Genomic DNA, 72,089 nt, shown 5'->3' with positions numbered 1-72,089 from the left:
AGGGGGAGGAGAGGAACTGAGTAGAAAAAATTAGAGGGAGACAAACCGTGAGAGACTTCCTAACTCTTGGGAAACAAACAAAGGGTTGTGGAAGGGGAGGTGGGTGGGGGGATGGGGTAACTGGGTGACAGGCACTGAGGAGGGCACTTGATGGGATGAGCACTGGGGGTTATACTATATGTTGGCGAGTTGAATTTAAATAAAAAAAATAATTAACTTGAAAATCTCTGTTATAAAAAAAGATGAAAAAAATGATTAAGATGGCAAATTTTATGTTCATGTTAATGTTTCAATCCACAGTCCCCTAAGTGATGAACACTGTACCTTAAGACTTGTGACAAAATATTGCATAGCAGTCAGAATGGCTAAAATAAACAACATAGGAAACAATATTTACCCAAAGAATACAAAGATACTGATTTCTAGGGCCACATGCAACCTGATGTTTATAGCAGCATTTTCAACATTAGTCAAAATATGGACAGAGCCCAAGTGTCCATCGACTAATATATGGATAAAGAAGATGTGCTATATCTATACAATAGAATACTGCCTAGCCAGAAAAAGAAAATGAAATCTTGCCATTTGCAACAACATAGATGGAGCTAGAGGGTATTTTGCTAAGTGAAATAAGTCATCTAGAGAAAGACAAATACCATATGATTTCACTCATGTGTGGAATTTAAGAAACAAAACAGATGAATATAGGGGAGGGGGAAAAAGAGCAATAGAGGGAAACAAACCATATGAGACTCTTAACTACAGAGAACAAACTGGGGGTTGATGGAGGGATGTGGGTGGGGGATTGGCTAGGTGGGTGATGGGTATTAAGGATGGTACTGTTATGATGAGCACCAGTTGTATGTAAGTGATGAACCACTGAATTCTACTCCTGAAACTAATATTGCACTGTATGTTAACTAACTGGAATTTGAATAAAAACTTGGAAAAAATGAAAATGTGACTGTGAAAACCTAAGGTGGGAGTAGCAGTTCTGTTTGAATTAATCAGAGAATTATTGCAGAGAATAGATTAGAATATATTGTATAAAACATCTTGTATATGCTCTGTGTATACACAGTGAAGATCAATGTTCGGGAAACATTTAAAGACTCAGAGATAAACCTTTGGGTGTTTGCATTTTTATAATAACATAGTTATATTTTAAAATATCTTATTTATATTACATATAATATAGCATATTAAGATATATTGAAATATACATCATGTATATAAACATGCACACTGTATTATCACACCCCAAATAGGTATCAGAATTCCTTATAACATTGATTAGATGGCAATATCTTTGTCCATAACTAAGAAAAAAAGACTTTTAAATTTTTTATTTTAAAAAGATTTTATTTATTCATGAAGAGACACAGAGAGAGGGGCAGAGACATAGGCAGAGGGAGAAGCAGGCAGGCAGCAGGCAGAGGGAGAAGCTCCCTCTGGGGAGCCTGACTGGATCCCAGGACCCCGGGATCACCACCTGAGCAAGAGGCAGACGCTCAACCACTGAACCACCCAGGTGCCCCAGAAAAGAAGACTGTTACCTAGTTAGAGAAGGATGGTGTGTCCACAATTACCAAGAATTTGAAACGGATGGATACCTACCCTTTACATCGATATGGGTGAAACTGGAGGGCATTATGCTAAGTGAAATAAGTCAATTGGAGAAAGACAATTATGGTTTAACTCATATGTTGGAATATAAGAAATAGTGCAGAGGACCATAAGGGAAGGAGGGGAATCAGAATGGGAAAAAAATCAGGAAGGAAGACAAAGCATGAGAGACTCTTAACTCTGGAAAAGAAAACAGGGTTGCTGGAGGGGAGGTCTGTGGGGGGATGGGGCAACTGGATGACGGGCATTAAGGAGGGCACAGGATGTGATGAGCACTTGGGCGTTATATGCAACTGATGGATTATTGAAAATTACATCTGAAACTAATGATGTACTATATGTTGGCAAATTGAATTTAAATAAAGAATTTGGAATGAAGATGAGCAGACACAGGTGGAGAAAAGTACCCGATGTACACTCGGTCTCACAGGATCAGGGAATTCCTTCCTTCCAGATTCTTGGTCTTGAAGGATTTGCGTTTGGCTGGGATCTCAGTGACAATGAGAATGTTTGACTAATGAGGAGCTTTGGAAATTGAACCTCTAGGGATACGGAGACTGCAATCTGCCTGTGACCACTTATTTGAGCAATTCTTCCCATGAAAAGTAGAGCATAATTGAGCCTCCTCCCATAGATGATCCTGCTTGCTCAGGAGCCTACATCTCATTCAGTTCCTCTGCCCCTTTCTGAGTACAAATCTCCCAGATGGTGCATTCAGGGGAAATGTCAATCCTCATTCCACTGTGATGCCAGCCAGGTAACCTACATCGATGTTTGGAAACAAGGGCAGGTGTTTTACTCCAGGTTCATCGAGGGGAAGTCAGGAAGAGAGTACACGTACCGATGACTAGAAGGATGTCATCCAGGCTTCTGCCTGTCTGTCATCCCCTTCACATCCTTGTGCTTTGCACCAATCTCAAGTACCTCCATTTACTAGTGTACCCACTCTCTAGGATAGTCAGGACCATTTCTTAATGAATAAAAATCTGCTTTAAAAAAATAGGATGAGGGATCCCTGGGTGGCGCAGCGGTTTGGCGCCTGCCTTTGGCCCAGGGCGCAATCCTGGAGACCCGGGATCGAATCCCACATCAGGCTCCCGGTGCATGGAGCCTGCTTCTCCCTCCGCCTGTGTCTCTGCCTCTCTCTCTCTCTCTGTGACTATCATAAATAAATAAAAAATTAAAAAAAAAATAGGATGGACATTTACTGAATGGGCTCCACAACAGATTGGAAGTGGAAGAAAAGTGAATTAACGAATGAGGAGACAAGGTGGCAAACTTAGGCCTGACCATAGAGCCGATGTCAGCAGATGAACCGTTCCAGGACAAAACACAGATCAGATTAGATAAAAGGGCCAAAGGCATACTATGCGGAGGGCGTGGAGTCTGGGTATAGACAAACAGGCTGAAAGCAAAGGAAGGGAAACGGAGCTTCAGCCTCCCTGTGGTCTGCTCTGGTCCACGCGCTCAGCCCTGGATGACTCCCAGGGCCTCTGACTCCAGCCTGGGAGCTGGAGAAGCCTCCACACCTGCAGGCGTGAGGCAGGCCCTGTTCCCTCCGGCAGGCTTTCCCTTCCTGAGTGGACCGGGGCTTCTTCAGGAGACCCCACTCCAACGTTTAAGAGGTTCAGGCCCAGCTCTGAGCTACCTCGACCCCCGTCCCTGACCTCAGCAGACGTCCAGATGCATGTTTGAGGTACCTCACGTATGTACCCTGTTGCTCCAACCGGGCAACTGCTGGAAGCTTTTCCAACTATTCTTTCTTCCACTGGGGAAGAGGCCTTGTGATCTGTAGCTCGCCTCACAGGGTTCTTTGCTCTCTGGAATTTTGAAGCCTTTAAAAATAGAAGATCTGTAATAAAAAAAAAATAGGATGACTGTTAGACAAGTCTCTGACATTTACTTACAATTTTGTGGAGGTGAGAGGGCAGAAAAAAATTGTCAAAGTTCACTTTATCTTCCCATTCCTGGCTCTTGGCATACTTACGTATTACCTCAGTTGCTTGCCAGCAAACTGAGGTCTCTGGGCATCCAGACAGCATCTTCAGCTGCCTCCCCAATCTGTTTCTTTATAAAATTACCAAATGTTTCAAATAATTAGAACACTATAGATAGTACAATATTAAGAAATGGCCACCTGGCAACCCTTGTGGAAATTAATAAGGGATGACACTCTGCTGTATCAGCTTCAGGTTTTTGGTAATGGAACAGGATAATATGCCTTCAGAAGTCTTTCATTTCTTATCCTTCTCTATTGGTCTCTGTCCCATCCTAAGACAGTGTTTGTCTCTGATGATGCTCCTCCTGCTGGCCTAGAAAACACACATTTGACTGTGTTGTCACTTCACCTTCTCCATCAGATCCATCCACAACATGGGACTCAGAAACAACACAGGGGTTTCAGAATTCCTTCTAATGGAAGTGACAGAGGATCCAGAACTGAAGCCCCTCCTCTTTGTTCTGTTCCTGTCCATATACCTGGTCACCATCCTGGGAAACCTGCTCATCATCCTGGCTGTCATCTGTGACTCCCACCTCCACACCCCCATGTACTTCTTCCTCTCCAACTTGTCCTTTACTGACATCTGCTTAAGCACAACCACCATCCCAAAGATGCTGGTGAACATCCAAGCAGAGGATCAGAGCATCACTTACACAGGCTGCCTCACACAGATCTACTTTATCCTGGTTTTTGCTAGTTTGGAAAGTTTCCTTCTTTCAGTAATGGCCTATGACCGCTATGTGGCCATCTGTCATCCACTGAGGTACACAGTCATCATGAACTCCCACCTCTGTGGCCTCTTGATTCTACTCTCTTTGTGCATTAACATTGTGGATGCCCTGATGCACAGTCTGATGGTGTTGCAACTGTCCTTCTGCACAGACCTTGAAATCCCTCTCTTCTTCTGTGAAGTTGTTCAGGTCATCAAGCTCGCATGTTCTGACACCCTCATCAATAACATCCTGATATATTTTGCAACTAGCATATTTGGTGGTATCCCTGTGTGTGGAATCATTTTCTCCTACACCCAGATAGTGTCTTCTGTTTTGAGAATGCCATCAGCAGGTGGAAAGTATAAAGTTTTTTCCACCTGTGGGTCTCACCTGTCAGTTGTGTCCTTGTTCTATGGGACCGGTTTGGGGGTGTACATTAGTTCTGCTCTTACTAGCTCTTCCAGAAACACTGCAGTGGTTTCAGTGATGTACACTATTGTCCCCCAAATGATGAACCCCTTCATCTACAGCCTGAGGAACAGGGACATGAAAGGAGCCTTGAGGAAGCTCATGAGTAAGATACCATTGTTTTTTCAGGAATGTGTTGTTTAATTTCCACATATTTGCACATTTTCCATTTGTCCTTCAGTTACTGATTTCTATCTTCACACCATGGTGATCAGAAAAGATACTTTGCACGATTTCAATATTTTAAAATTTATTGAAACTTGCTTTGTGGCCTAACACATGATCTATCCAGGGCAATGTCCCAAATGCTCCGGAGAAGAGTGCATTTTTTACCGTTGTTGGATGGAGTGTTCACAGATAACTGTTAGGCTTTGTTTGTTTATTATGTTTTTCAAGTTCACTCTTTCTTTTTTATCTATCCAGGGGCACTAAGCATTGTTGAAAGGGATGTATTGAAGTCTCTTGTAATATTGTGGAAACACGTATTTCTTACGTCACTTCTATCATGTGTGCTTCACTCATTTTGAGGCTCTGTTGTTTGGTGTTTGTATGTTTGTAATTGTCACACTGTCTTGATTATTGACCTTTAAATCTGTATTTCTGTGTACCTATTTACCTATATTCCATCTTGCTTGCTTTGTCTATTTCAACAGTTTTGGTTTATTTTTATTTTTTATTTTTTTAAAGTGGCTTTATTTTTATTTATTTATTTTTATTATTATTTTTTTTATTTATGATAGTCACAGGGAGAGAGAGGCAGAGACATAGGCAGAGGGAGAAGCAGGCTCCATGCACCGGGAGCCCGACGTGGGATTCGATCCGGGTCTCCAGGATCGCGCCCTGGGCCAAAGGCAGGCGCCAAACCGCTGCGCCACCCAGGGATCCCAACAGTTTTGGTTTAAAGTCTACTTTTTCCTCCTGATGTTAGCTCTCTTTTGGTAACTATTTGATTGGACTGTATTTTTAATTTTTTCATTTAAAAAGCTGTTTGTGGATCCATAGTAAGTCTCTCATAAAAACCTATATTCCTGTGGTGTTGCCTTTATCTGTCTTCCAATCTCTACCTTTTGATTGGACAGTTTAATCTATTTACCTTTAAAGTACTTACTGATGAGGAGATTCTTAATTCTTCCATTGAAAATTTTATTTATTTATGTCTTTATTTTTGTTTTTCTTTTTTTAAATAATAAATTTATTTTTTATTGGTGTTCAATTTGCCAACATACAGAATAACACCCAGTGCTCATCCCGTCAAGTGCCCCCCTCAGTGCCTGCCACCCAGTCACCCCCCCCGCGCCCTCCTCCCCTTCCACCACCCCTAGTTCGTTTCCCAGAGTTAGGAGTCTTTATGTTCTGTCTCCCTTTCTGATATTTCCTACCCATTTCTTTTTTTTTTTTTTAAGATTTATTTATTTATTTATCTATTTATTTATTTATTTCTGAGAGAGAGAGAGAGAGAGAGAGAGAGAGGCAGAGACACAGGAGTAGGGAGAAGGAGGCTCCACGCCGGGAGCCCGACGCAGGACTCGATTCCAGGATCTAGGGTCGCACCCTGGGCCAAAGGCAGGTGCAAAACCTGCCCAGCCACCCAGGGATCCCACGGGAGAAATATTTAGTTGAGAATCTTGGCACATTATCTTGGGTGGAAGCTGCCAACTACCTATCATCATTTGCTTTTTCTGAAAGTCTTGGGTCAATGCCCTTTTCCAATGACTGCTTCCAGATGATGTCTGAGGCTCCTGATTGAGTAGCCTTCTTCTTTCGTCCAATACTGAATTTTTTTAAAGTTAGTCAACATTTGAACCTCCTAGAGTTTCATTGCTATTTTTTAAAATTTATTTTCTTTTTTTCTTCCAGTTTATTTATTTATTTATTTATTTATTTATTTATTTATTTATTTATTTATTTTTTATACATTTATTTTTTTTATTGGTGTTCAATTTGCCAACATATAGAATAACACCCAGTGCTCATCCCATCAAGTGCCCCCCTCAGTGCCCGTCACCCAGTCACCCCCCCCCCCCGCCCACCTCCCCTTCCACCACCCCTAGATCTTTTCCCAGAGTTAGGAATCTCTCATGTTCTGTCACTGCCCTCCTTTCTGCCTCGTTGATTTTTTGTAGTGAACATTTTGGATTTTGTTCTTTTTGGAATATATCCAGGTAATTGTCTTTAAGGTTACCACAGGCATTATGTTTAACATGCTAAATTTAAAACAATCTAGTTTGAATTTATACCATTTTTATTTCAATAGCATGCACAACCTCTGCTCTTCTATTGCTCTGTCCTTCTTTATGTTGTTACTGTCACAAATTAAATTTTTATACGTTGTTGCCAATAACACAACTTTAACATTTTTATATTTGTTTTTAAAACCAGTAGGAAATAAAAAGTGAAGTTATAAACCAAAAATACAATGCTGTTTTTTAATTTGCCTATGCATTTATCTTTTTCAGAAATCTTTATTTTTTCCATGAAGAACTGATTACTGTTTTGTTTCTTTTCATTTTAGCTTGAAACAATCTGTTAGATATTTTCATAGAGTAGGCTTAGTAGTAATGAACTCCTTCAGCTTTATTTGTCTGGGAATATTTTGTTTCTCCCTCAGGTTTGGAAGGAAAATTTTATCAAATATAAAATCCTTGTTTGCCAATATTCTTTCAGGACTTTATGTATGTCATCCTACTATCCTCTCACCTTCATGGTTCTGATGAGAAATTGGTTGTTAGTCTTACTGAGGACATCTTGTATGTGTGGAGTTAATTTTCTCTTAAGTTCTTGTATGTGATGAGCTCCTTTCAAGATTCTTTCCCTTTGGCTTCGTCAGTTTGAGGATGATGAGTCTAGTGTTAGTATCTTTGAGTTATTCTCCTTGGAGTTCACAGGGTTTCCCAGATTTGTAGGTTCATGTATAGCATCATGTTTGGGGGAATTTCATTCATTTTATCTTCAAATACTATTTTCTCTTTCTCTTTTTCTGGGACTACCATAATGCATATGTTTTGTTTTGTTTTTTCACTTGATGGTGTCCCATAGGTCCCTTAGGGTCTGCTCACTTTCCTTCATTCTTTTTTTCCTTCTGGTTCTCAGAATCAGTATTGTAATGTAATATCTCTGAGTATCAGAATCTCCCCCACATTTGCTCTTTTACACAGTTTTATTGAGAAGTAATTGAGATATATCACTATATAGGTTTAAGGTAAACAGCATGATGGTCTATTCTACACATATTGTGAGATGATTATCACAATAGGTTTAGTTAACATCCATCATCTCATATAGGCACAATCAAAAGAAAATAAAAAATATTTTCTCCTTGTGATGAGAATTCTAAGGATCTACTCTAATAACTTTCCTATATATCATACAGCAGTGTTAGCTATAGTCATCATGTTGTTATATCCCTAAAACTTACTTAACTTATAACCAGAAATTTATACTTTAGATGTCCTCCCTTTAATTCCCCTCACCCCACCTCTCATCTCTGTTAACCATCAATCTGTTTTCTTTTTCTGTGAGTTTGGTGTTTTGTTTTTTAGATTCTATATATAAGTGAGATCATACAGCATTTGTCTTTCTCTGACTTATTTCACTTAGCACAATGCCTTCAAGGTCCATCCATGTGTGTCCGTGATGGACAAATGGATTAAGAAGTTATGGTGTATGTGTGCATACACCATAAAAAATTAGGAAATTATACCATTTACAATTTTAAAAATTGTTCAAGGTGGTAGTAGTCTGTTTAGTGACTTTCCTAGAATGTATTTGCAAAGACCGTAATTTTTGTGGTATGTGGTCATCGAAATCTTTGTTCTTTATTTTGTTCAGGTAGTACTGTTACAGAATTCCTTAAATTCTAGGAGTGACACAGACAAAGAAATAACACAGCTCTCTCAGTCTTCATAGATTGGATCCGTACTGCAGTATTCTTTCTTTTTAAAAAGATTTTACTTATTTATTTGAGAGAGAGAGTGGGAAGGGGTAGGGAGGAGCAGAGGGAGAGGGACAGGCAGATTCCATGATGAATGTGGAGCCCAACTTGGGTCTCAATCCCATGATGCCCAGATCATGACCTGAGCTGAAGCCAAGAATCAGATGCTTAACCAACTGAGCCACTCAGGCGCCCCTGCTGCAGCACTCTTACAACACTTATCCAGGTTTGCACTGAGCATAGAGATCAATGTGAAAATTTAGGATCTTCTCTGGCCTTTTCTGAGTATATGTCTTATCATGGGCATGCAAGTGGCTTTCTAAATTTTCCCATACACTTGGTTGATTTTAAACATCCTAATTTCCTAAAGAAAACTTCCCCTGCTTTACTCTGGGGTTTAGCTGGTCTAGTTTATGTTTCTTTAAAAAAAAATAAAGATTTTATTTACTTATTTATTTATTGAGAGAGAGAGAGAATATGGGGGGGAGAGAGAGAGGGATAGAATCTCAGGTAAACTCCCCGCTGAATGTGGAGTCCAATGTAGGGCACCATTTCGTGACTCTGAGATCATGACCTAAGCCAAGACCAAGAGTTAGATGCTCAACTGACTGAGCCACCCAGATGCTCTCTATTTTACATTTTGACTTAATCATTTACCATAGGTATATACAAGCTGCTAGTTTGGTTTGCAGTATTTTTGAGCAATGCCTGCTACTTTTCCAGCCTGAGGTCTGAGTTAGGCAAAACAGAAATGAATTGTGTCAATCCTTCAAGCAGCAACCAGCAGGTTACAGCAGACATACAGAATGCTTTGAGTAAAGATCCACTCTGCTTCCTTGGAATACCTGCTGAGAATACAGGCTATGACAGTTTTCATACTAAGACTATTGCCATGCCAGGGAAAGGGAGCAGCAAGGGCAGGTAAAAATGTCACATAATTTTCCTACCATTTTGAAGTTGCTTTTTTCTTGACTTGGCTCTCACTTGGTTGCTATAAATTTTGACTGTTTTCAGGAATTCTGACAAAGTTAGTTCTGACAATTCTGTTGTTTTTTCAGTGTTATTTTGAGAGGACAAGAGCTTTGAGCTGGCTAACCTCCCATTTTACTATTGCACTGAGGCTATTCTTCCATGCACACCTCATTTTAATTATAGGGCAAACATTAGAAACTGTTGAACTGACAGGTCAAGGCTCGCAGGCTGTGCTGTCCCATGGGGGAGCCACTGCACACATGTGACTGTTGAGCACATGGAGAGTGGTGGTCCAAACTAAGACAGGTGCTTAGGTTAAAACCCACTACATTTCAAAGAGGAAAAAAATTGATATAAAATATCAATAATTTTGTATGGTTTACATCTTGAATTAATATGCTAGGTTAAAGAAAATATATTAACATTTATAAAAAAAGAAACAATTGAATATGTAGAAAAAGAATACAAAGAACCATACATAGAATTTGCTTTTTAGGGTATATTTGCTGTAATATTATGTATATTAACACTTGCATTTTATAGATGATGCATTTATCTATCTATCTCCATATAATAAACTACATTTTTGAGCCTACATGTCCTGTCTTCCTTAGATTGTTGCTATAAAAGGTGCCTTTGAATGTATTTTAGGAAACAATATTAGAATCCAATTACAGAAGGGAACTGTATCCATGTATAAAAGGATCTTGAAATGGATGTGTAAAAAAATAGGTGGATGGACAATACTTGTTTACTTTTGGCCTCCAAGGATGCAGGAATTAGCCAATTTTAAGTTACTCCTCTGAGCCTTGTTTCTTAAGGATTTTTACTACCCTGGGATCAGCAGAATAGCAAAAGAATGTGACTAATGAGGAACTTTGGATATTGAACCTTGAAGGGCCACAGAGACTGCAAATTGCCTGTGGCCACTTTGCTCAGGTCACTGAGTCTTTTCTCAGGGACCATCATTTTGTACAATGGCCTAGTCCTTTGCGCTGTGTTTTCATTCCCCCTGAGAAGAGGGCTTCCATTTATTTCCTTTAGTATTAAAGAGAGAAGCTGGATATCATTCCTGAGGGCTGGCACCCGGGTAATCTAAAATTCCCTAGTCTATGGTTTTCATATAGGAAGAGGTGTTTGTCTACTAGTCCATTTGTGTCTGTGAGTGGGAACATGCTGAAGACAACCTGATCTTACTCACCTGAGAAGTGCCTAATTGTTGATCATTTGATATAAACATGTACTTTTGCAACAATACCTAATAAATCTCATTTTCTACTCTGAATCCCAAGTTTTAGAGATCTTTTCTATCCTCAGGAGAAATTTCTCTTGCACAATTTGTGGAAAGTTCTAGAATTCTCTAAAATGTTTCTTAATTTCTGGGTACAGAATTGAGGTAGATAGTTAGCATATATTTATCCTTCCACATCTGTTTTTAATATTCCTTTGTAAGAATGATCGTTGGGGGCAGCCCCGGTGGCTCAGCGGTTTAGCGCCGCCTACAGCTCAGGGCCTGATCCTGGAGACCCAGGATGAGTCCCACATCAGGCTCCCTGCATGGAGCCTGCTTCTCCCTCTGCCTGTGTCTCTGCCTCTCTCTCTCTCCTCTCTGTGTATTCTCATGAATAAATAAATAAAAAATCTTAAAAAAAAAAAAAGAATGATCCTTGGTCTTGACCCTGGTGCTTGAGTTTCAGATAAGTGTATACTCATGAAACCGTCACTACCATCTACCATCAAGACTATAAACATATCCATCATATCCCAAAGTTTCCTCCCATTTTCATTCTTATTATTTTTATTATTTTTTGTGATGGTTATACTTATGTTTTTAATAATAAATTTATTTTTTATTGGTGTTCAATTTGCCAACATGCAGAATAACACCTAGTGTTCACCCTGTCAAGTGCCCCCCTCAGTGCCCGCCACCCAGTCACCCCCACTTGCCATCAGAGAAATACAAATCAAAACCACGGGATACCACCTCACACCGTGAGAATGGGGGAAATTAACAAGGCAGGAAACCACAAATGATGGTTATACTTAATATAAGATCTACCCTCTTACCGAATTTTGAATCTACAATACGATGTTGTTAGCTGTAGGCACTACAGTGCATAGTAGATTTTCAGAACTTCTTTATTTTGCACAACTGAAACTTTTTTTACCCTTTGACCATCACCTCCCTATTTACCTCTCTTCCAAGCTGGTAGCAACTACCATTTGACTCTGCTTCCATGAGTTTGACTACCTTAGATCCCATATATAATGATCCCATACAGTATTTGTCTTTCCCTGTTGTGCTCATTTCACTTAGTATAATGTCCTCTGGGTCCATCTGTGTTGTCACAATGGCAAGATTTTCTTCTTTTTTTTAAGGTTAAATAATATTCTATTGTGAATATATACCTCACTTTCTTTATCCATTCATACATTAATGAACATTAGGATTGGTTTCATATTTTGGCTATTGTGAATAATGATACAACAAACATGGGAGTGCAGGAATCTCTTTGAGATCCTGATTTCATTCACTTGAGTATATCCTAGAAGTGGGGTTGCTGGATCACATGGTAGATATATTTTGAACTATTTGAGGTACCTCCATAGTGTTCCCCATAGGGCTGTACCAACTTACAATTTCCACTAAGTGCATCAGGCTTCATTTTTCTCCACATCCTCTTTTTTTTTAAATAAAGATTTTTATTTATTTATTTGTTTATTTATTTATTTATTTATTTATTTATTTATTTATTTATGTATTTATTTATGAGAGAGAACACATGAGCTGGGGGGAGGGGCAGAGGCAGAGGGAGTAGCAGACTCTCCCCCTGAGCCGGGAGCCTGACATTTGTATGTCTTGTTTGGAGAAATATCTTTTTAGGTCTTTTTATCGCTTTTTAATGGGGTTACTATTTTTTTGCTATTAGTTTGGATATTAACACCACATCAAATGTGTGGTTTTGCAAATATTTCTCCCGTTTTGTAGGTCAGCTTTTCATTTTGTTGAACATTTCTCTATGCTGTGCAAACTTTTTAGTATGATGTGTTCAACTTGTTTATTTTTTCTTCTGTTGCTTGTTTTTTTTAAGTTTTTATTTTTTAATTATTTTTATTTATTTTTTTATAAATTTATTTTTTATGGGTGTTCAATTTGCCAACATATAGAATAATACCCAGTGCTCATCCCATCAAGTTGCTTGTGTTTTTGATGTCATATCCGAAAACACATTGCCAAGACCATGTCAAGGAGCTTTCCCTTGTGTTTTATCCTGGGAGTTTTATGATTTTAGGTCTTCTGTTTGAGTCTTTAATCCATTCAAGTTGATTTTTTTAAATTTTTATTTTTTAAAAGATTTTATTTATTTGTTTGAGAGAGAGATAGAGAGAAAGAGAGAAAGAGACAGATAGCAAGAGCGTGTGAGAGAGAGAGCACAAGTGGGAGAGATGAGCAGCCTCCCTGCTCAGCAGGGAACCCGATGGGGGGCTTGATATCAGGACTCCAGGACCACGACCTGAGCCAAAGGCAGATGCTCAACCAAATGAGCTACTTAGGTGCCCCTCCAATTGATTTTTAAATTATCTATCTTTTTATTTTACTTTTTCTTTTTAATATTTGAATATAGTTGACACACAATGCTGCATTAGTTTCATACATACAACATACTGATAGCACAAGTTTATACATTCTGCTATGTTCACCACAAGTGTAGCTACCACCTATCCTGATCCATCGCTATTACAGTATCATTGACTATATTCCTTATGGTGTGCATTTTATTCCCATGACCTATTCATAACGTAACTAGAAGCCCGTATCTCCCACTTCTCTTCCTCCATCAATAGATGAAAAAGGGTAAGGAAGATGTGGTATACATATGCCATGGGATATTAGGCAGTCATAAAAAGGATGATATTGTGCCATTTGAGACAACATGGCTGGACCTAGGGGGTATTAAGCTAAGTGAAATAAGTCAGACTGAGAAAAACAAATACCATATGACTTCATTCATAATTTTGGTGTAGTGTAAGGTATGCATCCAGTGTCATTCCTATGCATGCAGTTTTCTTAATACCATTTATTGAAGAGACTACCCTTTCCTCATTGAATATTCTTGGAACCCTTGTCAAAGATTAGTTGACTATATAGGTGTTGGTTTTTTTATGGACTCTCTATTCCACTCCATTGGTCTCTGTGTCTGTTTTTATGCCAGTATTATACTGTTTGGATTACTATAACTTTGATATGTTGCTTGATATAAGGAAGTGTAATGCCTCTAGCTTAGTTTTTCTTGCTCAAGATTGCTGTGACTGTTTGGGGTCTTTTGTGGTTCCATATACATTTTAGGATTGTTTTTTCCCCTATTTATTTATGAATATTATACAGTGAATGCTATATACCTAGCCTCATAGTCAGAAAAGCAGTCATCCTGAATTCCTCCCTCTGGAGTCTTGGCCTTGAAAGATTTGCATTGCCAGGGATCACAGTGACAATAAAATTGCTTGGCTAATGAGGAGTTTTGGAAATTGAACCTCTGGGGATACTGAGAAAGCAATCTGCCTGTGACCACTTGCTTCAACAGTTCTTCTCCAGAAAAGAAGTAGCACACCTGAGCTTCATCTCATAGGTGATTCTTCTTGCCCTGGAACCTGAGGGTCACTTAGTCCCTCTGCCCTTCCTGAGTATAGATCTTCCATTTGGTACATTCAGAGCAGATGTCACATCATTTTACTACGATGCCCACCAGGTAACCTAATGTGCCTTACTCAGTGTTTGGAAATGAGGGCAGTTGTTTTGCTACAGTTTCATCCAGAGGAAGCTGTGAAGAGTGCATGTATCAAATGATTAGAACTGTGTCGCCCAGTGTCCTCTTGCCTGTCTGTCATCTTCTTCACATTTCCTTGTACTTTACACCAATTTCAAGTACTGGTGATTTACTAATATCTTACTCAGTCTCTACTATAGCCAGGACCATTTTCCTACTGAGCAGAAATATGCTTTATATAAAACAGGATGGCTGTTATAAAATTATCTGAGATTTACTTGCAATCTGATGGTGGTAGGAGGCAGGAAATTTGGTAAAGTTCATTTTATCTTCCCATTACTGGTTCTTGAAATACTTATGTATTACCTCAGTTGTTTGCCTCCGAGGTCTTTGGGCATCCAGACAGAATCTTCAGCTGCCTCCCCAGTCTGTTTCTCTTTAAAAAAATTACCAAATGTTTCAGATAATCAGAACAGCATAGATAGTGTAATTTTTTAAAAAAATATTATTTACCTATTCATGAGAGACAGAGAGAGGGAGGCAGAGGGAGAGTCAGGCTCTCTGCAGAGTAGAGAACCTAATGCAGGACTCGATCCCAGGGATCTGAGATCATGGAATCATGACCTGAGCAGAAGGCAGATGTTTAACTGGTTGAGCCACCCAGGTGGCTCAGGTAGTGTATTTTATTTTATTTTTTTAAAAAGGCCACCTATCAATCCTTGTGGAAATTAATAAGGGATGACACTCTGCTGTATCAGCTTCAGGTTTTTGGTAATGGAACAGGATAATATGCCTTCAGAAGTCTTTCATTTCTTATCCTTCTCTATTGGTCTCTGTCCCATCCTAAGACAGTGTTTGTCTTTGATGATGCTCCTCCTGCTGGCCTAGAAAACACACATTTGACTGTGTTGTCACTTCACCTTCTCCATCAGATCCATCCACAACATGGGACTCAGAAACAACACAGGGGTTTCAGAATTCCTTCTAATGGAAGTGACAGAGGATCCAGAACTGAAGCCCCTCCTCTTTGTTCTGTTCCTGTCCATATACCTGGTCACCATCCTGGGAAACCTGCTCATCATCCTGGCTGTCATCTGTGACTCCCACCTCCACACCCCCATGTACTTCTTCCTCTCCAACTTGTCCTTTACTGACATCTGCTTAAGCACAACCACCATCCCAAAGATGCTGGTGAACATCCAAGCAGAGGATCAGAGCATCACTTACACAGGCTGCCTCACACAGATCTACTTTATCCTGGTTTTTGCTAGTTTGGAAAGTTTCCTTCTTTCAGTAATGGCCTATGACCGCTATGTGGCCATCTGTCATCCACTGAGGTACACAGTCATCATGAACTCCCACCTCTGTGGCCTCTTGATTCTACTCTCTTTGTGCATTAACATTGTGGATGCCCTGATGCACAGTCTGATGGTGTTGCAACTGTCCTTCTGCACAGACCTTGAAATCCCTCTCTTCTTCTGTGAAGTTGTTCAGGTCATCAAGCTCGCATGTTCTGACACCCTCATCAATAACATCCTGATATATTTTGCAACCAGCATATTTGGTGGTATCCCTGTGTGTGGAATCATTTTCTCCTACACCCAGATAGTGTCTTCTGTTTTGAGAATGCCATCAACAGGTGGAAAGTATAAAGTTTTTTCCACCTGTGGGTCTCACCTGTCAGTTGTGTCCTTGTTCTATGGGACCGGTTTGGGGGTGTACATTAGTTCTGCTCTTACTAGCTCTTCCAGAAACACTGCGGTGGTTTCAGTGATGTACACTATTGTCCCCCAAATGATGAACCCCTTCATCTACAGCCTGAGGAACAGGGACATGAAAGGAGCCTTGAGGAAGCTCATGAGTAAGATACCATTGTTTTTTCAGGAATGTGTTGTTTAATTTCCACATATTTGTATATATTCCATTTGTCCTTCAGTTACTGATTTCTATCTTCACACCATGGTGATCAGAAAAGATACTTTGCATGATTTCAATATTTTAAAATTTATTGAAACTTGCTTTGTGGCCTAACACATGATCTATCCAGGGCAATGTCCCAAATGCTCCGGAGAAGAGTACATTTTCTACCGTTGTTGGATGGAGTGTTCACAGATAGCTGTTAGGTTTTGTTTGTTTATTATGTTTTTCAAGTTCACTCTTTCTTTTTTTATCTATCCAGGGGCACTAAGCATTGTTGAAAGGGATGTATTGAAGTCTCTTGTAATATTGTGGAAACACGTATTTCTTGGAAACACGTATTTCTTACGTCACTTCTATCATGTGTGCTTCACTCATTTTGAGGCTCTGTTGTTTGGTGTTTGTATGTTTGTAATTGTCACACTGTCCTGATTATTGACCTTTAAATCTGTATTTCTGTGTACCTATTTACCTATATTCCATCTTGCTTGCTTTGTCTATTTCAACAGTTTTGGTTTATTTTTATTTTTTTAAAGTGGCTTTATTTTTATTTATTTATTTTTATTATTATTTTTTATTTATGATAGTCACAGAGAGAGAGAGAGAGGCAGAGACACAGGCAGAGGGAGAAGCAGGCTCCATGCACCGGGAGCCCGACGTGGGATTTGATCCCGGGTCTCCAGGATCGTGCCCTGGGCCAAAGGCAGGCGTCAAACCGCTGCGCCACCCAGGGATCCCAACAGTTTTGGTTTAAAGTCTACTTTTTCGGGATCCCTGGGTGGCGCAGCGGTTCGGCGTGTGCCTTTGGCCCAGGGCGCGGTCCTGGAGACCCGGGATCGAATCCCGCGTCGGGCTCCCGGTGCGTGGAGCCTGCTTCTCCCTCTGCCTGTGTCTCTGCCTCTCTCTCTCTCTCTCTCTGTGACTATCATAAATAAATAATAAAAAATTAAAAAAAAAAAAAGTCTACTTTTTCCTCCTGATGTTAGCTCTCTTTTGGTAACTATTTGATTGGACTGTATTTTTAATTTTTTCATTTAAAAAGCTGTTTGTTTGTGGATCCATAGTAAGTCTCTTATAAAAACCTATATTCCTGTGGTGTTTCCTTTATCTGTCTTCCAATCTCTACCTTTTGATTGGACAGTTTAATCTATTTACCTTTAAAGTACTTACTGATGAGGAGATTCTTAATTCTTCCATTGAAAATTTTATTTATTTATGTCTTTATTTTTGTTGTTCTTTTTTTTAATAATAAATTTATTTTTTATTGGTGTTCAATTTGCCAACATACAGAATAACACCCAGTGCTCATCCCGTCAAGTGCCCCCCTCAGTGCCCACCACCCAGGCACCCCCACCCCCCCGCCCTCCTCCCCTTCCACTACCCCTAGTTCGTTTCCCAGAGTTAGGAGTCTTCCATGTTCTGTCTCCCTTTCTGATATTTCCTACCCATTTCTTTTTTTTTTTTTTTAAGATTTATTTATTTATCTATTTATCTATTTATTTATTTATTTCTGAGAGAGAGAGAGAGAGAGAGAGAGAGAGAGAGGCAGAGACACAGGAGTAGGGAGAAGGAGGCTCCACGCCGGAAGCCCGACGCAGGACTCGATTCCGGGATCCAGGGTCGCACCCTGGGCCAAAGGCAGGTGCAAAACCTGCCCAGCCACCCACGGATCCCACGGGAGAAATATTTAGATGAGAATCTTGGCACATTATCTTGGGTGGAAGCTGCCAACTACCTATCATCATTTGCCTGTTCTGAAAGTCTTGGGTCAATGCCCTTTTCCAATGACTGACTGCTTCCAGATGATGTCTGAGGCTCCTGATTGAGTAGCCTTCTTCTTTTGTCCAATACTGAATTTTTTTAAAGTTAGTTAACATTTGAACCTCCTAGAGTTTCATTGCTATTTTTTTAAATTTATTTTCTTTTTTTCTTCCAGTTTATTTATTTATTTATTTATTTATTTATTTATTTATTTATTTATTTTATTGATGTTCAATTTGCCAACATATAGAATAATACCCAGTGCTCATCCCATCAAGTGCCCCCCTCAGTGCCCGTCACCCAGTCCCCCCCCCCCCCCCGGCCCACCTCCCCTTCCAGCACCTCTAGATCTTTTCCCAGAGTTAGGAGTCTCTCATGTTCTGTCACTGCCCTCCTTTCTGCCCCGTTGATTTTTTGTAGTGAACATTTTGGATTTTGTTCTTTTTGGAATATATCCAGGTAATTGTCTTTAAGGTTACCACAGGCATTATGTTTAACATGCTAAATTTAAAACAATCTAGTTTGAATTTATACCATTTTTATTTCAATAGCATGCACAACCTCTGCTCTTCTATTGCTCTGTCCTTCTTTATGTCGTTACTGTCACAAATTAAATTTTTATACGTGGTTGCCAATAACACAACTTTAACATTTTTACATTTGTTTTTAAAACCAGTAGGAAATAAAAAGTGAAGTTATAAACCAAAAATACAATGCTGTTTTTTAATTTGCCTGTGCATTTATCTTTTTCAGAAATCTTTATTTTTTCCATGAAGAACTGATTACTGTTTTGTTTCTTTTCATTTTTGCTTGAAACAATCTGTTAGATATTTTCATAGAGTAGGCTTAGTAGTAATGAACTCCTTCAGCTTTATTTGTCTGGGAATATTTTGTTTCTCCCTCAGGTTTGGAAGGAAAATTTTATCAAATATAAAATCCTTGTTTGCCAATATTCTTTCAGGACTTTATATATGTCATCCTACTATCCTCTCACCTTCATGGTTCTGATGAGAAATTGGTTGTTAGTCTTATTGAGGACATCTTGTATGTGTGGAGTTAATTTTCTCTTAAGTTCTTGTATGTGATGAGCTCCTTTCAAGATTCTTTCCCTTTGGCTTCGTCAGTTTGAGGATGATGAGTCTAGTGTTAGTATCTTTGAGTTATTCTCCTTGGAGTTCACAGAGTTTCCCAGATTTGTAGGTTCATGTATAGCATCATGTTTGGGGGAATTTCATTCATTTTATCTTCAAATACTATTTTCTCTTTCTCTTTTTCTGGGACTCCCATAATGCATATGTTTTTGGTTTTTTTTTCACTTGATGGTGTCCCATAGGTCCCTTAGGGTCTGCTCACTTTCCTTCATTCTTTTTTTCCTTCTGGTTCTCAGAATCAGTATTGTAATATCTCTGAGTATCAGAATCTCCCCCACATTTGCTCTTTTACACAGTTTTATTGAGAAGTAATTGAGATATATCACTATATAAGTTTAAGGTAAACAGCATGATGGTCTATTCTACACATATTGTGAGATGATTATCACAATAGGTTTAGTTAACATCCATCATCTCATATAGGCACAATCAAAAGAAAATAAAAAATATTTTCTCCTTGTGATGAGAATTCTAAGGATCTACTCTAATAACTTTCCTATATATCATACAGCAGTGTTAGCTATAGTCATCATGTTGTTATATCCCTAAAACTTACTTAACTTATAACCAGAAATTTATACTTTAGATGTCCTCCCTTTAATTCCCCTCACCCCACCTCTCATCTCTGTTAACCATCAATTTGTTTTCTTTTTCTGTGAGTTTGGTGTTTTGTTTTTTAGATTCTATATATAAGTGAGATCATACAGCATTTGTCTTTCTCTGACTTATTTCACTTAGCACAATGCCTTCAAGGTCCATCCATGTGTGTCCGTGATGGACAAATGGATTAAGAAGTTATGGTGTATGTGTGCATACACCATAAAAAATTAGGAAATTATGCCATTTACAATTTTAAAAATTGTTCAAGGTGGTAGTAGTCTGTTTAGTGACTTTCCTAGAATGTATTTGCAAAGACCGTAATTTTTATGGTATGTGGTCATCGAAATCTTTGTTCTTTATTTTGTTCAGGTAGTACTGTTACAGAATTCCTTAAATTCTAGGAGTGACACAGACAAAGAAATAACACAGCTCTCTCAGTCTTCATAGATTGGATCCGTGCTGCAGTATTCTTTCTTTTTAAAAATATTTTACTTATTTATTTGAGAGAGAGAGTGGGAAGGGGTAGGGAGGAGCAGAGGGAGAGGGACAGGCAGATTCCATGATGAATGTGGAACCCAACTTGGGTCTCAATCCCATGATGCCCAGATCATGACCTGAGCTGAAACCAAGAATCAGATGCTTAACCAACTGAGCCACTCAGGCGCCCCTGCTGCAGCACTCTTACAACACTTATCCAGGTTTGCACTGAGCATAGAGATCAATGTGAAAATTTAGGATCTTCTCTGGCCTTTTCTGAGTATATGTCTTATCATGGGCATGCAAGTGGCTTTCTAAATTTTCCCATACACTTGGTTGATTTTAAACATCCTAATTTCCTAAAGAAAACTTCCCCTGCTTTACTCTGGGGTTTAGCTGGTCTAGTTTATGTTTCTTTAAAAAAAAAAATAAAGATTTTATTTACTTATTTATTTATTGAGAGAGAGAGAGAATATGGGGGGGAGAGAGAGAGGGATAGAATCTCAGGTAAACTCCCCGCTGAATGTGGAGTCCAATGTAGGGCACCATTTCATGACTCTGAGATCATGACCTAAGCCATGACCAAGAGTTAGATGCTCAACTGACTGAGCCACCCAGATGCTCTCTATTTTACATTTTGACTTAATCATTTACCATAGGTATATACAAGCTGCTAGTTTGGTTTGCAGTATTTTTGAGCAATGCCTGCTACTTTTCCAGCCTGAGGTCTGAGTTAGGCAAAACAGAAATGAATTGTGTCAATCCTTCAAGCAGCAACCAGCAGGTTACAGCAGACATACAGAATGCTTTGAGTAAAGATCCACTCTGCTTCCTTGGAATACCTGCTGAGAATACAGGCTATGACAGTTTTCATACTAAGACTATTGCCATGCCAGGGAAAGGGAGCAGCAAGGGCAGGTAAAAATGTCACATAATTTTCCTACCATTTTGAAGTTGCTTTTTTCTTGACTTTGCTCTCACTTGGTTGCTATAAATTTTGACTGTTTTCAGGAATTCTGACAAAGTTAGTTCTGACAATTCTGTTGTTTTTTCAGTGTTATTTTGAGAGGACAAGAGCTTTGAGCTGGCTAACCTCCCATTTTACTATTGCACTGAGGCTATTCTTCCATGCACACCTCATTTTAATTATAGGGCAAACATTAGAAACTGTTGAATTGACAGGTCAAGGCTCGCAGGCTGTGCTGTCCCATGGGGGAGCCACTGCACACATGTGACTGTTGAGCACATGGAGAGTGGTGGTCCAAACTAAGACAGGTGCTTAGGTTAAAACCCACTACATTTCAAAGAGGAAAAAAATTGATATAAAATATCAATAATTTTATATGGTTTACATCTTGAATTAATATGCTAGGTTAAAGAAAATATATTAACATTTATAAAAAAAGAAACAATTGAATATGTAGAAAAAGAATACAAAGAACCATACATAGAATTTGCTTTTTAGGGTATATTTGCTGTAATATTATGTATATTAACACTTGCATTTTATAGATGATGCATTTATCTATCTATCTCCATATAATAAACTACATTTTTGAGCCTACATGTCCTGTCTTCCTTAGATTGTTGCTATAAAAGGTGCCTTTGAATGTATTTTAGGAAACAATATTAGAATCCAATTACAGAAGGGAACTGTATCCATGTATAAAAGGATCTTGAAATGGATGTGTAAAAAAATAGGTGGATGGACAATACTTGTTTACTTTTGGCCTCCAAGGATGCAGGAATTAGCCAATTTTAAGTTACTCCTCTGAGCCTTGTTTCTTAAGGATTTTTACTACCCTGGGATCAGCAGAATAGCAAAAGAATGTGACTAATGAGGAACTTTGGATATTGAACCTTGAAGGGCCACAGAGACTGCAAATTGCCTGTGGCCACTTTGCTCAGGTCACTGAGTCTTTTCTCAGGGACCATCATTTTGTACAATGGCCTAGTCCTTTGCGCTGTGTTTTCATTCCCCCTGAGAAGAGGGCTTCCATTTATTTCCTTTAGTATTAAAGGGAGAAGCTGGATATCATTCCTGAGGGCTGGCACCCGGGTAATCTAAAATTCCCTAGTCTATGGTTTTCATATAGGAAGTGGTGTTTGTCTACTAGTCCATTTGTGTCTGTGAGTGGGAACATGCTGAAGACAACCTGATCTTACTCACCTGAGAAGTGCCTAATTGTTGATCATTTGATATAAACATGTACTTTTGCAACAATACCTAATAAATCTCATTTTCTACTCTGAATCCAAAGTTTTAGAGATCTTTTCTATCCTCAGGAGAAATTTCTCTTGCACAATTTGTGGAAAGTTCTAGAATTCTCTAAAATGTTTCTTAATTTCTGGGTACAGAATTGAAGTAGATAGTTAGCATATATTTATCCTTCCACATCTGTTTTTAATATTCCTTTGTAAGAATGATCGTTGGGGGCAGCCCCGGTGGCTCAGCGGTTTAGAGCTGCCTACAGCTCAGGGCGTGATCCTGGAGACCCAGGATGAGTCCCACATCAGGCTCCTTGCATGGAGCCTGCTTCTCCCTCTGCCTGTGTCTCTGCCTCTCTCTCTCTCCTCTCTGTGTATTCTCATGAATAAATAAATAAATAATCTTAAAAAAAAAAAAGAATGATCCTTGGTCTTGACCCTGGTGCTTGAGTTTCAGATAAGTGTATACTCATGAAACCGTCACTACCATCTACCATCAAGACTATAGACATATGGGTCACAAATCGGGTCTGAACCGATACCAAAAGATCGGGATAGTCCCCTGTATATTCTCAGACCATAATGCCTTGAAATTAGAACTTAATCACAACAAGAAGTTTGGAAGGACCACAAACATGTGGAGGTTAAGGACCATCCTGCTAAAAGATGAAAAGGTCAACCAGGAAATTAAGGAAGAATTAAAAAGATTCATGGAAACTAATGAGAATGAAGATACAACCGTTCAAAATCTTTGGGATGCAGCAAAAGCAGTCCTGAGGGGGAAATACATCGCAATACAAGCATCCATTCAAAAACTGGAAAGATCTCAAATTCAAAAGGTCACCTTACACATAAAGGAACTAGAGAAAAAGCAACAAATAGACCCCACCCCCAGCAGAAGAAGACAGTTAATTAAAATTCGAGCAGAACTCAATGATATCGAGACCAAAAGAACTGTGGAACAGATCAACAGAACCAGGAGTTGGTTCTTTGAAAGAATTAATAAGATAGATAAACCATTAGCCAACCTTATTAAAAAGAAGAGAGAGAAGACTCAAATTAATAAAATCATGAATGAGAAAGGAGAGATCACTACCAACACCAAGGAAATACAAACGATTTTAAAAACATATTATGAACAGCTGTACGCCAATAAATTAGGAAATCTAGAAGAAATGGACGCATTCCTGGAAAGCCAAAAACTACCAAAACTGGAGCAGGAAGAAATAGAAAACCTGAACAGGCCAATAACCAGGGAGGAAATTGAAGCAGTCATCAAAAACCCCCCAAGACACAAGAGTCCAGGGCCAGATGGCTTCCCAGGGGAATTCTATCAAACGTTTAAAGAAGAAATCATACCTATTCTACTAAAGCTGTTTGGAAAGATAGAAAGAGATGGAGTACTTCCAAATTCGTTCTATGAGGCCAGCATCACCTTAATTCCGAAACCAGACAAAGACCCCACCAAAAAGGAGAATTACAGACCAATATCCCTGATGAACATGGATGCAAAAATTCTCAACAAGATACTAGCCAATAGGATCCAACAACACATTAAGAAAATTATTCACCATGACCAAGTAGGATTTATCCCTGGGACACAAGGCTGGTTCAACACTCGTAAAACCATCAATGTGATTCATCATATCAGCAAGAGAAAAACCAAGAACCATATGATCCTCTCATTAGATGCAGAGAAAGCATTTGACAAAATACAGCATCCATTCCTGATCAAAACCCTTCAGAGTGTTGGGATAGAGGGAACTTTCCTCGACATCTTAAAGGCCATTTACGAAAAGCCCACAGCAAATATCATTCTCAATGGGGAAGCACTGGGAGCCTTTCCCCTAAGATCAGGAACAAGACAGGGATGTCCACTCTCACCACTGCTGTTCAACATAGTTCTGGAAGTCCTCGCCTCAGCAATCAGACAACAAAAAGACATTAAAGGCATTCAAATTGGCAAAGAAGAAGTCAAACTCTCCTTCTTCGCCGATGACATGATACTCTACATAGAAAACCCAAAAGACTCCACCCCAAGATTCCTAGAGCTCATACAGCAATTTGGTAGTGTGGCAGGATACAAAATCAATGCCCAGAAATCAATGGCATTTCTATACACTAACAATGAGACTGAAGAAAGAGAAATTAAGGAGTCAATCCCATTTAAAATTGCACCCAAAAGCATAAGATACCTAGGAATAAACCTAACCAAAGAGGTAAAAGATCTATATCCTAAAAACTATAGAACACTTCTGAAAGAAATTGAGGAAGACACAAAGAGATGGAAAAATATTCCATGTTCATGGATTGGCAGAATTAATATTGTAAAAATGTCAATGTTACCCAGGGCAATTTATACGTTTAATGCAATCCCTATCAAAATACCATGGACTTTCTTCAGAGAGTTAGAACAAATTATTTTAAGATTTGTGTGGAATCAGAAAAGACCCGAATAGCCAGGGGAATTTTAAAAAAGAAAACCATAGCTGGGGGCAACACAATGCCAGATTTCAGGTTGTACTACAAAGCTGTGGTCATCAAGACAGTGTGGTACTGGCACAAAAACAGACACATAGATCAATGGAACAGAATAGAGAACCCAGAAGTGGACCCTGAACTTTATGGTCAACTAATATTCGATAAAGGAGGAAAGACTATCCATTGGAAGAAAGACAGTCTCTTCAATAAATGGTGTTGGGAAAATTGGACATCCACATGCAGAAGAATGAAACTGGACCACTCTCTTTCACCATACACAAAGATAAACTCAAAATGGATGAGAGATCTAAATGTGAGACAAGAGTCCATCAAAATCATAGAAGAGAACACAGGCAACACCCTCTTTGAACTCGGCCACAGTAACTTCTTGCAAGATACATCCACAAAGGCAAAAGAAACAAAAGCAAAAATGAACTATTGGGACTTCATCAAGATAAGAAGCTTTTGCACAGCAAAGGATACAGTCAACAAAACTAAAAGGCAACCTACAGAATGGGAGAAGATATTTGCAAATGACATATCAGATAAAGGGCTAGTTTCCAAAATCTATAAAGAACTTATTAAACTCAACACCAAAGAAACAAACAATCCAATCATGAAATGGGCAAAAGACATGAAGAGAAATCTCACAGAGGAAGACATGGACATGGCCAACATGCACATGAGAAAATGCTCTGCATCACTTGCCATCAGGGAAATACAAATCAAAACCACAATGAGATACCACCTCACACCAGTGAGAATGGGGAAAATTAACAAGGCAGGAAACAACAAATGTTGGAGAGGATGCGGAGAAAAGGGAACCCTCTTACACTGTTGGTGGGAATGTGAACTGGTGCAGCCACTCTGGAAAACTGTGTGGAGGTTCCTCAAAGAGTTAAAAATAGACCTGCCCTACAACCCAGCAATTGCACTGTTGGGGATTTACCCCAAAGATTCAGATGCAATGAAACGTCGGGACACCTGCACCCCGATGTTTCTATCAGCAATGGCCACAATAGCCAAACTGTGGAAGGAGCCTCGGTGTCCATCGAAAGATGAATGGATAAAGAAGATGTGGTTTATGTATACAATGGAATATTACTCAGCCATTAGAAACGACAAATACCCACCATTTGCTTCAACGTGGATGGAACTGGAGGGTATTATGCTGAGTGAAATAAGTCAATTGGAGAAGGACAAACAGTGTATGTTCTCATTCATTTGGGGAATATGAATAATAGTGAAAGGGAATATAAAGGAAGGGAAAAGAAATGTTGGGAAATATCAGGAAGGGAGACAGAACATAAAGACTCCTAACTCGGGGAAACGAACTAGGGGTGGTGGAAGGGGAGGAGGGCGGGTGTTGGAGGGGAATGGGTGACGGGCACTGAGGTGGACACTTGACAGGATGAGCACTGGGTGTTTTTCTGTATGTTGGTAAAAGAACACCAATAAAAATTAATAAAATAAAAAAAAGACTATAGACATATCCATCGTATCCCAAAGTTTCCTCCCATTTTCATTCTTATTATTTTAAATTATTTTTTGTGATGGTTATACTTATTTTTTTAATAATAAATTTATTTTTTATTGGTGTTTAATTTGCCAACATGCAGAATAACACCTAGTGCTCATCCTGTCAAGTGCCCCCCTCAGTGCCCGCCACCCAGTCACCCCCACTTGCCACCAGGGAAATACAAATCAAAACCACAATGAGATACCACCTCACACCAGTGAGAATGGGGAAAATTAACAAGGCAGGAAACCACAAATGATGGTTATACTTAATATAAGATCTACCCTCTTACTGAATTTTGAATCTACAATATGATGTTGTTAGCTGTAGGCACTACGGTGCATAGTAGATTTTCAGAACTTCTTTTTTTGCACAACTGAAACTTTTTACCCTTTGACCATCACCTCCCTATTTACCTCTCTTCCAAGCTGGTAGCAACTACCATTTGACTCTGCTTCCATGAGTTTGACTACCTTAGATCCCATATATAATGATCCCATACAGTATTTGTCTTTCCCTGTTGTGCTCATTTCACTTAGTATAATATCCTCTGGGTCCATCTGTGTTGTCACAATGGCAAAATTTTCTTCTTTTTTTTAAGGTTAAATAATATTCTATTGTGAATATATACCTCATTTTCTTTATCCATTCATACATTAATGAACATTTAGATTGGTTTCATATTTTGGCTATTGTGAATAATGATACAACAAACATGGGAGTGCAGGAATCTCTTTGAGATCCTGATTTCATTCACTTGAGTATATACTAGAAGTGGGATTGCTGGATCACATGGTAGATATATTTTGAACTATTTGAGGTACCTCCATAGTGTTCCCCATAGGGCTGTACCAACTTACAATTTCCACTAAGTGCATCAGGCCTCATTTTCTCCACATCCTCTTTTTTTTTAAAATAAAGATTTTTATTTATTTGTTTGTTTGTTTGTTTATTTATTTATTTATGTATTTATTTATGAGAGAGAACACATGAGCTGGGGGGAGGGGCAGAGGCAGAGGGAGTAGCAGACTCTCCCCCTGAGCCGGGAGCCTGACATTTGTATGTCTTGTTTGGAGAAATATCTTTTTAGGTCTTTTTATCACTTTTTAATGGGGTTACTATTTTTTTGCTATTAGTTTGGGTATTAACACCACATCAAATGTGTGGTTTTGCAAATATTTCTCCCGTTTTGTAGGTCAGCTTTTCATTTTGTTGAACATTTCTCTATGCTGTGCAAACTTTTTAGTATGATGTGTTCAACTTGTTTATTTTTTCTTCTGTTGCTTGTTTTTTTTAAGTTTTTATTTTTAAATTATTTTTTTTATAAATTTATTTTTTATGGGTGTTCAATTTGCCAACATATAGAATAATACCCCGTGCTCATCCCATCAAGTTGCTTGTGTTTTTGATGTCATATCCAAAAACACATTGCCAAGACCATGTCAAGGAGCTTTTCCCTCATGTTTTATCCTGGGAGTTTTATGATTTTAGGTCTTCTGTTTGAGTCTTTAATCCATTCAAGTTGATTTTTTAAAATTTTTATTTTTTAAAAGATTTTATTTATTTGTTTGAGAGAGAGATAGAGAGAAAGAGAGAGAGAGAGACAGATAGCAAGAGCATGTGAGAGAGAGAGCACAAGTGGGAGAGATGAGCAGCCTCCCTGCTCAGCAGGGAACCCGATGGGGGGCTTGATATCAGGACTCCAGGACCACGACCTGAGCCAAAGGCAGATGCTCAACCAAATGAGCTACTTAGGTGCCCCTCCAATTGATTTTTAAATTATCTATCTTTTTATTTTACTTTTTCTTTTTAATATTTGAGTATAGTTGACACACAATGCTGCATTAGTTTCATACATACAACATACTGATAGCACAAGTTTATACATTCTGCTATGTTCACCACAAGTGTAGCTACCACCTATCCTGATCCATCGCTATTACAGTATCATTGACTATATTCCTTATGGTGTGCATTTTATTCCCATGACCTATTCATAACGTAACTAGAAGCCTGTATCTCCCACTTCTCTTCCTCCATCAATAGATGAAAAAGGGTAAGGAAGATGTGGTATACATATGCCATGGGATATTAGGCAGTCATAAAAAGGATGATATTGTGCCATTTGAGACAACATGGCTGGACCTAGGGGGTATTAAGCTAAGTGAAATAAGTCAGACTGAGAAAAACAAATACCATATGACTTCATTCATAATTTTGGTGTAGTGTAAGGTATGCATCCAGTGTCATTCCTATGCATGCAGTTTTCTTAATACCATTTATTGAAGAGACTACCCTTTCCTCATTGAATATTCTTGGAACCCTTGTCAAAGATTAGTTGACTATATAGGTGTTGGTTTTTTTATGGACTCTCTATTCCACTCCATTGGTCTCTGTGTCTGTTTTTATGCCAGTATTATACTGTTTGGATTACTATAACTTTGATATGTTGCTTGATATAAGGAAGTGTAATGCCTCTAGCTTAGTTTTTCTTGCTCAAGATTGCTGTGACTGTTTGGGGTCTTTTGTGGTTCCATATACATTTTAGGATTGTTTTTTCCCCTATTTATTTATGAATATTATACAGTTAATGCTATATACCTAGCCTCATAGTCAGAAAAGCAGTCATCCTGAATTCCTCCCTCTGGAGTCTTGGCCTTGAAAGATTTGCATTGCCAGGGATCACAGTGACAATAAAATTGGTTGGCTAATGAGGAGTTTTGGAAATTGAACCTCTGGGGACACTGAGAAAGCAATCTGCCTGTGACCATTTGCTTCAACAGTTCTTCTCCAGAAAAGAAGTAGCACACCTGAGCTTCATCTCATAGGTGATCCTTCTTGCCCTGGAACCTGAGGGTCACTCAGTCCCTCTGCCCTTCCTGAGTATAGATCTTCCATTTGGTACATTCAGAGCAGATGTCACATCATTCTACTACGATGCCCACCAGGTAACCTAATGTGCCTTACTCAATGTTTGGAAATGAGGGCAGTTGTTTTGCTACAGTTTCATCCAGAGGAAACTGTGAAGAGTGCATGTATCAAATGATTAGAACTGTGTCGCCCAGTGTCCTCTTGCCTGTCTGTCATCTTCTTCACATTTCCTTGTACTTTACACCAATTTCAAGTACTGGTGATTTACTAATATCTTACTCAGTCTCTACTATAGCCAGGACCATTTTCCTACTGAGCAGAAATATGCTTTATATAAAACAGGATGGCTGTTATAAAATTATCTGAGATTTACTTGCAATCTGGTGGTGGTAGGAGGCAGGAAATTTGGTAAAGTTCATTTTATCTTCCCATTCCTGGTTCTTGAAATACTTATGTATTACCTCAGTTGTTTGCCTCCGAGGTCTCTGGGCATCCAGACAGAATCTTCAGCTGCCTCCCCAGTCTGTTTCTCTTTAAAAAATTACCAAATGTTTCAGATAATCAGAACAGCATAGATAGTGTAAATTTTTTTAAAAAAATATTATTTACTTATTCATGAGAGACAGAGAGAGGGAGGCAGAGGGAGAGTCAGGCTTTCTGCAGAGTAGAGAGCCTAATGCAGGACTTGATCCCAGGACTCTGAGATCATGGAATCATGACCTGAGCAGAAGGCAGATGCTTAACTGGTTGAGCCACCCAGGTGGCTCAGATAGTGTAATTTTTTTTTTTTTAAAAGGCCACCTATCAATCCTTGTGGAAATTAACGATGGATGACACTCTGCTGTATCAGCTTCAGGTTTTTGGTAATGGAACAGGATAATATGCCTTCAGAAGTCTTTCACTTCTTATCCTTCTCTATTGGTCTCTGTCCCATCCTAAGACAGTGTTTGTCTCTGATGATGCTCCTCCTGCTGGCCTAGAAAACACACATTTGACTGTGTTGTCACTTCACCTTCTCCATCAGATCCATCCACAACATGGGACTCAGAAACAACACAGGGGTTTCAGAATTCCTTCTAATGGAAGTGACAGAGGATCCAGAACTGAAGCCCCTCCTCTTTGTTCTGTTCCTGTTCATATACCTGGTCACCATCCTGGGAAACCTGCTCATCATCCTGGCTGTCATCTGTGACTCCCACCTCCACACCCCCATGTACTTCTTCCTCTCCAACTTGTCCTTTACTGACATCTGCTTAAGCACAACCACCATCCCAAAGATGCTGGTGAACATCCAAGCAGAGGATCAGAGCATCACTTACACAGGCTGCCTCACACAGATCTACTTTATCCTGGCTTTTGGTGGTTTGGAAAGTTTCCTTCTTTCAGTAATGGCCTATGACCGCTATGTGGCCATCTGTCATCCACTGAGGTACACAGTCATCATGAACTCCCACCTCTGTGGCCTCTTAATTCTACTCTCTTTGTGCATTAACATTGTGGATGCCCTGATGCACAGTCTGATGGTGTTGCATCTGTCCTTCTGCACAGACCTTGAAATCCCTCTCTTCTTCTGTGAAGTTGTTCAGGTCATCAAGCTCGCATGTTCTGACACCCTTATCAATAACATCCTGATATATTTTGCAACTAGCATATTTGGTGGTATCCCTGTGTGTGGAATCATTTTCTCCTACACTCAGATAGTGTCTTCTGTTTTGAGAATACCATCAACAGGTGGAAAGTATAAAGCCTTTTCCACCTGTGGGTCTCACCTGTCAGTTGTGTCCTTGTTCTATGGGACTGGTTTGGGGGTGTACATTAGTTCTGCTCTTACTAGCTCTTCCAGAAACACTGCAGTGGTTTCAGTGATGTACACTGTTGTCCCCCAAATGATGAACCCCTTCATCTACAGCCTGAGGAACAGGGACATGAAAGGAGCCTTGAGGAAGCTCATAAGTAGAATGCCTTCTCTTCTGTGACTGTGTTATTAGCATTTGACTGTGGTTTCTAAAATGAGTCAAGTGACAAAAATACAGGGTGAGCTGGAATATCCAATTCTTGCATCATCAACTTCTACTAAAATTACAAGATAGCAAAATGGCCACGTGCATTTTAACTTGATGTGGAAAGCTAACTTGTACTTTATCCAGCAATGTGGTATGGTGTTTGGCAAGGGATTTCCAAGCTCTAATTTCAGTTTCTTTAAAAAAAAAAAAGATTAAAAAAAAAGATTTTATTTATTTATTCATGAAAGAGAGAGAGAGAGGCAGAGACATAGGCAGAGGAAGAAGAAGGCTCCCAGCAGGGAGCATGACCCTGGGATCATGACCTGATCCGAAAGTAGATGCTCAACCACGGAGCCACCCAGGCATCCCTCTAATTCCACTTTCTGAGTCAGATTCCCTAAAAGCAGAACCTGAGTCAGAGGTTCTTATAGCAGTGATTTTGTGAAGTTTATTTTCAGAAGAGAAGTGGGATAAGGTAGATAGAACAGGGAAAGAATTTAAATGAGGATGTCATGAGTCTACCTGATTCTAGGATTATACCATGAAAATTGCACTTCAGTGTTGGAACTACTGGGAGGCCAGGTGCTGATGTTTTATACCCCAATTCAATAATCACCAATTCCAGTCACTGGAAACTGTACCTTCACAGGGCAACCTCAGCAACCACTACACTTAGTTTCATTACATATAAAATGCCATTATTAGATTATCTTAGTGGTTTGACGTGATAGAAAGAATTAACTTTTATCAGTACAAGATATTTGGTTGTAATAAGAAAAAGAAATCCTGATTCTAATATGCTCAACACACAAAGAGGGGTATAAGGTGATGGATGTGTTCATTAACTTTCTTGTGGCAGTAAGTGCACAGTGCATATGTATATAAAGTCATCACATTGTACACCTTAATTTTGTTATTTATATTCTGTAAAACTGCAAAAAAAATGAGTTATCTTTCATTGTAGGGACTTTAGAAGTAGGAATATACAAGAACTGGACAGTAAGGCTTCATTCATTCTTCCACATGGTGGCTTCCTCCCAGATCTGGCTCTCCTATAGTCCAGATGGTTGCAACAGATGGAAGAAATCTATGGATGAATGTATTTAAATCTGGAATATGGAACCTTTCCTAAAGTCTTCTTGTTAAAATATATACAAAGCATATACAAAATGTATCTATAGGTAAAGAAAAAAGGTAAGATAGTGAAACACATACCTCTCACCCAGGTGAAGAAATAAAGCAGTGCCACAGAGAATCCACTTGATGGTGTCCCAGCCACGTTACCTTCTTTCTCCCCAGTGGCAAACACTATACCGAACTTTGTATTTATCATTTGGTTGATGTTCTTCTATTAGGTTGAATCCTAAGAACTTGCCAGTATTTGATCACGTTTGTCCTTTAAAATGGGCAGTGGGATTCAATGTTAATATCACCCAAATGTATCCATAGCCAATGTGTAAATTTTCTTATTTTTGAACAAGTTAAAAGTTAAATCTTAATGAATGCATCTTGTGTCTTGTTTTTCCATCTTTGCGCTTTTGAGGTTCAGAAGTGTTTGTTTTAGCAGTAATTCATTTATTTTCATTGCTTTCTATTCTTATATTACATACAGAGACATTACAAGGTAGGTATTCTTGTGAGGTTGAAAGATATTTTGGTTGGTACTTTTCTTCATGTATAAATAAGTCTGCTTGAGTATTATCACATACATTTTATGGTGTAAAGAAGAATGTTTTATACTCAGGATAGAATTATTATGTGTATGAGGCATACTCATACACATAATATTTGGATATTTCTTTTTAAAATTTTTAAATTTAAATTCAGTTTGGTTAACATACACTGTATTTTTAGTTTCAGGGGTAGAATTTAGTAATTCATCAGTTGCATATAATACCCAATACTCATTACATCATGTGCCTTCTTAAAGCCCATCACACAATTGCCCCATCCTTCCACTGACCACCCCTGCAGCAACCCTCAGTTTGTGTCCTAGAGTTAAGAGTCTCTTATGGTTTGCCTCCCTCTCTGTTTTCATCTTATTTTATTTTTCCTTCTCTTTTCTATGTTCATCTGTTTTGTTTCTTAAATTCCACAGATGAGTGAAATCATATGTTATTCCTCAAAAAGTTAAAAATAGAACTACCCTACAACCCAGCAATTGTACTACTAGGGATTTATTTGAAGGATACAAACATAGAGATTTGAAGCAGGACATGCACCCCAATGTTTACAGCAGCAATGTCCACAACAGCCAAAATATGGAAAGAGACCAAATGTCCATCAACAGATGATTGGTAAAGATGTGGTATATATTTATAATGGAATATTACTCAGCCACCAGAAAGAATGAAATATTGCCATTTGCAATGATATGGATGGCACTAAAAGCTATTATGCTACATGAAATAAGTCAGTTCTGTGGGTATTTCTGAAGACTTTCCCTAAGTGGTTGAATCATTTGACATGCTCACCAAAATTTCCTGGTGATATATATTATCACTAACATGTTTTCATTTATACTGACAATCCAGTGAGCGTAACATTATTTTATTATTGGCATTTCCCTTATTTTTTTTCTTTTTTTTCTTTTTTCTTTTGGCATTTCCCTTATTATCTATGAGATTGTCATTTCATATATTTATGGGCCATTTATTTCTACTCTCTGTTAAATACCTGTTTATGGTTTTTCTGCTGAGCTGTTGTCGAAATGGCTGAATTTCTTTCTATTTTTATAGCTGAATAATAATTCATCGTATATACCCCAAATTTTCTTTATCTATTCACCTGTCAGTGGACACTTAGGTTATTTCCATATCTTGATTATTGTGAATAATGCTGAAATTAACATGTGAGAACAGGTATCACTTAAAGATACTGATTTTGCTTCCTTTGCACAGGTACCCAGAAGTGGGATTACAGGCTCATACAGTAGTTCTATCTTTAAGTTTTTAAATTGAGGTATAATTGGCATAAAACAGTTTCAGATGTACAACACAATGATTCCACATATGCATATATTGTAAAATGATCACCACAATAAGTCTAGTCATCCATCACCATAGATACAAATAATTTTTTTATGATGAAAACTTTAACATTTACTCTCTCTCTCTTTTTAAAGGATTTTATTTATTTATTTGAGAGAGAGAGAGAGATGGAGAGAGAACATGAGTGAGGGGAAGGGGCAGAGGGAGAAGGAGAAGCAGACTCCCTGCTGAGCAGGGAGCCGGATGCAGGGCTGGATCACAGGACCGGGATCATCACCTGGGCTGAAGGCAGACACTTAACTGACTGAGCCACCTTGGTGGCCCTAAGATTTACTATCTTAGCAACTTTCAAATATGCAATACAATTTATTACATCACATCCCCATGATGTATAATTGGAATTTTGTGCCTTTTGACCATTGACACACATTTCACCAACTCCTCCGTCCCCACTTATGGCAACCACTAATCTATTCTTGTATCTATGGGCTCAGGTTTTTGTTTTGTTTTTGAACTCAACATCTAGATGAGATCGTATGGCATTTGCCTTTGTCTTATTTCACTGCACATAATGCCTCAGGGTTCATCCATATGTCTCAAATGGCAGGATTTCCTTCTTTTTTAAATGGGCGAATAATCCATTTTGTGTGTGTGAGTGTGTGCGTGTGTGTGTGTGCGTCCACATACATATACCAATCACATTTCTTTATCCATTTATCTGCTGATGGACACTTAGGTTATTTCCATGTCTTGGCTATTGTTAACAGGGCTGCAATGAACATGGGAGTATACATATCTCTTCAAGATAGTGATTTCATCTCCTGCTGATATTATCTCCAGGAGTGGGGTTGAGGGATCATATGGTAGTTCTATTTTTATATTTTTGAGGAACTTCATACTGTTTTCCATAATGACTTCATCAGTTTACATTCCTACCAACAATATGCCAGACTTCCTTTTCTCCTCATTTGTGCCAACACTTGTTATCTCTTGTCCTTTTTTTTTTTTTAGGATTTTATTTATTTATTCATGAGAGACACACAGAGAGAGGCAGAGACACAGGCAGAGGGAGAAGCAGGCTCATTGTGGGGAGCCTGATGTGGGACTTGATCCCAGGACCCTGGGATCATGACCTGAGCCAAAGGCAGACACTCAACCACTGAGCCACCACCCAGGTGCCCCTCTCTTGTCTTTTGTATGAAAGCCATTCTAAAAGGTGTCAAGTGCTATCTCATTGTAGTTTTGATTTCCATTTTGTGATGCTTAGTGATGTTGAGCATCTTTTCTTGAACATGTTAGCCATGTGTATGTAAAAAGCCACAGCTAATATACTAATTGGGGAAAAACAGAGCTTTTCCTTTACAGTCAGGGATATCCACTCTTACCACTTTTATTCAACATAGTACTGGAAGTCCTAGCTAGCAATCAGGCCACAAAAAGAAATAAAAGGCATCCAAATCAGCAAGGAAAAAATAAAACTTTCACTATTTGCAGATGACATGATACTATATACAGAACCCAAAAGACTGCTAGAACTATGTATACCCTTTAGAAAATATCTATTCAGTTTCTCTGCTGATTTTAAAAAATTTTTTATTTTTTTAAAAGATTTTATTTATTTATTCATGAGAGACAGACAGAGAGAGAGAGAGAGAGAGAGAGAGAGAGAGGCAGAGACACAGACAGAGGGAGAAGCAGGCTCCCTGTGGGGAGTCCAGTGTGGGACTCGATCTTGGGACTCCAGGATCATGCCCTGAGCCAAAGGCAGACACTCAACTGCTGAGCCACCCAGGTGTCCCTAAATCAAATGGTTTATTTTTTGCTATTAAGTTATATGTGTATTTTATATACCTTGGCTATTAATCTCTTATCAGACACATGATTTATAAGGATTGAAATAGGTAAGCTTTTCATTTAGGTGATGGTTTCTTGCTATGGAGAAGCTTTTTAGTTTGATGTAGACACATTTATTAATTTTTGCAGTTGTGGCTTGTGTTTTTGGTGTCATAATTGTTGCCAAGATGAATGTCAAGGAGCTTTCCCTCTGTTTTCTACTAGCAGTTATATGCTTTTCAGGTCTTATGTTTAAGTCATGAATAATTTTGAGTTAATTTTGTGAGTAATGTAAGATAGGGGTTCAATTTCATTCTTATGTGTGGGGGTATAGTTTTTCCAACACCATTTATTAAAGAGATTATCCTATCTCCCTGGAGTGTCCTTGGGTCCTTTGTCAAATACAAGTTGATTATATATGTGAAGGTTTATTCTGGGATCTCAGTTCTGTTCCATTAGTCTGTGTGTGTGATTTAATGTCAATACCACACAGTTTTTAAGAAGATTTGATTTATTTCAGAGCGAGAGAGATAGCAAGAGAGAACATGAGCAGGGAAGAGAGGGAGAAGGCGGCTCCCTGCTCGGCAGGGAGCCCAATACAGGGCTTGATCACAGGGCTTAGGGGTCATGACCTGAGCTGAAGGCAGACACTTAACTGACTGAGCCACCCAGGCACCCCACCAAACAGTTTTGATTGCTATAACTTTGTAGCATGGTTTGAAGTCAGGATACCTGATGCCTCCATCAGAAGTGTACAGAAGCCATTTCAGGCTTCCAGAGGGGCCCAATCAGATCACAGATATAGGCTGACTAGAGCCCAACCCTTGGGAAACAGTTGGGAAAGTATGCAGTTAAACACTTTCCAGGAAGAAGGTGGGAGCCTTGTGTTTCTGCCTCCTCCCTCTGTGCTGAGCCCAGGGGGTAACCACGAGAAGTACTTATGTAGCCCTACAAAACTGTCTCATGATTTTCTGTGGTATCTGGGGATTTGGAAATGCCAAGCCCTATTGCTCTCAGAGCTAGAAGATTTGGGAGCAAGTTCCTGGAGTTTGTCATACAAGTTGGGTCCCCATGTGTGTGGTCTTATCCCTTCACTCCTCAGAGCTGAGTTGGGGACTCTCACCTGGCGGTAAGGTGCTGTCCCATGGGTGGGTGGGGGTGTTGATGGTGTGAGCATACTTCAGCTTTTCCCACCTCTTTTGAGGTAGTTATTTTCTCAGTGCTCTGATATGTAGGAGTTACCCAACCAGTTTCTGGATTTTTCTCAAAGGGAATTAATGCATGTGTACCTCTATGGTAAGTGTGTTCCCAGGAGGAGGGGGGTCAGGAAACCCCTCTTCTGCCATACAGCTGATCTTGGTGAGAATTCCTTAGGTTTAAACATTTAACAAGGCCAATATTAGGTTAAATTTATTTAATATGTAGTATTGGGCAATGTAAAGGAGTGATTTAAAAAAAAGGACACATTAGGGTCCTATCAAAATGACAGTTTTGTACGATAAAAATGACAGTTTTGTAGGACAAAAGATGATCAAACACTGGAAATCAAATACTGGTTGCATCAATCTGATACGTGTCTCTATGGTCACATTTCCTCTTCCTTTTCTGTTTTTTCTTCTACCTATTTTATAAAGAAACATATGATGTCTAGTTAGGGCTCACCTAGATAACTCAATGTAAGTGCATCCTTGGCAAATACCTTTTTTCAAATAAGTTCCAATAACATTCATCCTTTTATCATGAGTTACTAATCACAAATTGGGGGGACTAGGAGTAGACCTATCATATTGAGGGCCTCCATTTCACTTCCTACAGATGTGCTTTGGTTGATTTCATCGAGAGGCCTAGTCTCATCTAAAACTGGGAAGGAGAGTTTTCTGTCTCCTGGCTTCAGGTTCAAGTATGACATCTATATTTGCTGCCACCACCTTGTGACTTGAGGAGAACCAGTCTTAGGACAAAGCCACCAAATGGAGAAATGGAGTGAAGCCCTGTCCCCTGTTCTTGTACATTTCTTATCTCTGAAGTCCTAGTAATGACAAACAACTGTTTCTTGTTTGACCATATTATAGTCAGGAGTATTCTTCTTATTAGAACTGAAGTTTTCCTCACTGATGAAGCACAAATAACTCACAATTATTTAAAGCTGACATGATATCATCATACCAATCTTATAGATAACAAAACTGAGTATAGTGGGTGTTAATGTTGCCTCCCAGGGATACAATTTACCAGTGACTGGTCTCCATCCTTACTAAATTGGGGTGTGACAGGTAAGCTCCCTTACTTCACTGTAGGCCTGACTTTGGGTTTCAATTGACATGGTCTGTCATGGGATAAGGTGGAAGCCAGTCTGCAGATATGACCCCAGTTGTGCTTCTATCCTTTACTGAGCTATCCATATTCTACAATTTTCCTTCTTCTGAGAGTTATGCATGCAAACATTATAAAACTATGACCTCTGCTTCAGGTTCTACCCCTAGGGAACTGAGAAAAAAACTTGAAATAAGAAGTGAAATAATCTGTCAAACATAACAAAGCTAAATAAAAATAAAAGTCAGGCTTCAAGTCTAAGTTAAAATGCATGTGGCCATTAAGTTACCTAGTCACATTACAAGCATTTGGTTACAGGTGAATTATACATCTTGGTTCTCCTGTGAGTCCTAAAACTCTGATTTATTCTAACAACCAGCCCAAAGTACATGGCACAATCACAGAAAGGAAGGTATCCTACTGAAAAGTTTCTTCAAGGCACCCTGCATGTCACTATTTCTCAGACTGTAGATAAAGGGGTTCATCATCTGAGGGATCACGATGTACATCACTGAAGCCATGGCAGTCTTCCTGGAAGAGTCACTAAGTGCAGAACTAATGTATACTCCAAAAGCTGTCCCATAGAAGAAGGATACAACGGACAAGTGAGAGCCACAGGTGGAGAAAGCTTTATATTTCCTGCCCGCTGATGGCATTCTCAAAACAGAGGAGAAAATTTGAGTATAAGAGAAAATAATTCCGGAGAGAGGAACACCCCCAAATAAGCCAGCTGCAAAATATGCCAGAATATCATTGATGAGAGTATCAGAGCAGGCAAGCTTGACAATCTGACCAAGCTCACAGAAGAAGTGGGGGATGTCCACTTCCTTACAGAAGGATAACTGTAGCACCATCAGACTGTGGAGCAGGGCATTGACAATGCTAATGAGCAGTGAGAGTACCATCAGCAAGCCATAGAGTTGGGGGTTCATGATAACAGTGTACCTCAGGGGATGGCAGATGGCCACATAGCGGTCATAGGCCATTGCTGCAAGGAGAAAATTTTCTAAACCAACAAAAGTCAAGACGAAGCAGACCTGGGTGAGGCAGCCTGTGTAACTGATACTGTGACTCTGTGCTTGGATGTTCACCAGCATCTTTGGGATGGTGGTTGTACTTAAACAGATGTCAGTAAAGGACAGGTTGGAGAGGAAGAAGTACATGGGGGTGTGGAGGTGGGAGTCACAGATGACAGCCAGGATGATGAGCAGGTTTCCCAGGATGGTGGCCAGGTATATGGACAGGAACAGGCCGAAGAGTAGGGACTGCAGTTCTGGATCCTCTGTCAGTCCCAAGAGAAAGAATTCTGAAAATACTGTTTGGTTTCTGGGTCCCATGTTGTTGATGAATCTGATGGAAAAGATGGAGTGAAAATCAAATAAAATGAATGGTCCCTGGATGAGCCACAGCAACATCACCTGGGAATTGCTAGAAATACAAACCTGGTATCACTGCAGATATACTGCTGATAAACTCTGAGGTTGAGGACCAGCAATCTGTTTTGGCAAGCCCTCCAGGTGAATGTGATATATGACAAAGTTTGAGAGCCAGTGATTTTAGAAAAATGAAAAAAAAAAAAAAGCTATTGAGAATCCATGTGAATATTTCAATCATTTCCTCTTCTAATTTTTCCCTCTGTCATAATTTCCCACTCTTCTTGCCCTTCTCCCTCTATTGGCCCTTATTTTTATTGGGCACTATCTCTTCCTCACACATTGTGCTAAGTGCTGAGTCTGAAGTGAATTGAATGAGTGGTATTTATTTTGGAAATATTTCTTGCCTTCATGCAAATGGTAAGATGAGAATGAAGTTATCCATTCTCTCCTGCAGAGTCTGCTCTCCAAACTTAGACATGCTCAGAATCATCTGAAAGTTGTGCCAAATTACTGATGATAAATCATTATTACTCCCTTCACCCATGAGGACTCTTAGGTGAGGTGAGATTATATCATGAGTACAGATTATGGCAAAGACTAAGTCTGAATTCAGGTCATATGACTGCTGAGTTGACCATCCCTTTTTTAAAAGTTTTTATTGGAATTCCAGCTAGTTAACATACAGTGCAATATTAATTTCAGGCAGCAATACAGTGATTCAACATCTCCACACAAGGTGATCAACGCAGGTGCCTTCCTTGATCCCCATCATCTAAGCTATTCCCCCCATCCCTTTTCCTCTAGTAACCATCCATTTGTTCTCTGGATTAAGAGTCTGTTTCTTGGTTTGCCCTCTCTTTCTCTTTTTCCCCTTGCTCATCTGTTTTGTTTATTAAATTCCACATATGAAATGAGTTGACTGTCTTGACCAACCATTGTTAACACTTCTGGATGACACAGCATTAGCATTCCTAAATCATCTCTCATGTAAGTTCCTTTCAAAATTTTAATATTTCCATCTTGAGAAATGCCTTCAATCTTTCCCCTCACCTACAAGGCATGTCCATTTCTACCCATGACATAGAGTTGTAGTGTGAAAAAGTGTAGAAAGTCATGGCATCCATTCAAGTATATGCCCTCACCTGAGCATAGATTTTAAAATGTTGCTTATCAGCAATGTCCACAATAGCTAAACTGTGGAAGGAGCCTCGGTGTCCCTCAAAAGATGAATGGATAAAGAAGATGTGATCTATGTATACAATGGAATGTTACTCAGCCATTAGAAATGACAAATACCCACTATTTGCTTCTATGTGGATGGAACTGGAGGGTATTATGTTGAGTGAAGTAAGTCAATCAGAAAAGGACAAACATTATACAGTCTCATTCATTTGGGGAGTATAAGAATTAAAGGGAATAAAGGGGAAGGAGAGAAAATGAGTGAAAATATCAATGAGGGTGACAAGACATGAGAGACACCTAACTCTGGGAAATGAACAAGGGGTAGTGGAAAGGGAAGTGGGTGGAGGGTTGGGGTGACTGGGAGATGGGCACTGAGGGGGGCACTTGGCAGATGAGCACTGGGTGTTATGCTATATGTTGGCAAACTGAACTCCAATAAATAAAAAAATAAAAAAATAGAAAAACAAATAAATAAGTCTTTATTTAAAAAAATTAAAATGCTGCTTATAAACTTGAAAATCATAAGACTTCTCCATGGAATTGCTACTCATCTGCATTAGTGATGCATTGTAAGGCAAACTAGGCAGGTATGATAATGACATTCTCTGTTCTAAGGGTACTTTTCTGAGGGCACTTGATGGGATGAGCACTGGGTGTTATACTATATGTTGGCAAAATGAGTTTAAATTTAAAAATTTTTAAAAAATAAGGGGACTTTTCCACCCAAAGTGGTAGGTGACAGATCATTAAAAAAAATAGCTAATGAAAAAGAAAGAATTAAATTCATAGACTCCTCAGGGAATAGAGGAAAATTTAAGCAATTATTGGTCCTTGGAAGACAAAGACTTTCAAGACAGTGCAGATTTATATGGTACTTATAAGATAATCAAGTGCCCTAATAGAAGTGCTTCTGTAAAGCAGTGGTGCTCTCTCACCTAGGGCCGATAGAAGTGGCCATGACAGCCTTTATCATTTGGTGTATTACTTAGATTCAGAACTCTGAATTTAATCCAAACTAGCACTTGCTTTGCGAATGGGGAAAGCCTTTCAACTGTGTGGAGGTCTTGGTGTCCTCAATGTAGAGTGGAAACTGTCATCAAATCTTATGGGGATGTTGCAGTGATGAGCAGTGCATAGAAGAAAAGCAGCCAGCACAGCACTAAGTATATAGGACCCCCCCCAATAACATTTGCTATTGTGTGTGTAGTTTTAGATCTGTGAATGGTGGCACCTGGAATGTTTCATTTCTCAGAAGAAAACAGTAGGGTGTGCAACAGAGGAAAGACAGTAAAGAGAGGAAGTACATCCCTAGCATGATAACTGCAAATTTCAGAGAAGTGTTTATGAGCTGAAACTCTAGCTGGGATTCTTTATTGTGTAGAAAAGGAACGAAATGCACAGGAATGATACCAATATTCATTTGGCATGGACAGATGATGAATTATATAGCAGTTAAAATGAATTAAAGAAAAAATATGATTAAGAACACATATATTCTTGAAACTGTAAGGTATGAAAATCTTATATACACCTATTAAATTGAACTTATTAATTTTATTTTTTAAAAGATTTTATTTATTTATTCATGAGAGACACACACAGAGAGACAGAGACACCAGCAGAGGGAGAAGCAGGCTCCATGCAGGGAGCCCTATGTGGGACTTGATTCCGGGACTCCGGAATCAGGCCCTGAACCAAAGGCAGACGCTCAACTGCTTGAGCCACCCAGGCATCCCTATTAATTTTATTATTAAATTTTCATTATGTTTATTTCATATACTAGATATGTCTGATTCCAAAGACAGCATATAAAATTCCTTCTCCACAATTGCTTTTTCTTTTTTCTGCTCTAATCAAGTAATCACAAAAAACTTTAGCAAATAAAGTATAAATCTTTACGGTGACATTATCTGATCATAAATTAATAGAAGTATAAGTAAATAATAAAAAAGATTATTTTAAAAAAGAAAAAATGAATCAGATTTATAAGTTGATAAAAAAGAAAAACCTATAAACATTCGTATGACAAAAAGTCTATAGCATGAGAAAACTCTAAATATATATTGAAATCTCCCAGGTAGTAATCCCTAATAAAAATAAACCCAAGCAAAGAATAACACAGAGACAACAATGAAGTGCTGGGTTTCCCACCTGTTGACGTGATCAAATTTAGATACTTCACTGTCCTCATTCTGAGTGTTTTTATTGCAATAGATAGTGGAGATATAGGTGAAGTCCCCACATCATAAGTATGCACAATCCCGATTCTTTTTCTTCCCCAGGAGAACCAGTACACTAACTTTATGTACATTATTCCCCTGAAATTTTTGCTATGATTAGTAATATCATTTTATAAAAACTTACATTCCTTTGCATTTGAAAAGCCTTATATAAATGGAACTATACAGTACATGCCATTTAAAATGGGTATGCTTCTGCAGTTTATTTTTTGATTTTTTTCATATATTCAATCCCATTCACTGATTTTAATTACTAGAGAGTCTTACACAATATTGTTACATCATGGTTTATTTCCCCATTCCCTAACTGATGGATATTATGGTTGAGGCCTTTTATCCTATGTATGTTTATGAAGACATGTATAATATAAAACTATGAATGGGGGATACCATCACATTCAAGACTGTGTTGTCTCTCTGGGAAGGGGAGAACAGGAGGGGAAGAAAAAGAGGTGCATATATATTTACTTTTTTTTTTTTTTAACTTTATAGAAAAAGCCTGAAGCCAATATAGCAGAAAATCAACATTTGGTCATCTGGAATGAGTGGAAGGGTGTTCATATGTTTTTTATTATACATCTCTGCTATTGTGATATAAAATTCTTGGTAATTTTATGATGATGAATACATGTACTCAGAGGGTAGCCGGCTATATCTGCCTGTACCTTGACTCTTTTCCTTGTGTCCTCAAGGGAACTACAGGGATAATACACTCTTCTATGCAACAGTATGTCAAGAACCAGGAATGCAAGTAAAAGGAAAAGCTGGCCCAAATTCTTCTCCATGACCATCACAAGAATTCAAGTAAATGTGGGAAAGTGTATAATGCCCATCTTGTTTTAAAAGGGGCTGATTTTTGGGATACCTGGGTGACTCACTCGGTTAAGAGTCTACTTTTGGCTCAGGTCATGATCCCAGGGTCCTGGCCTCCCTGGTTAGCGGGGAGTCTGCTTCTCCTTCTCCCTCTGCCCCTCCCCACTGCTCATGCACACGCTCTCTCTTTCTCTCTCAAATAAATAAATAAAATCTTTAAAAAAATTTCTCCTCACAAGAAATGAATGTGAGGTGACAGATGGCAACTAAACTTAAAAAAGGGGGGCTGATTTTAATCAGAAGGAAAATATTTTCTGTCATATTTTAGAGAGATTGGGGACCAACTGATTGAGACCAGGGTCAGTATCAGTACAAATATACATAGGAACTTGTGAACAGGAAGACAGGCTAGAGGGCGTGGGACACTTGGTTCTCATCATTCCATGTATGCACACTCCTCATTGCTTGCCCTGGATGAATCTGTAATAAAATAACCTGCTCCTCGTACAGAAGCATTACCTAAAGGACTTTCAGTTACCTGGCTGGCGTCAGTGTGAAATGATGTATCACATGTTACCTAGATATAAAGATGGAAGATCTGTCTTCAGGAAGGGCAGAGAGACAAAGTGAGGCAATGGGCTCCTGGTCAAGAAAGATCATTCCTGTTTGGAGTCTCAGGTGTGCTTCTTCTTGACTAGGTAAGGGCTATGGAAGTGTTCTATCCCTGGGGAGTCAATATCCAAAGCTCCTCATTAGACAATATTTTTAGTGTCTTTCTGATCCATAGGCTCTGCAAATCCTTAAAGACCAAGACTAAGAAGAGAGGAATTCATGATGGCTAATCCATGAGCCTATGAGGCCAGGTGATGTCATTTTCCCTGCCCATTCATGCTTACCTCTCTCTCATACACCTTGCACACATTTACACACACTCTTTTTTTAATGAGTTCCAGGCTTCTTTTCTTAAAGTTACAGAGAGAGGCATCACTATATGATTAATATCTTGAAGCCTAATTCCAATTTTAAGTGTGTAAGTATTATTTATGTACTGGGTATAAATAATATATTTATAAATATAAAGATATTGTAAAATTCAAACTCCTAGGAATATTTCACTTTTAGAGTCATCAAATATTTCCTGTACCTGTTTTCTGTTCTCCATCGGAGAATCTCATCTATTCACTGTGATCATTAGGGCTGTGATCAATACAGACAGACTTAATACTCTCTTTTTAAATTTTCATAATCACCTGGTCCATAGATACAATGTACATTTTTTCCCAGTGTGGAGTTTTATATTGAATTATGGTTCTTCATTTTTTTATTCTGTTATGATAAAGTTCAGTGTCACTGAAAGGAAGTACTGTGCAGTTTGTCCATCACCCAGAGATTTCAGGTGTAATAATAGATGTGGATGGTACCCCATGTTAATATTAATAATAATACTTGAAAATGTATTTCTTTAAGCATTTCAGTATTTTCACATATTCACCAATGTATTTCACGTTTTAACTTTCTTTTTTTCACATTTTAACTCTTTCTAATAGAATTTTCTTAAGCCATATTTTGAAAATATATATTTTTGAAAATAGACATGACAAAATGGCATTATAATATCACTCTTCACAACACGTAACATGTAACACATAACATGTAAACTTCAAACACACGAATAATAGGGAAATATGAAGACTTAGCTGGGCTCAAAAAATGATAAAATTTTCCACATATTACAAGAAAATGAAACCATAAATGGTAAGTGGGATGGGGGCAAGTGATTCTGCTGGTTTATGCTCACAGGTAAGTGGATACTTATTCTGGGTAATGAAGATTAAAGAATGAAACCGGACCCCAATCTTACACCAATCACAAAAGTCAAATATAAGATCTGAAACTGTAAAACTCCAAGGACAACATGTAGGGGATAATCCATTGATTTTGGTTTTGGTGATGATTTTTTTGGATTGGACATGAAAAGTAAAGGCAACAAAGCAAAAATAAACATGTTGGACTACATCAAACTAAAAAGATTCTACATAGGAAAAGGAACAATCAACAAAATGAAAATGCAACCTCTGGAATAGAAGGAAATCTTTTCAAAGCTCATATCCTTAAGGGGTTCATATCCTTACTATATAATGAACTCATACAACTCAACAGTAAAAACTCAAATAATCCTTTTTTGTATATTTTTTATTGGAGTTTGATTTGCCAACATATAGTGTAACATCCAGTGCTCAAAAACTCAAATAATCTTATTTAAAAATAGGCAAAGGACCTGAATAGATGGCAACTTAAAAAAAGACATACAAATTGCCGACATGTACATAAAAAGGTTCTCAACATCACTAAACATCAGGGAAATGCAAATCAAAACCTCACTGAGATATTACTTAATACTTGTTAACTTGGCTGTTACCAGAGACAACCCACAAGTAGGTGGAGAAAGGCAACCCTTTTACACTATTTGTGGGAATATAAACTGGTACAGCTGCTATGGAAAGCCATATAGCAGGATCTCAAAAAATTAAAACTATTTCTAAAAGAGACCCAAATAAATGAAAGAATATTCTATTTTTTAGATAGATATGCACAATGTCATAGAAACGATAATTTGCCTTAACTAACTTTATAGATTTAATGGAAATTCCGAGATGTTATTGTATTTTGAGAGATTGATTTTAAAATTTGTATGAAAGAGCAATGGAGAAAGAATATTTGATTTGAGGACACATAAGAGGAAGGAGTAATTGCTTTAGTATGTATCAAGATTAATTATGGAGACACAGTAACTAAAATGATATGGTTCTGGAGCAGAGTGAAAAATAGAACCAGTGAGACCAGCAAATAGGAAGATATTATTGAAGACAGAATCAGTGGATGGGTTACTTAGGACAATTGCTGGGGAAGGTGCCAGTCAACAAGAGCCTTTAGGTTGTAGGGAATCAAAATATTTACATCAAAATTGCTTAGCAGACACTGGCATTGTTGCGGTACTTGTTAAGATTATCAGGATAATTGGTGAAGGAACCAGACCTTAATTTGCCAAATTCCTTACCTTTCTCAAATTCACATAGGCTGTTTGTCTCAAGCTGAGACTGAGAATGCTATGTTTTTCTCTCTACCTCTCTTTTTCAAATTTATTTTTTACTTTTTATTTTTTAAGATTTGTTTTTATTTTGAAGATTTATTTTATTTTGTTTATTTGAGAGAGAGAGAGAGAGAGAGAGAGAGAGAGAGAGAGAGAGAGAAGCTATGAATGGGAGGAGGGGCAGAGGGAGAAGAAAACTCCCACTGAGCAGGGAGCCTGATGTGGGCTTGATCCCAGGACACTAAGATCATGACCTTACCCTAAGGGAGATACTTAACCGATTGAGCCACCCAGGTGCCCTATTTTTATGTATTTGAGAAAGAAAGAGAGAATGTGTGAACAGTGAGAGGAGCAGAGGGAGAGGAAGAGGGTGAGAATTCTCCAACTAACTTCCTACTGAGAGCAGACCCTGATATGGGGCTCAATCATAAGACCCTGAGATCACAGCCTGAGATGGAATCAAGAGTTGGACCCTTAACCAACTGAGCCACCGAAGTACCTCTCTTTTTTTTAAATTATATATTTAAAGTGTACATAATGATGATTTGATATACATACATAATGGACTTATCATGCTGAGCAAGCTAATTACCATATCCATCTTCTCATATAGTTACCACTCTTCTAGTGTCTAGTGGTTAAGAGTACAACAAATCTAGGCTGAGGCCAGTCCTCTGGCTATAATGACACCCTTGTTCAGTCCTTTCCCACCCTATCCTTCTGTCACTAACATTTTCCTGAGAACCTGTCCCCTAAAATAACCATAGACAGAATCCATTCTACTTCAATGGTTCCCAAAAATCAAGCTCAGAGTGTTCACATACATCCTCAAAAACACCAAAGCTAGAGAACCCAAAGTCAGTTTTCAACCTAAATTGAACTACCTTTATGGTATTTAACCACTGAAACATAAGAACTTGTTGAGGGAAAGGTCAGACAACCTGATCACCCAGTATTCCTGTACTTTGACTCATCCTAGAAGCCCAAGACCAAGGCAGATGATACAGTAGCAAACAAGATGAGTTTCTTCAAGGCTCCCTTCATGTCCTTGTTCCTCAGGCTGTAGATGAAGGGGTTCAACATTGGAGGGACCACGGTGTACATCACTGAGGCTCTTGCAGTATCCTTGGAAGAATGAGAAACTGCAGAACTAATATACACCCCAAAAGCTGTCCCATAGAACAAAGAAACAACTGAGAGATGAGCCCCACAGGTGGAAAAGGCTTTATATTTCCCCCCAGCTGATGACATTCTCAGAGTAGAAGAGACAATTTGAATGTAAGAGAAAATAATCCCAAGGAGAGGAACACCACCCAATACACTGGTCACTAAATACATCAGGATATTATTGATGAGGGTATCAGAACAGGCGAGCTTGATGACCTGAGCAAGTTCACAGAAAAAATGGGGAATTTCCAGATCTGTGCAGAAGGAGAGTCGCAACACCATCAGACTGTGGAGTAGGGCATCTGCAATGCTGATGATCAGGGTGAGTAGAATCAGCAGGCCACAGAGGTGGGGGTTCATGATGACTGTGTACCTCAGTGGATGGCAGATGGCCACATAGCGGTCATAGGCCATTGCTGCAAGGAGAAAGTTTTCTAAGCCTGCAAAAAACAGGACGAAGCAGACCTGGGTGAGGCAGCCTGTGTAACTGATGGATTTGCTCTGTCTTTGGATGTTCACCAGCATCTTGGGGATGGTGGTGGTGCTGAAACAGATGTCAGTGAATGCCAGGTGGGAGAGGAAGAAGTACATGGGTGTTTGAAGGTGGGAGTCAGAGCTGATAGCCAGGATGATGAGCAGGTTTCCTAGCACAGTGACCAGGTATATGGTCAGGAACAGTCCAAAGACAAGGGGCTGCCATTCTGGATCTTCTGAGAGACCCAGAAGGAAGAATTCTGCTACACCTGTTCGGTTTTCTGGTTCCATGTTCTTGATGAGACTGATGGAAAAAAGCACAGAGGAGAACACGTAACAGAGGTACAAGTATCCCTTGTCTTTAGAAAATCCTGACGTGAATTGAATATTATTTCTTTTCTTATTAAAAAGAAAATAATATTCAGGTGTAGTTTTTATTTGAATGCCTGGGTGACTCAGTGGTTGAGCATCTGCCTTGGGCTCAGGGCCTGATCCCTGGGTCTTGGGATCGAGTCCCACATCAGGCTCTCCACAGGAAGCCTGCTTCTCCCTCTGCCTATGTCTCTGCCTCTCCGTGTCTCTCATGAATAAATAAAAAAATCTTTAAAAATAGTTTTTATTTAAATCCCAGTTAACATAGAGTGTAATATTAGTTTCAGGTATACACTATAGTGATCAAGACTTCCATAGAACACCCAGTGCTCATCACAGAACTTAATATTATTCATCTTTTCTTTTGCCTTTTACCTGTCTTGGTCTCTCTCCTTTTCTCAACCTCTTTTGTTTTTGTCCTCCTCTTTTTTACATTCCTCAATTACTCCAAGTTTATTTGTTATTTTCTCACACCGTGCCACATAATAGGAATAAGATAGGAAAAATATATGTTTTTATTCCTACAAAATTCTCCAGCTTCCAATTAGCAAGCAGGAAACTCAAGACCCAGCAGTATTAAATCAGGGTTTTAGTAATAGCTGAGTAATATTACATTGTATACATATACCACATCTTCTTTGTCCATTCAGCTTTTGAGGGACACTGAGGTTCCTTCCACAGTTTGGCTATTGTGGACATTGCTGCTATAAACATCGGGGTGCAGGTGTCCCGGCATTTCACTGCATCTGTATATTACTCATCCATTAGAAATGACAAATACCCACCATTTGCTTCAACATGGATGGACCTGGAGGGTATTATGCTGAGTGAAATAAGTCAATCGGAAAAGGACAAACAGTATATGGTCTCATTCATTTGGGGAATATAAAAATTAGTGAAAGGGAATAAAGGGAAAGGAGAGAAAATGAGTGAAAATATCATTGAGGGTGACAAAACAAGAGAGACACCTAACTCTAGGAAATGAACAAAGGGTAGGGGAAGGGGAGGTGGGCAGGGGGGTTGGGGTGATTGGGTGATAGGCACTGAGGGGGGCACTTGGCAGGATGAGCACTGGGTGTTATGTTATATGTTGGCAAACTGAACTCCAATAAAAAAATTTTTAAAAAAGATCAGGGTACCAAAAAAAATAAAATAAAAAAATTAAAAAAAAAGATCAGGGTTTTAGAACAGGGTTTCTCAAACTGTGCCTTGCATCAGAATTCACTCGAGAGTTTGTTAAAACTCACATTACTGGCTCCCCCACTCTGAATATGAGATTCAGGCTTGGGCATCAGGCTGACAATTTGCCTTTCTAACAAATTCCCAATGTTGCTGCTCACAGTCTGAGTTTTACTTTGAGGACCCCAATTCTAGAGCATAACAGATTGTGGGCATGGAAAATCTACTTGACTATAGGTTGGAGCAGACCCAGCATAACTATGGGGGAAATGCTGGCCTGGTCATCAACTCTGCAGAGTGAGCTGGCTGGGAGTTCAAACACATGACTCAGTTAAGCCTCTTTATATTCTTTTTTTTCATATTCCTTCCCTCCCTCCCCCTACTCCTTCCTTCCTTCCTTCCTTCCTTCCTTCCTTCCTTCCTTCCTTCTTGGAAATAATGCTCTGCTTTTATTAACTCATTCTTAGTTACAAAGTAGACTCTACCATCACCCTGTAGCAATAATTATTGAGAACTCTAGATTTAAACCTCTTCATTTTCAATGGATCATCAAAATCTGCCTGTTGAATATCCCATTTCCATTTCAGTGTCTGGTCATTGGATTCTATAACAAAACCCTTGCTATGAGGCACTTGGGTGACTCAGTGGTTGAACATCTGCCTCCTGCTCGGGTTGTGATCCCGGGGTTCTGGAATCAATTCCCACATTGACCTCTCCTTGAAGAGCCTGATTCTCACTCTGCCCGAGTCTCTGCCTCTGTGTGTCTCTCATGAATAAATAAATAAAAATCTTTAAAAAACCCTCTTCCTATAATGTTGTAATTAATGGTAATAGCGGATATTATAAAATAAATATGATAATTATTTTAAACTGCACACACTACCTCTAACACAGCATCTGTTGCCAAGCATGTCCTCAGTTCTTTTCTCATGCTGATTTTATTCGGTCTATGGCCGGATCAGTCAGGTGCTTCTACCATCCTCCTGTTTACCCCTGACTTCAGGAAAAGAGAAAGGTCAAGAGGCACCTGGATGGCTCAGTTGGTTAAGTGTCTGCCTTGGGCTCAGGTCATGATCCCGGGATCCTGGGATTGAGCCTGCAATAGATTCCCAGCTCAGTGGGGAGTCTGCTCTCCCTCTCCCTGTGCTTGTGCTCTCTCCTACTCTCTCTCTCTCTATCTCAAATAAATAAATAAGATCTTTTAAAAATTAAAAAAAGAGAGAAAAGTGAAGTTATGGTTACAAAACCTTGACACTCCAGTGAGATGTGGTGCAGAGAATTAAGTTCAGGCTTCCAGACTTTGGAGCTGAACTCAACATCATGTGATGTGGTCTCTGACGAGGGAAGATTTAGGTGTCCTATAGGGTTGATCAGACTTCAGCACCAGCTTTTTGAAGTTTCCCCCTGCATAAGACTGCGAGTGGAAGTCAAGAGCTTCCCTGCCTGAAGTTCTTCTAATTTCCAACCACGTAGGTAGTACGTAAGCAAGTGATAGCTTCAAAACAGGATCCACACTCAGGACCAGAGATCAAGATTATCATATAGTATTTTAGGCTGTTACGGTTATTATTTCAATAAGATTCACTTTTCTTTTAACATTAGGATATTAAAACATTCTCATAAGGTTTACATAACACATCTATATTTTCCACGCCATACTGAAGAATTTGAGGAAGAAGGAATTGCATGAGGTCTTGAAGGAAAGAAAAAAGTTAAAAAGCAAAAATTTGTTAATGTGTTAAAAATCAGAATCCTGGGATAAGAGAGAGAAAATCTACGGACACTAATGTCCAGGCTGTTTGACAAGAGTGTACTTCTTACTGTAGTAAGAAGAGGAGGAAGATTGTCAAGTTAGCTTTAAGAAAGAAAAAGGAAATTGAGAAAGGTATATCTGGATACCTTAAATGCCTTGCTAGTTGGGCTTAAAGAATTTAATTCATATAAATGGGAGCTTAGTGCCCGTGGAATGTGAAGCACTTGTTATTTAGGATGATGGGGACAATTGGATGAGAAAATGAGACCTTATTTTTAGGAATTACTTCCTTATCCCTGACCCCGGGGACCTATACCCCCCACAGCAGTAAATGAAATAAATACATGCACACTCTTTTTTGTTTGACCACCAGTCACATTTTTCATACATTTTTTAAACACTTAATTTTTTTATATATTAGAGAGAGCACACTGAGTGAGTAGAGGGAGAGGGGCAAGCAGCCTCCATGGTGAGTGCAGAGCCCAAAGTGGGGCTTGATCTCACCACCCTGAGATAATGACCTGAGTTGAAATCAAGAGCTGGACTTATAACAAGTGAGATATCCAGGCATCCCTGCCAATCACATTTTTACATGCAAAGCAATAGAAAAAGACTACAAACAAATTCAAATTTTAAACTAACAAGTGTGATAATTATCTTTATTAATAGGCAATAACTTGCAAGAAAATTTGGAACCTTTTTCCTTTCCAAGATAACTTAATGAGATCAGCCCCTTTCATTTCCCTCTTTTTATGGTAGATTAAGGAAGTAATCCGTTCCTGCTCAGCAGTTTAACTGATTTTCTCTTGCCTTTTTTTTTTTTTTTAATACCGATTCTGTCCCTGTGGTATAATGGACAATTTTAAGGAAAGAAATGTTGAACACCATTCATAGAAATTCAGATCCTCTATGTGTTTCATCAAAGTTTCATCAAATGTTTCATCATGTGCCATCAAAGTTAGGCAGCCTTGGCCACTCGTTTCCAAAGGAATCCTTAGTTTATGTGTCAGGAAGAACTCAAGGATACTTCTGTTTTCTTTGTTAGAGTGAGTTCCTGAGAATACCATTATTGTATCATCCAAATAGGCAAGACATGGCTATGTCCTGGGTGCATCAATGGATCTGCCAAATATTCTCATGAATCAATGTTTTAGAAAAAAGTCTGCAAAAGTCTCTTCTGTGAACAGCTCATTAAGGTACTAATACTGAGGAGCTGAACGGCCCTAGGTAATCTCTGTTTCACCAATGAGAAAATATGAGCCCTTAGCATGGAGTCATGAAAACAAGCAACCAGTAATATCAATTAATATTTCAATTCAGGCACATATGAGTTTGATTCTGTCTCCAGCACTTTCTTTGTAAAGAAGGACAATTTCTTTTCAATTGTGCAAGAAGCCTCAGACTCATTTGGATAATGGGAAAAATTATAAAACCTTATGGGAATGTTGCAAGAATGAGTGATGTGTAGATGAAATCACTAAGTACAATGTTTGATATATGAGACACTCTTAATATTTCCTATTGTGATTTGTTTCTGCCATGGACACAAGTGTACCATCTGGCATGGTTCATTTAAAAGGGGAACTGTTAGGAGGGGCAAAGTGTAGGAAGAGAGGAGAAACAACCATAAACATGGCAACCATAGCATGACAATCATAAATTTTAAGGAAAAACGGATGTGTTGAATCTCTTTGGGGGATAATTGCTTACATAGGGAAACCAAAGTGAACAATCTGAATGAACATAATAGTTAATTCTCATTTCTCATGGACATATGATAAAATGTATAGCATCTAAAATGAATAAATTAGGCTCAGACGTATCAACACAAATATTAAAAACTCCAAAGAGAAAGTAATTTTCCTAACAAGACCAATATTATGATACAGTTTAAATGTTTTAAAATAGCACTGATCTTAAAACTTTAATTTCTTACTATAAAGCATTTCACGTATACAAAAAGCACAGAGAAAACAAAGTCCTGGGTATCTGCCACTAAGGACCATTAAATTAAAATACATTGCCATATTGGTAGTAAATATTTTAAGAATCAAAGTAATATGTATTTATTTTTTCATATCCTTTTTTTTTTCATATCCTTAATAACTTTTTCTTGCCCAAGGGAACTACCATACTGAACTTGGCATTTACGATTCCCTTATGGTTTTAATGGTTGAATACAAATGCATAACCTTTTGTTTTACATTTTAAACTTGACATATTGTACATTTTACATTTAGTTTTAACAGTAATACACTTAATGTCTTGGTACGTTTTTCTCTGGTTCATTAACTTTAAATACCTTACTTTATTCCAGTGTCATATCACATCACAATTTATTTGTCCTTTCTTTAACTAAGAGGCATTTTACTGTTGCCTTTTATACACACACACAAACACACACAATGTGCAAACAATTTAAATAACATGCAGAGAATAACCAAAGTCAAGACTCTGGTTGCCTCTGGGAATGAAAGAACATAAAGGGATGCTCTATTAATTCATGTTATTTTGTTACTTTAAAAAACATTTAAATTTTAATTACAGGATAGTTAACATACCCTGTTATATTAGTTTCAAGATGTCCAATATAGTGATTCAACGATTCTGTACATTACTCAGTGCTCATCATGATAAGTGTACTCTTAATCCCCTTCACCTATTTCACCCATGCCCAACCCAACTCCCCTATGATAGCTATCAGTTTGTTCCATGTTATTTTGTTATTTAAGAAAAGAGCTCTATGTGGAAAACTGTATGGTGGCTCCTCAAAAAGTTAAAAATAGAACTACCACTACCCTGCAATCCAGTAATTGCACTACTGGATATTTACCAAAGGAATACAAAAACACAAATTCAAAGGGATACACGCACCCCTATGTTTATAGCAGCATAATCTATGATAGCCAAGATATAGAAGCAGTCCATTGATTGAGGAATGGATTAAGAAGTGGTATATATATTATATATAATATATTTATTTATATATAAATAATATATAATATATATAAAATAATATATAATATATATAAAATAATATATAATATAAAATATTTTATATGTGTATAAAATGAAATATTATTCAGGCATCAAAAAGGATGAAATCTTGCCATTTGCAATGACATGGATGGAGCTAGAGAGAATAATGCTAAGTGAAATAAGTCAGAGAAAGACAGACACCGTATGATTTCACTTACATGTGGAATTTAAGAAACAAAACATAAAAGCAAAGGGAAAAAATGAGAGAGAGAGAGAGAAATTTAAAAACAGATTCTTTTTTTTTTCTTTTTTTTAATTATTTATTTTTGATAGTCATACAGAGAGAGAGAGAGAGAGGCAGAGACACAGGCAGAGGGAGAAGCAGGCTCCATGCACCGGGAGCCCCAGGTGGGATTCGATCCCGGGTCTCCAGGATCGCGCCCTGGGCCAAAGGCAGGCGCCAAACCGCTGCGCCACCCAGGGATCCCTAAAAACAGATTCTTAATTACAAAGAACAAACTAATGGTTACCAGAGGAGAGGTGGGTGGGGGATGGGTTAAATAAGTGATGGGCATTAAGGAGTGCACTTATGATGAGCACCAGGTTTTGAATGGAAGTGTTGAATAACTATTGTACACTTGAAACTAATATAACACTGTATGTTAACTGACTGGAATTAAAATAAAAACTTAAAATGAAAAAAAGGAACTCTGATGGCAAAATATCAAGTTTTAGTAATTCTGGAAGCATGGGTACCTGTTTACTTGTTCTATTATTCTATGCTCTTTTGCCTTAAATATTTCATAGATTACTAAAAGGAAACAGCCTCATTCTCTACCTCTTCTGTCTCCGAACACTCATAACCAGGAAACAGTGTCAAAAGCAAAGGTCTCTTCTACAAAGGAGTATCATGGGCCAGGAGTGGAAAGGAAAGGAGAGGCTGGCCACGCACCTCTGCCCTTTGCCAAAGAAATTAAAGAAAATGTGAGAGAATTCTAGAATATTCTTCAAAATTGAGCAAAAGTAGACTGCTCTTGAGAGTGGAAAGAGTCCCAGGACTTTAGGATCAGAATAGGAGATTAGCAGAATGAGAGATAGTCAAGCATTTATGCAAAGGTGCAAGCAAACAGGTGGAGGGGAAGACTGATGAATTCTTAGGCAGGCACCTCAAAGGTCACCTAACTCTGTTCATCTGCATGTCCTCACCTCACAGTTACCAGGTCAACCACTAAACAAAGAACTTTATTGCAAAACATAAAGTAGGGGACTTCAGATTACCTGGATGTCAACAGTAAGGAATGACATTCAGTTCTTCCCTAGATGTGAAGAATTCTCTTCCCTAGAATGAGAGCTCTGTTCTCAGTGAGCACAGAAAGGTAGTGGAGCCCTGGGCTCTTAGTGCAGAGATGCTGGACCTTGGGACGAGGCCCAGGTGGGCTGCAAATGACCTGGGTAAGGCTGTTGAGTGGAGTGATCACAGGAAGACTATTTGCAGTCTCTTTCTCTTTTGGGGGTTCAATATCCAAAGCTCCTCATTAGCAAACTCTTTTTTTTACTCTCATGTGACCACAAGGCAGTGCAAATCCTGGAAGAGCGAGGCTCAGAGATGAGGAACTTTGCTTTGTCTGATTCTCTCACCCTGAGTGATCAAACATATGTGATCTTCTCCCTCCATAGGTCTTGGCTTATATCCATTTCAAGTAATCTACAAACCCAACCACATCTTTCTTCTGTTATTAGATTCCAGACTTTGTTAAACGAATATTTACATTCAAGTCTGTTTTAATTACAATCCCAAGAAGACTGATAATACATTTGAGCTAAAAAAAATATATAGTTTCCTTATATGGATAGATAAATATTACCTGGATTAATACATGTGATAATGTAGGAAACATACACTAAAAAAAAAAAAAATGCAACACTACGGGGAGATGTTATGTGTGACTCATTGAATGTTGATTCTGTCTATGCACATTATATTTAGCAGTTGCTAATGTTTTCTGTACCAGACATTTATTCTTTTGATAAAATGTCACTTCCAACCTTTCCCAAACAATAGTAATGGCCTAAATATATTTTTTTTGGCCTAAATATATTTTTAATCACATTAAGGGCCATGGGTTAAAACTATTGGTCTTGGTTATCAATACTGTTGTAGTAAATTACAAATTATCAGAGTAATAGTCAACCTGTGATACCATATGATTCTGAGGATGTAATCATAAGATTTGAGGCCTGTTTGTTATAACAACAATTTAAAAAATTTTAATCTTATTTTTGTTTCAAGTTTTCATTTAAAGTCTAGTTAGTTAACATACAGTGTAATATGGGTTTTGGGTATAGAATTTAATGATTGATCACTTACATAGAACACCCAGTGCTTGGGATCCCTGGGTTGCTCAGTGGCTTAGTGCCTGCCTTCGGCCCAGGGCGTGATCCTGGAGTCCTGGGATGGAGTCCCACATCGGGCTCCCTGCATGGAGCCTGCTTCTCCTTCTTGCCTGTGTCTCTGCCTCTGTTTCTCTCTCTCTCTCTACCTCTCTGTGTGTGTCTCATGAATAAATAAATAAAATTTAAAAAAAAGAACACCCGTGCTTATCACAACACATGCCCTCCTTAATACTTATCACCCATTTAGCCCATCCCCTGCCCACCTCCCCTCTAGCAACCCTCAGTTTTGTTCTCTATACTTTATAGTCTTTGTGGTTTGCCTTCCTCTCTGTTTTTATCTTATTTTTCCTTCCCTTCCCCTGTGTTCATCTGTTTTGTTTCTTAAATTCCACATATGAGTGAAATGATATGTTATTTGTCTTTCTCTGACTGGCTTATTTCACTTAGCATAATACACTGTAGCTCCATCCATATCATTGCAAATAGCAAAATTTCATTCTTTTTATGGTTGAGTAATATTCTATTGTATATATACACACCTTCTTTATCCATTCATCTGTCGATGGACATTTGGGCTGTTTCCATAATTTGGCTATTGTTGATAATGTTGCTGTAAACATTGGAGTGTATGTGTACCTTCAAATCAGCATTTTTATGCCCTTTAGGTAAATACCTGGTGGCACAATTGTTGGCTCATAGGGTAGTTTTATTTTTAACTTTCTGAGGAACCTCCATATTGTTTTCCAGAGAGGCTGCAACAGTTTGTATTCCCACAAACAGGGTAAGAGGGTTCCCTTTTCTCTGCATCTTTGCCAACATCTGTTTTTTTCCTGTGTGGTTAATTTTAGCCATTCTGACAGGTGTGAGGTGGTATGTCATCATGGGTTTTTTTTTTTTTTAAGATTTATTTATTCATGAGACATGCACACACACACACACACACACACACACAGAGGCAGAGACATAGGCAGAGGGAGAAGCAGGGTCCCCGCAGGGAGCTGGATGCAGGACTCCATCTAGGATCCTGGGATTGTGCCCTAAGCTGAAGGCAGCAGCTCAACTGCTGAGCCACTCAGGCGTCTCTCATCATGATTTTAATTTGTATTTCCCTGATGATGAGATTTCAAGTGTCTGTTAGCCATCTGGATGTCTTTGGAAAAATGCCTATTCATGTCTTCTGCCCGTTTCTTAACTGGATTGTGTTCTGGGTGTTTAGATTGATAAGTTCTTTATAGATTTGGGGTATTAGCCCCTTATCTGATATGTCATTTGTGAATATCTTCTCCCATTCTGTAGGCTGCCTTTCAGTTTTGTTGATTGCTTCCTCCACTGTGCAGAAGCTTTTTATCTTGATGAAGTCCCAATAGTTCACGTTCGCTTTTGTTTCCCGTGCCTCTGGAGACATCTCTAGTAAGAAGTTGCTATGGCAAAAGTCAAAGAGGTTGCTGCCTGTGTTTTCCTCTAGAATTTTGATGGATTCCTGTCTCACGTTTAGGTCTTTCATCCATTTTGACTTTATTTTTGTGTATGGTGTAAGAGAGTGGCCCAGTTTCATTCTTCTACATGTTGCTGTCCAGTTTTCCCAGCAGCATTGTTGGAGAGACTGTCTTTTTCCCATTGGGTATTCTTTCCTGCTTTGTCAAAGATTAGTTGACCATAGAGTTTTGGGTCAATTTCTGGGTTTTTTTATTCTGCTCCATTGATCTATATATCTGTTTTTGTACCAGTATCATATTGTTCTGATGATTATAAGTACAGCTTTGTACTGTAACTTGAAGTTTGAAATTGTGATGCCTTCAGCTTTTTCTTTTTCAAGATTGTTTGGCTATTCAGGGTTCTGTCGTTCCATACAAATTTTTGGATTGCTTTTTCTAGCTCTGTGAAAAATGCTGTTGGTATTTTATTAGGGATTTCATTAAATGTGTAGATTGCTTTGAGTAGTATAGACATTTTAACAAGATTTTTTCTTCCAATCCATGAACATGAAATGTTCTTTCATTTCTTTGGGTCCTCTTCAATTTCTTTCATAAGTGTTGTATAGTTTTCAGAATACAGGTCTTTTACCTTTTTAGTTAGGTTTATTCCTAGGTATCTTATTGTTTTTGGTGCAATGGCAAATGGGATCAACTCTTTGATTTCTTTTTCTGCTGCTTTGGTATAAGTGTATGTAAATGCAACAGATTTCTGCATGTGATTTTATATCCTGTGACTTTGCTGAATTCATGTATTAGTTCTAGCAATTTTTTTGGTGAACTCTTTCTGTTTTTTTAACTAGAATGTCATGTCATCTGCAAATAGTGAAAGTTTGACTTCTTCTTTGCTGATTTTGAGCCTTTTATTTCTTTTTGTTGTCTGATTGCTGAGGCTAAGATTTCCGGGACTATGTTAAATAGCAATGGTGACAGTGGATATCCTTGTCTTATTTCTGACCATATGGGAAAGGCTCTTAGTTTTTCCCCATTGAGGTTGGTATTAGCTACACAGCTAATATCCTTCTCCCCGTATTTTGTTGAGGGTTTTTATTAAGTAGGTGCTATATTTTATCAAATTCTTTTTCTGTATCTATTGAGAGGACCATGCGGTTCTTATATTTTCTTTTATTAACGTGGTGTATCATATTGATTATTTTATGAATATTGAAGCAAGCTTGTAGACCAGGAATAATTTCCACTTGATCATGTTCAATAATCCTTTTAATGTACTGTTGAATTTGATTTGCTAGTATTTTATAAAAAATTTTGCATCCATGTTTATCAGAGATAATGGCCTGTAATTCTCCTTTTTAGTGGGATCTTTGTTCAATTCTCCTTTTAAGTGGGGTGTTAAAGTCCCCCACCATTATTGTATTGTTATCAGTGAGTTTCTTTGTGCTTATTATTCATTTATTTATATATTTGTATGCTTTCAAGTTTGGGGCATACATATTTTCAATTATTAGATCTTCTTGATGGATAGACTCCTTAATTACGATATAATGCCTTTCTTCATTTCTTGTTACAGTATTTGACTTAAAATCTAGTTTCTTAAAAAAGATTTTATTTATTTATTCATGAGAGACACAGAAAGAGAGGCAGACACAGGCAGAGGGAGGAGAAGCAGGCTCCATGCAAGGAGCCTGATGCAGGACTAGATCCTGGGAATTAGGGATCAGGCCTTGAGCCATAGGCATATGCTCAACCACCAAGCCACCCAGGTGTCCCAAAATCTAGTATGTTTGATATCAGTATGGTACCCCAGCTTTCTTTTGATGTCCATTAACATGATAGATGGTTCTCCATCTCCTCACTTTCAATCTGCAGGTGTCTTTAGGTCTAAAATGAGTCTCTTCAGAACATGAGAGAATCCTAACTCTGGGAAATGAACAAGGAGTGGTGGAAAGGGAGGTAGGCGGGGGGTGGGGGTGACTGGGTGACAGGCACTGAGGGGGGCACTTGATGGGATGAGCACTGGATGTTATGCTATATGTTGGCAAATTGAACTCCAACAAAAAAAGTCTCAAAAAAATGAAAAAAATGAATCTTTTGTAGGCAGTATGTTGATAGATCCTGTTAGGTTTTTTGTTTTTTAAAAGATTTTATTTATTTGTGAGAGACAGAGAGAGAGAGAGAGGCAGAGACATAGGCAGAGGGAGAATCAGGTTCCATGCAGGAAGCCCGATGTTGGACTTGATCCTAGGACTCTGGGATCACACCCTGAGCCAAAGGTAGAGGCTCAACTGCTGAGCCACCCAGGCATTCCTTTTTGTTTTTTTTTTTTTTTTAATCCATTCTGATACCCTATGTCTTTTGATTATTTAGTCCATTTACATTTAGGGAGATTATTCAAAGATATGAATTTAGTGCTATGTGTTACCTGTAGAATTGGTGTTTCTGATGATGTTCCCTGGTCCTTTCTAGTCTTTTTTTGCTTTTGGTCTTTTTTTCCTCCCACTTAAAGAGTCCCCCTTAATATTTCTTGAAGGGCTGGTGTAGTGTTTATGAACTCCTTTAAGTTTTGTTGTGTGGGAAACTCTATCTCTCCTATTCTGAATGACAGCCTTGGCAGATAGAGTATTCCTGACTGCATATTTTCCCCATTCAGCACATTGAATATATCCTGTCACTGTCTTTGGCCTCTGAAGTTTCTGTGGCTGTATCTGCTGCAAACCTGATCTGTCTTTCCTTGTTGGTTAAAGACTTTTTTTTTTCCTTGCTGCTTTCAGGATCTTTCCTTGTTATGTATTTTGTGAATTTGATTATGATATGCCTTGGTGATGGTTGGCTTTTGTTGATTTTAACAAGAGTTCTCTGTGCTTCTTGGATTCTGATATCTGTGTCTTTCCTCAGATAAAGGAAGTTTCAAGCTATAATTTGTTTGCTTAAGCCTTCTGCCCCTTTTCTTTCTTTTATTTTCTAGGACTCCTATGATACAACGTTATTACATTTTAATATGTTACTGAGTTCCCTAAGTCTACCTTCATGATCCATTACCTTCTTTTCCTTCTTCTTTTCAACTTCATTATTTCCCATAATTTTATCTTCTATATCACTGATTCATTGTTCTGCTTTTTCCATCCTCCTTTTAATGGTCTTCATTTGTCTTTGCATCTCGGTTATAGCATTTTAAATTTTGGCTGGACTAGATTTTAATTCTTTCATCTCTGCAGTAAGGGATTCTCTGGTGTCTTCTATGCTTTTTTCAAGGCCAACTAGTATCTTTATAATTGTTGTAAATTCTAGTTCAGACATCTTATTTATATCTGTATTGATTAAATCCTTGACCATGAGTTCTTTTTCTTGTTCTTTCTTTTGGGGTGAATGTCTCCATCTTGTCCTTTTTTCCAGATAATAATAATAATAATAATAATAATAATAATACCCTAGATCTTGGATGTGTTTTGGTCTGCTTCTTAAAAGAAGCTAGATTCAAAAATTTTTAAAAAAGTAATAAAATGAAATAAAAAACAAAAAAATATATATAAATGAAAAACTAAAACAATAATAAAAATAAAGGAATTTAAAAATAAGGGAAAAATGATAGAATAGTAATAAAACATTAAAAATAAAACTAAAAAGGAAGGCAGATCCTATTTCCTTTTTTTTTTTTTAAGATTTTATTTATTTATTCATGAAAGACACACACACAGAGAAAGGCACAGAGACAGGCAGAGGGAGAAACAGGATCCATGCAGGGAGCTTGAGGTGGGACTTGATCCCGGGTCTCCAGGATCACACCCTGGGCTGCAGGAAGCACCAATCCGCTGAGCCACCCAGGGCTGCCCAGATCCTATTTCCCATAGAGCTGGAACTTTCCAGCATCTATGATCAGTAGACTTGGTGCAGTAGACTTGGTACATGTTTGTGCTGGTCTTCTGGGGAGAGGCATGCTGCTCTGATTCTCAGGTGGACAAGCCCTAGTGGAGAAGCACTTCCAGGGCTCAGGGAGGTGGAGTTTAGTGTAAGTGGCTCTGGGCTCCACTAGGGGGAACCGTGTTGCTTCCTGAAGTCTTTCAGCACTGTTGGGCTGGATAAAAATGGCTGTCCCCACTCTCTAGCCCCAGAGCTGAGAGTTCACATCCCCCACTCTTCAGGAAGCCCTCACAGAAAACCAGTCAATCATCCTTCTTGTGTCTCTGGTTCTGTCAGATGCCTGTCTTCACCCTGTCTGTATCCCAGCTGTTTTATCTCAGATGCATGGCTGAGTTTTAAAACTCCAAATTTTAGAGACTCCCATGATGCAGACCCACGATGATCCTCTAAGAGAAGGTCTTGCCACACACTTTTGCTGTTTGCCAGACCATGCCAGGAAAGCAGTTGCATGACTGTACAGCGGCTGAGTTTATGACAAGACAGAACAGAGAGTTGGCACCCAGGCTTGCTGCCCTTGGCTGGAGTTCCTGCTCCTATGCTTGAGAACAGTGAAGCATGTGGGTGCTACCCATTCTTCTTGTGACCCAGGGGATCTTCAGACCATGCTGTCCATGCCTGGGCCTTCTCCACTTGAGTCCCAGGCATAATCCTGGTGGTGGTAGACTTCTAAAATTTCAGATTTTGCACTCCACTGCTTGTAATTCTTTCTGTAAGCAGGGGTCCCTCCCAACGGCAGTAAACACAGTTATATCTCCCCCAGATCAACTCTCCCACCTTCCAAAAGATGGTTGCTTTTCTACTTGTAGACATATGATTTTGTCCTCTCAGATTGATTTCTTAGGTGTTCAGAATGAGTTGATAACTATCTAGCTATATTGAAAGAGGAGGTAAGCTTAGGGTTCCCCCATTCCTTTGCCATCTTAATTCCTCCTCCTATGCTCTTTTAATATTCATGTCATATTTCTCAGGCTTAAGAATATATAAGAAACTTACAAAGTACTTATTTATAAACTCACATTTTGGATGCTTCCCCAGTGAATCAAAGTCAGTAGTTCTCAAAGTCAGCATTTCAAAAATCTGCAGTGTGAACAAGGGCCTCCAGTGATTCATCTCTGCAGGTGTTCTGTGGATGTTGGCACTAGAACACACCAGGGCAGCAGGGAGCTGTTCCCCAGTTGTGGTGATGACATAATACTTCCTCTCCTCACAACGAATGCTACTCCTTTAGTTTCCTGGGAGACCTCTGTCATTCTCCCCTAATACACACATCCAGAAAAAAAAATACTTCTAGGGGCAGCCTGGGTGGCTCTGATTGATTAAGCGTCTGCCTTTGGCTCAGGTCATGAGCCAAATGATCATGATCCCTGGGTCCTGGGATCAAGCCCTCCATTGGGCTCCTTGTTCAGCAGGGAGTCTGCTTCTCCCTCTCCCTCCACCTCTCCCCCTGCTTGTGCTCTCTTTCTCTCAAATAAATAAAATCTTAAAAAAACTTATGAATATAGGCAACATATGAAAAACTATGATATTAGTTAAGTGTTGTTGAGTCCCACAATATGTCAGGCATTGTATTAAGTGCTTGTTATGATTATGACAGTTGACTGCCCGACAAGAATTAACTCTAGACGGTCAGTCTAAAAGCTTCCATATTATTTCTCCCATGCAAGTAATTAGATTAAGAAGGAGCATATGATCTTCTTAGTGATGAGCATATGATCTTCTTCTTGGTGATGAGATTTTAAGGGGATATCTTCTGGATGATGCCATGGAAAGGTCAATTTTCAAATGGCCCAGGGAAAGAAAGTCAGTTTCCTGTCCCTGGGTATCACAACCAAGTATGACACCTGTGTCTGCTGCTACCACCGGCCCTAGAATGAAGCCACCTTATGGAGAACTAAATGAATCTCTATTCTCTCTTTCATTGAGAATATTAGAGAATATTCATTGAGAATATTAGAGAATATATTAGAGAAAGTATTAGAGAAAACCCTTCTTCTTCTTCTTCTTCTTCTTCTTCTTCTTCTTCTTCTTCTTCTTCTTCTTCTTCTTCTTCTTCTTCTCCTTCTTCTTCTTTCTCCCCTTTTCTTCCCCTTCTGCTCTGCCATGAACAATAGCATCTAGCATGTTTCTCTCCTAGGGTAGAACTGGTGAGTTGGGTCAAGCTGAGGAAAGAGGAAAGTAAGAGAATATCCTTGCTGTGATCATTGCAAATTTCAGGGATGAGTTTTTGTGCTGAAGCTCCCTCTAGGAATCTTGGTCTTGTGCAGGGGAAAGGAAGGGAATATTAATATACCAATATTTATTTGACATGGCCGTAAAGCAATTAAAATAAATATTAAAAAATTAGATCTTATGAATCAATATAAGCAATGAAAACAAGAGATAAAATTGTTCATATAAAATAAGTATTTACACATAAATTATCACATATACACACAGAGTATGAAAGCATGCTTGAGGAATACCATTACATTAGTGCTGCCTTTGTTAGGGGAACTAAGGGAAACATAAAAAGAGTGCCTTCTGTATTTGTATTATTTTGTTAATTAAAAATTTAGGCATGAGATGATACAATAGAATACCATCATTTGTTAACTCTGGGAATGGGTAAATGGTAGCATATTAAATTTATTATTATAATATCTATGCTGTTCTTATAATTTAAAATATATGATAGTTTTATGAAGATGAGAAAGTAACATTCTGTCTGTCTGGGTCTAAACTTCCTTCTTCTAAGTCTTCATAGCCAGGCTATATAGATAATACCAAAGTTCTTCTATACAGTGTATGGGGGGTTACAATGAAGCTGACTAGTATCTCCCCCTTCCATCACCAAAGGATGCAAGTAAATGTCAGAGAATTTTATAATAGTCATCATGTTTGTGAAGAGGAAGATTTTAAGATCAAGAGCAAAGTGGTTCCTGCCATTAGACAGAACAGAAAACTAGCACAATCAGAGCTGCATCGGCATTGTGGAGGTACAAAGTAACGTCAAGATGATGACATTAAGGCAAGAGTCCCATTGAGGTCTTAGTACTGATTGTCTTGGGCATAGTTCCATCTCATGACTATGCAGGGAAGCAGCACCAGTAAACATCTTCCCTCTGTCCAAAGCATTGTCTAAGGGACTTTCTGTTACCTGGCTGGCATCATTGCAGGATGATACTGACATCATCCCCGGATATTGAATGATTGAGACAGAAGGTCTGTCTCTGAGAAGGGCAGAGGGACTGAGTGAAGCCCCACGTTTCTAGGCAAGTAGGATCATCACTGGGAGGTGGCCCACACTGGGCAGAGCTGTTAAGATAGGTGGTCATAGACAGATTATTTGCAATTTCTACATCCTTGAGGGTTCAATATCCAAAGCTCCTCATTAGACAAACATTTTATTATTATTTGGATCCCAGGACAGTGTAAATCCCTAAAGACCAAAGCTATAGAAGAGAGGAATTCAGGATGGTTGATCCCTGACCCTCAGAGGCCACACACATGCCACATGGTTCTCCCCACCTGCTCATGCTCACCTCCATTTCACATACCTAACACATGTGGACACACCATCTTTCTCTTTGGATTCCACTCTTCAGGTTTTAGATATAAGCAACAGCATCTCTATCTAATTAGTGATATCAGGAAACCAGATTCTAACTTTAAGTGTGAAAACACAGTTTATATATGTGAGTTTAAAAATATATATTTATAAATACAGCTAAGCTATGTAAAAATGCAAACAACTAGTTTTTTTCTGAGAGTCATTTAAGTGTTTCCTGGACATCAATTTTCATTCTGTAGAGTTAATACTGCAGATTTTAATCTGTAATCTCTAAACAATTCTGACTGTGATCAATATAGACGAGACTTTAGAATTTCATAAACACCATTTCCAATTTTATCACAATGGGTTCAGTGTACATATTTCTTCACATTAATCGGTCATGCATTGAAATTATGACACTTTAAAAAAATAGATTAATGAGAAATTACAATGTCATGGACAAGGCAACAGTGTGCTGGTTCATCCATACTCTCAGTAGAATGAGTGAGATTGCAGCCATAATTTAGCAGGTAAAGATGGTGCTCTGTGTTAATACTTAATTACAGAGAGGAGGAGGGGCAAGATGGCGGAGGAGTAGGGTCTCCAAGTCACTTGTCCTCAACAAATTACCTAGAAAACATTCAAATCATCCTGAAAATCTACGAATTCAGCCTGAGATTTAAAGAGAGACCAGCTGGAACGCTACAGTGAGAAGAGTTCGCGCTTCTATCAAGGTAGGAAGACGGGGAAAAAGAAATAAAGACACAAAAGACCTCCAAGGGGGAGGGGCCCCGCGAGGAGCCGGGCTGAGGCCGGGGCGAGTGTCCCCAGGACAGGAGAGCCCCGTCCCGGAGGAGCAGGAGCTGCACCGACCTTCCCGGGTGGAAAGGCCTCCCGGGGAATTGGAGCAGGATCCCCAGAAAGGCGGGGATGCCCTCGGGCTCCCTGGGACAGTAACAGAGGAACTGCGCCCCGGAGAGTGCGCCGAGCTCCCTAAGGGCTGCAGCGCTCGGCGGGGCCCGGAGCAGCTCGGAGGGGCTCGGGCGGCAGCTCCGCGGAGGGGGCTGCGCGGCTCCGGGAACAGCTCAGCGGCGGCGGCTCGGGCGGAGGAAGAAGCTCCGCGGAGGGGGCGGCGCAGCTCCGGGAACAGCTCGGAGGGGCTCGGGCGGAGGAAGAAGCTCCGCGGAGGGGGCGGCGCAGCTCCGGGAACAGCTCGGCAGCGGCGGCTCGGGCGGAGGAAGAAGCTCAGCCCGGAGGGGGCGGCGCGACTCCGGGAACAGCTCGGAGGGGCTCGGGCGGCGGCTCCGCGGAGGAGGCTGCACCGCCGGGAGCGCAGGCACCGGAGCACAGGGCGCCGGGACACAGCCCAGGATCCGGCCTCCCCCGGGACAGGCAGAGGCCGGGAGGGCCCAGGACAGCGAGGACGCTCCTGCCTGGAACTGAGCAGATCAGCGGCCCCGCCTGGGAGCCTCCAGGCCCTGCAGACGGAGAGCCCCGGAGCTACTGCGGGGGCTGAATCCAGGGTCCCAGAGCTGCCCCCGCCACTGTGGCTTCCTCCCGGGGCCTCACGGGGTGAACAACCCCCACTGAGCCCTGCACCAGGCAGGGGCAGAGCAGCTCCCCCAAGTGCTAACACCTGAGAATCAGCACAGCAGGCCCCTCCCCCAGAAGACCAGCTAGAGGGACCGGTTCCAAGGGAAGTCAAGGGACTTAAAGAACACAGAATCGGAAGATACTCCCCCGTGTTTTTTTTTGTTTTGTTTTTTTTGTTGTGTTTTGTTTTGTGCTTTTTTTTTTTTCTTTTCTCTCTTTCTTCTTGATTTCTGATTGCGTCCCCCACCCCCCCCTTTTTTTTCTTTTTTCTCCTTTCTTTCTTTTTCTTCTCTTTTCCCCCCCTTTTTTTTCTTCTTTCTCTTTTTTCTTTTTCTCTTTTCTTTCCTTCTCTCTCTTTTTCTCCTTTTCCCAATACAACTTGTTTTTGGCCACTCTGCACTGAGCAAAATGACTAGAAGGAAAACCTCACCTCAAAAAAAAAGAATCAGAAACAGCCCTCTCTCCCACAGAGTTACAAAATATGGATTACAATTCAATGTCAGAAAGCCAATTCAGAAGCACTATTATACAGCTACTGGTGGCTCTAGAAAAAACCATAAAGGACTCAAGAGACTTCATGACTGCAGAATTGAGATCCAATCAGGCAGAAATTAAAAATCAATTAAATGAGATACAATCCAAGCTAGAAGTCCTAACGACGAGGCTTGACGAGGTGGAAGAACGAGTGAGTGACATAGAAGACAAGCTGATGGCAAAGAGGGAAACTGAGGAAAAAAGAGACAGGCAATTAAAAGACCATGAGGATAGATTAAGGGAAATAAATGACAGCCTGAGGAGGAAAAACCTACGTTTAATTGGGGTTCCCGAGGGCGCCGAAAGGGACAGAGGGCCAGAATATGTATTTGAACAAATCCTAGCTGAAAACTTTCCGAATCTGGGAAGGGAAAGAGGCATTCAGATCCAGGAAATAGAGAGATCCCCCCCTAAAATCAACAAAACCCGATCAACACCTCGACATTTAATAGTGAAGCTTGCAAATTCCAAAGATAGGAGAAGATCCTTAAAGCAGCAAGAGAAAAAAAGTCCCTGACTTTTATGGGGAGGAATATTAGGGTAACAGCAGACCTCTCCACAGAGACCTGGCAGGCCAGAAAGGGCTGGCAGGATATATTCAGGGTCCTAAATGAGAAGAACACGCAACCAAGAATACTCTATCCAGCAAGGCTTTCATTCAAAATGGAAGGAGAGATAAAGAGCTTCCAAGACAGGCAGGAACTGAAAGAATATGTAACCTCCAAACCAGCTCTGCAAGAAATTTTAAGGGGGACTCTTAAAACTCCCCTTTAAGAAGAAGTTCAGTGGAACAATCCACAAAAACAAGGACTGAATAGATATGATGACACTAAACTCATATCTATCAATAGTAACTCTGAACGTGAATGGGCTTAATGACCCCATCAAAAGGCGCAGGGTTTCAGACTGGATTAAAAAGCAGGACCCATCTATTTGCTGTCTACAAGAGACTCATTTTAGACAGAAGGACACCTACAACCTGAAAATAAAAGGTTGGAGAACCATTTACCATTCAAATGGTCCTCAAAAGAAAGCAGGGGTAGCCATCCTTATATCAGATAAATTAAAATTTACCCTGAAGACTATAGTGAGAGATGAAGAGGGACACTATCTCATACTCAAAGGATCTATCCAACAAGAAGACTTAACAATTCTCAATATATATGCCCCAAATGTGGGAGCTGCCAAATATTTAAACCAATTAATAACCAAACTGAAGAAATACTTTGATAATAATACACTTATACTTGGTGATTTCAATCTAGCTCTTTCTATACTAGATAGGTCTTCTAAGCACAACATATCCAAAGAAACGAGAGCTTTAAATAATACACTGGACCAGATGGATTTCACAGATATCTACAGAACTTTACATCCAAACTCAACTGAATACACATTCTTCTCAAGTGCACATGGAACTTTCTCCAGAATAGACCACATACTGGGTCACAAATCGGGTCTGAACCGATACCAAAAGATCGGGATAGTCCCCTGTATATTCTCAGACCATAATGCCTTGAAATTAGAACTTAATCACAACAAGAAGTTTGGAAGGACCACAAACAGATGGAGGTTAAGGACCATCCTGCTAAAAGATGAAAAGGTCAACCAGGAAATTAAGGAAGAATTGAGAAGATTCATGGAAACTAATGAGAATGAAGATACAACCGTTCAAAATCTTTGGGACGCAGCAAAAGCAGTCCTGAGGGGGAAATACATCGCAATACAAGCATCCATTCAAAAACTGGAAAGAACTCAAATTCAAAAGCTCACCTTACACATAAAGGAACTAGAGAAAAAGCAACAAACGGACCCCACCCCCAGCAGAAGAAGACTGTTAATTAAAATTCGAGCAGAACTAAATGATATCGAGACCAAAAGAACTGTGGAACAGATCAACAGAACCAGGAGTTGGTTCTTTGAAAGAATTAATAAGATAGATAAACCATTAGCCAACCTTATTAAAAAGAAGAGAGAGAAGACTCAAATTAATAAAATCATGAATGAGAAAGGAGAGATCACTACCAACACCAAGGAAATACAAACGATTCTAAAAACATATTATGAACAGCTGTATGCCAATAAATTAGGAAATCTAGAAGAAATGGATGCATTCCTGGAAAGCCACAAACTACCAAAACTGGAGCAGGAAGAAATAGAAAACCTGAACAGGCCAATAACCAGGGAGGAAATTGAAGCAGTCATCAAAAACCTCCCGAGACACAAGACTCCAGGGCCAGATGGCTTCCCAGGGGAATTCTATCAAACGTTTAAAGAAGAAATCATACCTATTCTACTAAAGCTGTTTGGAAAGATAGAAAGAGATGGAGTACTGCCAAATTCGTTCTATGAGGCCAGCATCACCTTAATTCCGAAACCAGACAAAGACCCCACCAAAAAGGAGAATTACAGACCAATATCCCTGATGAACATGGATGCAAAAATTCTCAACAAGATACTAGCCAATAGGATCCAACAACACATTAAGAAAATTATTCACCATGACCAAGTAGGATTTATCCCTGGGACACAAGGCTGGTTCAACACTCGTAAAACCATCAATGTGATTCATCATATCAGCAAGAGAAAAACCAAGAACCATATGATCCTCTCATTGGATGCAGAGAAAGCATTTGACAAAATACAGCATCCATTCCTGATCAAAACACTTCAGAGTGTTGGGATAGAGGGAACTTTCCTCGACATCTTAAAAGCCATTTACGAAAAGCCCACAGCAAATATCATTCTCAATGGGGAAGCACTGGGAGCCTTTCCCCTAAGATCAGGAACAAGACAGGGATGTCCACTCTCACCACTGCTGTTCAACATAGTTCTGGAAGTCCTCGCCTCAGCAATCAGACAACAAAAAGACATTAAAGGCATTCAAATTGGCAAAGAAGAAGTCAAACTCTCCCTCTTCGCTGATGACATGATACTCTACATAGAAAACCCAAAAGCCTCCACCCCAAGATTGCTAGAACTCATACAGCAATTTGGTAGCGTGGCAGGATACAAAATCAATGCCCAGAAATCAATGGCATTTCTATACACTAACAATGAGACTGAAGAAAGAGAAATTAAGGAGTCAATCCCATTTACAATTGCACCCAAAAGCATAAGATACCTAGGAATAAACCTTACCAAGGAGGTGAAGGATCTATACCCTAAAAACTATAGAACACTTCTGAAAGAAATTGAGGAAGACACAAAGAGATGGAAAAATATTCCATGCTCATGGATTGGCAGAATTAATATTGTGAAAATGTCAATGTTACCCAGGGCAATTTACACATTTAATGCAATCCCTATCAAAATACCATGGACTTTCTTCAGAGAGTTAGAACAAATTATTTTAAGATTTGTGTGGAATCAGAAAAGACCCCAAATAGCCAGGGGAATTTTAAAAAAGAAAACCATAGCTGGGGGCATCACAATGCCAGATTTCAGGTTGTACTACAAA

General features: G+C 39.1%; 5 protein-coding genes across 5 annotated transcripts; 3 read left to right on the top strand and 2 right to left on the bottom strand.

Moving 5' to 3' along the window:
• The first annotated feature begins 3,999 nt into the window (after window positions 1–3,999).
• Window positions 4,000–4,953, top strand: LOC112909707 (olfactory receptor 7G1-like). Its single transcript, XM_072718861.1, has one exon. It carries the CDS (start codon window positions 4,000–4,002, stop codon window positions 4,951–4,953), a length of 954 nt encoding a protein of 317 aa, XP_072574962.1.
• A 10,470-nt stretch (window positions 4,954–15,423) lies between these two features.
• Window positions 15,424–16,377, top strand: LOC140593775 (olfactory receptor 7G1-like). Its single transcript, XM_072718860.1, has one exon. It carries the CDS (start codon window positions 15,424–15,426, stop codon window positions 16,375–16,377), a length of 954 nt encoding a protein of 317 aa, XP_072574961.1.
• A 14,123-nt stretch (window positions 16,378–30,500) lies between these two features.
• LOC112909753 (olfactory receptor 7G1-like) lies at window positions 30,501–31,439 on the top strand. Its single transcript, XM_025985797.2, has one exon. It carries the CDS (start codon window positions 30,501–30,503, stop codon window positions 31,437–31,439), a length of 939 nt encoding a protein of 312 aa, XP_025841582.2.
• A 7,561-nt stretch (window positions 31,440–39,000) lies between these two features.
• Window positions 39,001–39,939, bottom strand: LOC112909755 (olfactory receptor 7G2-like). The gene has a single exon (XM_025985801.2). It carries the CDS (start codon window positions 39,937–39,939, stop codon window positions 39,001–39,003), a length of 939 nt encoding a protein of 312 aa, XP_025841586.1.
• An 8,340-nt stretch (window positions 39,940–48,279) lies between these two features.
• On the bottom strand, window positions 48,280–49,236 carry LOC112909706 (olfactory receptor 7G3-like). Its single transcript, XM_072718859.1, has one exon. The coding sequence runs from the start codon at window positions 49,234–49,236 to the stop codon at window positions 48,280–48,282; it is 957 nt and encodes a 318-aa protein (XP_072574960.1).
• Between the last annotated feature and the right edge of the window lie 22,853 nt (window positions 49,237–72,089).

This window comes from Vulpes vulpes, chromosome 9 (genome assembly GCF_048418805.1).
Source record: "Vulpes vulpes isolate BD-2025 chromosome 9, VulVul3, whole genome shotgun sequence".
Classification (NCBI taxonomy): Eukaryota; Metazoa; Chordata; class Mammalia; order Carnivora; family Canidae; genus Vulpes; species Vulpes vulpes.
Note: the sequence above shows the minus strand (reverse complement) of the source record. Positions and strands in the feature narration are given on the sequence as shown.

Excerpts from the sequence above, each read along its gene's own strand:
- LOC112909707 (XM_072718861.1), top strand. The coding sequence starts at position 4,000 with ATGGGACTCAGAAACAACACAGGGGTTTCAGAATTCCTTCTAATGGAA.
- LOC140593775 (XM_072718860.1), top strand. The coding sequence starts at position 15,424 with ATGGGACTCAGAAACAACACAGGGGTTTCAGAATTCCTTCTAATGGAA.
- LOC112909753 (XM_025985797.2), top strand. The coding sequence starts at position 30,501 with ATGGGACTCAGAAACAACACAGGGGTTTCAGAATTCCTTCTAATGGAA.
- LOC112909755 (XM_025985801.2), bottom strand. The coding sequence starts at position 39,939 with ATGGGACCCAGAAACCAAACAGTATTTTCAGAATTCTTTCTCTTGGGA.
- LOC112909706 (XM_072718859.1), bottom strand. The coding sequence starts at position 49,236 with ATGGAACCAGAAAACCGAACAGGTGTAGCAGAATTCTTCCTTCTGGGT.